Genomic DNA, 72,089 nt, shown 5'->3' with positions numbered 1-72,089 from the left:
TAGATATGCAAATCACTGGAAAACTCATCAAAACCTCCAATGAAAGAAATTCTAATGATTTGTTCTCTATTATGCGTTGGTTTGAAAGTTATATGTGGAATCTGGCAGAGATTTCCAGAGGCATTTCAAAGTAGTTTCCCAAAATATAGAGTTATAGTACAGTGACAATCTTTGGTAAAGAAGAAGTATCTTTTTCTTTGTCCTTTTGATCTCCAGTCAGATATGTTCAGCAGGTATCAGGTAAATTTTGCAGTCCTGTCCCACAATTTCAAAGCCCATGGGTATATAAATATGAACCACAAAATTATACTCCTACTTAGAATGCTGGAACAATATCTTGGAGTTTCATATCATGACATGAACCAGTTACACGGTACAGATGAAGACAAAAAGCAGCATAATTTTCTTTATTATTTTCCTCATATCTGAGTCAATCATTTCTATTTTATTTAATCTACTGATATATGACTATTTTCCCATTAGGTTTCATATTGTTTTTATGAGTATTAGCCAAGGTTTTTTCTTTGCTTCTGAAGTAATGTAATATTTGACAGTTTTAACAGTTTTTTCCCTTCTCACAAGTTCCCCTTAAAGAAGGGTGGTGGGAATAAGAGGCTACAAATGTCTATTCTGCTTACTTTTGAACCACACAAAGGTATTCCCAAGGGACATGTATGGTAGGGTGGGAAACAGACCACACAGCAGAAAAGGTCTTGCTTGTTTTATAGGGCATTTCAAAATTTTATTTGTTAAATATTATGCAGTTATAATTTAACATGGTTCAACTAGATTTGGAAATTGGTATACATTGATTAAGCTGAAATTCAAAAAGGCTAATTAAATTCTAGCATTTAAGTTAGGAAAATCAATTTAATAAATACAAATTAGATGCCGCATTTTTAGCATAGAGTTATGTTATTAAAATAATTTGAAATTTTCTGACTTCCGGCCAAGATGGAGGAGAGAAGAAAGTCACAGTTCTAAAGTATCCTGATCTCTTCCCCATCTATCACATGAAACAAACCTCTTAAAAGAAATCCGAACCAGGAAACCCAGAAAGAAAAGCCAGGAGAGGAAAATCTCATTACACTAAGAGGTACAAAAAAACCTATGGTAACAGAGGGGAAGAAGGGTGTAGAGGAGAAACACCTGAATCTTCTTCTCATCAGACTTGGCTTAAAGTCAACCTACACACACTCAGTTAACTTATAAAACATCTAACCTTTCAAGAAGTAAAAGGGGAAAAGGCGAGGAGGGACAGAGAAAGGGAAGGGGAGTAGAGGAAATAAAGGGAAATAACAAAAGGAAGGGAAGGAAACAGGGAAAGGGGAAAGAAAGGGGAGGGTGTGATATAGGAGGGCAAACACACTGAAGGGGGTGGCATTCAAAAACAAAATACTGGGGAATATGGATAAAAGGAGGGGAAAGGGGGAAAAATACAAACAGAGGGAAGATAGCACAGAGGGCAAGAAAGAATTAGTAATCATAACCTTGAATGTGAATGGGATGAACTCTCCCTTAAAACATAAGCAAATAGCAGAGTGGATTAAAAACCAGAATCCCACAATATGCTGCTTACAAGAAACTCATTTGAAGCAGAGAGATACATATAGATTAAAGGTAAAAGGTTGGAGCAAAATATATTTTGCTTCAGCTGAAGTAAAAAAAAGCAGGGTTAGCAATCATTATCTCAGACAAAGCAGCAGCAAAAATAGATAGCTTTAAAAGAGATAAGGAAGGAAACTTTATCCTCTTAAAAGGTACCGTAGACAATAAAGTCATTTCAATATTGAATATATATGCACCCAGTGGGACAGCACCCAAATTCTTAGAGGAGAAGCTGAAAGAATTACAGGAAGCAAAACTCTACTAGTAGGAGACCTCAACCTCCTACTATCAGATATAGATAAATCAAATCATAAAACAAACAAGAAAGAAATTAGGGAGGTAAATAGATTGTTAGAAAAATTAGATATGGTAGACTTATGGAGGAAACTGAATGGGGATAGGAAGGAATATACCTTTTTCTCTGCAGTACATGGAACTTATACAAAAATTGACCATGTACTAGGACATAAAACCTTAATGATCAACTGCAGAAAGGCAGAAATAGTGAATACATCTTTGTCAGATCACAATGCAATAAAAGTCATATGCAGTACTGGGCCAAGGAGATATAGACCCAGAGCAAATTGGAAACTGAATAACCTCATCTTAAAAAATGAGTGGACCAAAAAACAAATTACAGAAAGAATTAACCATTTTATCCTAGATAAGATAATAATGAAACAAAATACCAAAACCTATGGGATTCATTCAAAGCAACTCTCAGGGGATATATTATAACTCTAAATGCTTATATGAATAAATTGGAGAAAGAGGAAATCAATGAACTAAACAAGCAACTAAAAAATTAGAGAAAGAACAAATCAAAAATCCCCAATCAAATAACAAATTAGAAATTTTAAAAATTAAAGGAGGAATTGATAATATTGAAAGCAAAAAAATATTGAATTAACAAATAAAACCAAAAGTTGGTATTATGAAAAAACCAATAAAATTGATAAACCTCTGATCAATTTGATTAAAAAAAGAAAGAAGAAAAACAAATTGCTAGTATTATAAATGAAAAAGGTGAACTCACCACCAATGAGGAGGAATAATTTGAAATTATTTTGCCCAACTCTATGCCAATAAATTTGATAATCTAAGTGAAATAGATGAATATTTACAAAAATATAAGTTGCCCAGGTTAAATGAAGAAGAGATTAAATACCTGAAAACCCCTATCTCAGAAAAAGAAATTCAACAAGCCATTATTGAATTCCCTAAAAAAAAATCTCCAGGGCCTGATGGATTCCCAAGTGAATTCTACCAAACATTTAAGGAACAATTGGTTCCAATCCTATATAAACACTTTGGAAAAATAGAGAAAGATGGAACTATGCCTAACTCTTTCTATGAAACCAATATGGTATTGTTACCTAAACCAGGAAGAGTTAAAACAGAGAAAGAAAATTAAAGACCTATTTCCCTGATGAATATAGATGCAAAAATCCTAAATAAAATCTTACCAAAGCGACTACAACAAGTCATCACTAGGATAATACATTATGATCAAGTAGGATTTATTCCAGGAATGCAGGGTTGGTTCAATATTATGAAAATTGTTAGTAGACTCAATTATATCAATAACAAACCTATCAGAATTCATATGATCATATCAATAGATGCTGAAAAAGCTTTTGACAAAATACAGCATCCATTCCTATTAAAAACACTAGAGAGTGTAGGAATAAATGGACTGTTCCTTAAAATAATTATCAGTATCTATCTGAAACCATCAACAAGCATTATATTCAATGGGCAGAGGCTAGAGGCATTCCCAATAAGATCAGGGGTGAAACAAGGGTGCCCATTATCACCACTACCATTCAATATTGTATTAGAAATGTTAGCATCAGCAATTAGAGAAGAAAAAGAAATTAAAGGAATTAGAATTGGGAAGGAAGAGACAAAACTCTCACTCTTGGCAGATGACATGATGGTCTACCTAGAGAATCCCAAGAAATCATCTAAAAAACTACTGGAAACAATTAGCAATTTTAGCAAAGTTGCAGGTTATACAATAAACCCCCATAAATCCTCAACTTTTCTATATATGTCTAGCAAGAAACAGCAGGAAGAGCTAGAAAGAGAAATCCCATTCAAAGTAACCTCAGAGAGTGTAAAACACCTGGGAGTCTATTTGCCAAGACAGATGCAGAATCTTTTTGAAAACAATTATAAAACACTTGTCACACAAATTAAATCAGATTTAAATAACTGGGCAAATATCAACTGCTCATGGATATGGAGAGCTAATATAATAAAAATGACAATTCTACCAAAACTAAACTATCTGTTCAGTTCCCTACCAATTCAAATTCCAAAAAATTACTTTAATGAGCTAGAAAAAATTGTTAAGTAAATTCATATGGAGAAATAAAAAGTCAAGAATTGCCAGGAGCTTAATGAAAAAAAATGCAAAAGAAGGTGGCTTAGCACTACCAGATCTAAAATTATATTATAAAGCATCAGTCATCAAAACTGTTTAGTATTGGCTAAGAAATAGAGTGGTGGACCAGTGGAATAGACTAGGTGTAAAAGCAGGAGATGATTATAGTAATCTGCTGTTTGATAAACACAAAGAGTCTGGCCACTGGGCTAAAAACTCCCTCTTTGATAAAAACTGCTGGGATAATTGGAAGTTAGTATGGAAGAAACTTAGATTACACCAACACCTCAAACCCTTTACCAAGATAAGATCCAAATGGTTACAGGATATAGACATAAAAAAACAATACTATAAGCAAATTAGAATATCAAGGACTAGTCTACCTGTCAGATCTATGGAAAGCGGAAAAGTTTATGACTAAGGAAGAGTTGGAGAACATCACTAAAAACCAATTAGATGACTTCAATTACATTAAATTAAAAAGATTTTGCACAGATAAAACCAATGTAATCAAGATCAAAAGAAAAGTAGTAAATTGGGAAACAATCTTTACAATTAATGATTCTGACAAAGGACTCATTTCTAAAATATACAGAGAACTGAGTCATATTTTTAAAACAAAAAGCCATTCCCCAATTGACAAATAGTCAAAGGATATGCAAAGGCAATTTGCAGATGAGGAGATCAAAGCAATCCATAGCCATGTGAAAAAAAATGCTCTAAATCATTAATTATTAGAGAAATGCAAATTAAAGCTTCTCTGAGGTACCACCTCACACCTATCATATTGGCCAGTATGACCAGGAAGGATAATGATGTGGGAAATCTGGGACACTATTACACTGTTGGTGGAACTGTGAACTCATCCAACCCTTCTGGAGAGCTATTTGGAACTATGCCCAAAAGGTAAAAAAAATGTGCATATCCTTTGACCCAGCAATACCACTACTGGGTCTATACCCTGAACAGATGAGGAAAAAGGGTAAAAACATTACTTGTACAAAAATATTTATAGCAGCCCTGTTTGTGGTGGCAAAGAATTGGAAATCCAGTAAATGTCCTTCAATTGGGGAATGGCTTAGCAAACTGTGGTATATGTATGTCATGGAACATTATTGTTCTATTAGAAACCAGGAGGGATGGGAATTTCAGGGAAACCTGGAGGGATTTGCATGAACTGATGCTGAGTGAGATGAGCAGAACCAGAAAAACAATGTACACCCTAACAGCAGCATGAGAGTGATGTTCAACCTTGAAGGACTTGCACATTCCATCAGTGCAACAATTGGGAACAAGTTTGGGCTGTCTGCAAAGGAGAGTACCATCTGTATCCAGATAAGGAGCTGTGGAGTTTGAACAAAGTACAAGGACTATTCCCTTTAATTTGGAAAAAAAAACAGATATCTTATTGCCTGATCTGGTTACCTCTGAGAATTCTGTTCTCTTTAAGGATATGATTTCTCTCTCATCACACCCAATTTGGAGCAAGGTACAACATGGAAACAAAGTAAAGACTGAGGGAATGCTATCTGTGGGGTGGGGTGGGGGGAGGGAAGCAAGATTGGGAGAAAATTGTAAAGCTCAAATAATATCTTTAATAAAAAAAAAGGAAAAAAAGAAAAAAGAAGTGGATAAACAACCTAACTTTAAAATGATTTGGGGCAGCTAGGTGGCACAGTGGATAGAGCACAGGCCCTGGAGTCAGCAGTACCTGAGTTCAAATCTGACCTCAGACACTTGATAATTACCTAGTTGTGTGGTCTTGGGCAAGTCACTTAACCCCATTGCAAAAATTGAAACAGAAGAAAATGAATGATTTGATTAATGAAAAAAAGACTAAGTTTTTACAATGCAAAAAGCATCATGGCATCTTCCAAGAAGATTAAGAAAACATTTTAAATAAAGTGGTTTTTAAGTAGTCCTGTTTTGATTAGCAAATTTTATAGCACCTGTGACTGAAATACAAGTTGACAGGGAGGTGACATAATTGATTTCAAAAGCTTTAATGCTTAAAATAATTTTAGATTTTATAGCTAGATAAAATAAGACCTAAGCAGAATAACTAATTTTAAAAAGTTGTTCAGATATGAAAAGTTACAGAACAATCATTTAGCTTTAGTTAGCCAGACATTATATGTCAGTGGTTGAAATTTATAATTAATCTAAATGGATTGAATACACCTTATTACACCTTGTGTGATTCAGTCACTTAATAAATATATTCCACATTATTTTGTATAAAATGCTTACTTGGGAAGAGCATTATGCTGGTATAGAAAGTTATAAAGCAATTATAAAGTTTAGCTAGAACTCTCTCCTTCCACTATTTAGTCTTAATGACTCAATGCCCCAATTTTGATTAAACTAAGGTTAGTTAATGACTTTTGTTCACATTCAAGCTAATATCTCAACATCAATTAAGAAATCTTTCCTGGGGAGGCTAGCTTGCGCAGTGAATAGAGCATGGCCTTGGAGTCAGGTGGACCTGGGTTCAAATTCGACCTCAGACACTTGAAAATTACTTAGCCCTGTGGCCTTGGGCAAGCCACTTAACCCCGTTGCCTTGAAAAAATCTAAAAAAAAAATATTTCCAAATACCTGACTGATCCAATTCTCCACAAGGGTGGAGGTCATATACTGAAGTCTACCCAAGGGATATAATCCTTTGTTTGATCTAATGGCTATATTTGTTTGATCCGTGGCTATATTTAAGAAAGGTTCAATAAATTTATTAAAAATATTAAAAATATTAAACATAGCAAAGGTAACCAGCCTCTCCTATAATGTACTAACCAATATAATATGGAAAACAGAGGAAAGTACATGTACGAACTTACTTTTCTTCAGATGAAAAGGCTGATTCATTCAAGATGCCCTCTCATAAAACTGACAAAAGATAACTAAACTTTGTTTCATGAAACTTATTCTGCTGCCTTTCTCATATTTCCTAATGGATACCCATTTAGCTGTCTCAAAGAGAGCATGTATACAGTGTATATGTATTTCATTCGAAGATATTTTTATCTACTATAAGAAGCATAGATCTTCTGCAGGGCAGTGCTCATTCACTGGGTTGAGTTAAAGACATTTTCTGATTAAGAAATATTCCTTCTTCTCCAAGATGAATGTCTAGAGGAGGAAAAATAGGTTTCCAAAGTCCTGGATATCATATCAAGACTTTCAATGGAAGAGCATTCTTGGGATCTATTTTCTAGCATTTTCTGATTTTTTAAAGTTATGCGTGAGATCATGGGATAGATTCCCAGAGGTATTTTGAAGCAGACTACGAAAAAGTAGGTTTCTAGTATAGAGGTAAACTTGGGTGCAGGGGAATTCATTATTTTTCCTTTTATTTTTTTAGTTACACTCAAGTGTGTTCACCATTTATTAGGTAAATGTTGCTGTCCAGTCCCATCCTTTCAAATCCCATGAGCATATAGCTATGAACTGCAGAGTCGCACTCCTACTTAGCATTTTAGAGCAACATCTGAGAGTTTCGTATCACTACATGAGTCAATTAACTAGATTGTACAGATGAAAGTGAAAAACATAAAAAGACTTTCCTTTATTATTTTTCTCATATCTTAGTCCGTCATGTTAATAGCAAGGGAGAAGTGCATTTTTTAAAGAATTATATTTCTTATTTAATTCACTGGCATATTCTTATATACCCATTAGGTTTCACATTGTACTTATGAGTATTGTCTAAGGTCTCTGTCACCAAATAGTTCCCCTTGCTTCTGAGATACTGTAGAATTTGACAGGTTTTTTTCCTCCTAGAAACAATGAAAGCCTTCCTTGAAGGAAGGTAGTGAAAAGAGACTACAAATGTTTATTTTATTTCCCTTTTAATGACACAATAGCTTTCCCAAGGGACATATGAGGTGGGGTGGGAAACAACCCTCACAATACATAGGGTCTTCCTTGCTTTACATGGCATTAAAAAAACTTTTTGCTAAATATTACGCAATTATATTTTAACATGTTTCAACTATATTTGGACATTGGGGTATATGAATTAAGTTGAAATTCAATAAGGTTAAGTGTAAATTTTAACACAGTTTAAAAATATCAATTCAATAAATATGAAATACGCAAGGCAGTCTTAGATCACAGGGGTTTTATTAAAATAATTTTGGGATTTTTCTACCCCACAGGTTCAACATTTGTAATTTTTTATGTTCCATTCAGAAGACTAATGTAATTTCAAACTGCATCAATACAGATAGAGCAGGCAGGAATAGGGAGGTATTTATTTCAGTGTACCCTGCCTTCGTCAGAATTCATCAACAATGTTTAAGTCTTTGTTCCAAAGTTTAAAAAGGATATTAATCAAAAGAATGGTGAGAATAGTATAACCAGTATAGTGAAAAGTCTTTATTCTAAGTCACAAAAGGATCATATAAAGCAACAAGACCTGAATGACATGGGAAAGAAAGGACTCAAGGTGGGAATGATAGCCTCAAGTATATGAGGAGAAGTTGTATATAAGAAATTTATATTTTTGTGTTGGTCAAATAAGAACAGAATAAAGTACCATGGGTAAAAGTTTTATAAAAAAAAATGGTGACTTGTTATCAATAGGAAATCCAATTCTAAATGAGTGGTGGGGGAAGAGAGAGAGATAGAGAGTTGTTCATGAATATTTTCAAGGCGATTTCGGATGACCATTTCTTAATTATTATAGCTATTTATAGCAACTCCTAAGAGTTTATGTAGTCCTTGAAAACTATCATATTATTTTAAGCTCCTACAAACCTCCTGAGAGATTAGTGCTGTTCTAGATGAGGAAATTGACAGTGATAAACAATCATTGGTTGTCCCTGTATCCCAGAGTTAGTAAATATCTGAATCTATATTGAAACTAAAAAATGTTACAATATAATATATTAATCTCAAAATAAAATGTTAAACAAATAAATTCTTCCTTTATTTTTCCTATTTATTTCAAAAAATATATCATGGGCTATTGAGGTTTCTCCCAAATGTCACATTTTATTACAAGGAATGCTAATTATGCTGCAGTGCTCAGTTGCCTTTTCATGAGGATACTACTAAAGCAGTATATACTTAATTTATACCAACTCCTACAACTGATGTGATTTATAGCTTTCCTTTTAACTAGTTGTGGCTGTTGACTATTGCATGTGAATGCAGCAGTGGGGATTTATAAATTATCTTTTAAGTAGGGTTTCCTCAAAACACCTTGATGCCAAGGTCATCTTTCCTAGAGGGTCTTAATTCTTAAATGAAGGTAAAAGGAGGGATGCAATTAAAGATTCCCAGTATTATTCTTCAAAATTTAAATAATTAAAATATTCCATAATCTTCCTCCATTCTTATCATTAAAACCAACTTTAAATCACAGGATGCTCTGTCACATAATTTATGTTCTAAGGAAAGTGAGGAGCTCTCATAGTCACCATTTTCCCTTATTTTCCCACATTTCTTTCTTTTAGGTTTTTATTTTTTTTTTATTTTTGCAAAGCAAATGGGGTTAAGTGGCTTGCCCAAGGCCACACAGCTAGGTAATTATTAAGTGTCTGAGACCGGATTTGAACCCAGGTACTCCTGACTCCAGGGCCGGTGCTTTATCCACTGTGCCACCTCACCACCCCTATTTTCCCACATTTCTTGATAGCATTGTCAAACTGTGAAATACCCACTAATGATTTTTATCAAAGAAAATCTTGCTTCTCCTACAAATAACTTCTTTCACCTTTAAGGCATCCTTAGATGTCCAGATATGAAATTCTCTTAATTTCTCTAGGTCTATCAAAGGAAGTCATATCTCCAGTTTGAGATTATAACCTTATGTAAAGTAGATAGTTTTAGTCTGATTTCATAGTTCTCAAACTGTTAGAACTTCAGAGCCCTTTTGGCTTTAAAAAATATTTATATCCCCATGTTGACATTATTTATACATATTAGTTCTAATAATATTCACTGTTTAAAAATTTATTTAATAACATTTTAAATAAAGATGAATTTATTTGAAATGACAATAAGTTCATTATGTTTATTTAATATAATTTCTGAGTAAACTGCATTTGGAAAATTTAAAATAACATGCATAATGCCAGGGAATAGTAATTTCTCAACCCTTGATAAAGTTTATTCAATTTGAGGAAATTATTTTTCCTCTTCACAAAAAAGCTAAATTTGTCTTCCTCTGTCATCCATCCATTGATTCTGGTTCCTGTCATCTGAGAATAAACAGGAAAAAAAACACAAGTTTAAGCCATTCTGTACATAATGTTAGCTGCCATGTATAATTGCCACTTTCATTCCATTAATCTGAAGGAACAATGTTAAGTATATTTTTATATCTCTCCTTTAATGCATATTATAGATTTTTAACAAAAGACATTTTAAAAATTATAACATTTTTATCCTGTAAAAGATGATTAACATGGCATTATTTATTCTAAAACTGTATTACTTTGGAAGGAATGTATATGTGTGTGTGTTTGTGTGTGTGTGTGTGTGTGTGTGTGTGTGTGTGTGTGTGTCTGTATGAAAGTATAACATTGAAAATACTCAGAAGCAGGGAGGCTACGTGGAGTCAGGAGTACCTGGGTTCAAATCCAGTCACAGACACTTAATAATTACCCAGCCTTGTGGACTTGGGCAAGCCACTTAAACCCATTGACTTTAAAAAAAAAACAACCTAAAAAAAAAGGAAATATTCAGAAGTAATGTATGGTGACTTCAAAAGTGAATGAATTGGTTAATGAAAAAAGGATGAAGTTTTAGCAATGTACAAAGCATAATGGTAAAGACTGATGATATAAATAAAGAAATGACATGCTTCTATTAAAAAAAGTCTGCATCCTCCAAGGAGCTTAGAACACATTTTTAAGAAAGTGGTATTTAAGTAGATTTACAAATGTTAGGGAATTTGTGATTACAACACAAGTTGAAAAAAAAGGTGACATAATTGATATCAAAAACTTTAAAGCTTGAATCATTTTTAGATTTTAGAGATAGAGAAAATAAGATCTAGGGAGAGTTATCAGATCTGGCAAAAGTTGTACAGGTATTAAAGGCTGTGCAACAATTTGAAACTCTCTTCTCAGTGATAGAACCTCTTACAAAAAAAAACATTCTCATCACAACAATCACTCCACACTTTCCTATAATAATTGTATTAATTAGAAAGTGAAATTGTTAAGAGTACAGATCATCTTATTATCTTATGTTTCAAGTCCTAACAATTAATACAGTGCTTGACACGTAGAGTTTTTGATAGATTTCAATCTCTCTCTCTCTCTCTCTCTCTCTCTTTCTGTCTCTCTTTCTGCCTTTATCTGTTCCTTGACTCTTTTAATTCACAAAATTAAATACACTTTCCCTAACACAAGGCAACCTCTCTTAAAAAATCAACTATGAGTCAACCAATAAGCAAGTACTGGAAAGGACCTAAGTAAGTATTATGATAAATAGCAGGAATGAAAAGAAATATAAAAATCAAAACACTCATCACACTCAAGGAAGTATTCATTTTAAGTAAGGATATAAAATTTAAATTATTATTTATATAGATGATATATAAACTATTAAAATATGGTATAAACAGAAATTAATCACAATGAACAGATACCCATGTAGTCTGTTTGGAACCAGGAATGACCTTCTATGGAATATGGAATTTGAGCTTAATGTAGCAATGACCCAAGGAAGCTAAGGGAAGGAGATTAATAAAGAAAACAGTTCAGACATTGGAAATGAGCAATATTAAAACATGGATTAAGCATAAGGAATTCAGCTAATGGGCAAAAAAAGTAGGCTAGGATACTGTATAGAAGGCAATAAAATATAAGTATAATGAAACTAAGAACATCAGAGAAGAAATGGGAGAGAATTAAAGAATAAGATAAAAATGATTACTTCACAGGTGTTCTACATGCAGATCTTTTCATGCTTCCTTAAACTGCATTACTATTCTTGACAGTGTCAAAAATTTAGACAGTTATAATAATTTGTATAACCAAAGAACATTATGATAATATATCCCTTAAATTCTTTCCCCTACATATAACTGGAAGTAATTTTTATTAGAGATGAATAAAAATATTATACTAGACACCAATACAGTTATAAAGGAATATAAATTAAGATTCCTACTTTTAACCCATGACATTTTTGATTTTTAAAATAATTATCCATATTCTCAGGGAAGATCAAAAACTTTATTTTTATTTATATTAGTTACTTGTTTTTATTTATTTTGTAAATGGTTATTATGAAAAACTGTTTTGCATCAGTTCCCATATGTAATTGATACAGTTCTTCCCAAAGAGTAACAGAATTATGGATAAAGGAAGGGAATTTAGAAATTAACAATAATTTATGTTACAACTAAAAGGACAAAAAAGAGGAGGGAAAGGAACATACCTTAAAAAGGTGAAATTTCTTCAAAAGGTCTTAACTGAAAATTCAAAAAGAAATAGTTTTATTTCAATATCAAAACGATTTTTGGTGCCCACACCTTCTTCATGGCATTCTTCATCTCTGTATTTCTCGATGTATAGATGACAGGGTTCAGCGTGGGTGCAATGACTGTGTAAAACATGGAGAACCCCTTATCATTTAGACTGGCACTAGGAGGTAGGAGATAAGTGGCAATACAGGGAACAAACAACAGAACAACAATCATGACATGGGAAGCACAGGTAGAGAGGGCTTTATGTCTAGTATCTGATGAATGGTTCCTAAGGTTGTATAGTATGACAATGTAAGATGCCACCAAAACAAGAATGGTAGCCAAGACAACCATGCCAGAATTTGCAATGACTAAAATATTCGGGACGTATGTGTCAGTATAGACAAGTTTTAAAAGAGCTTTCACATAACATAAATAGTGATCCACTTGATTAGGACCACAGAAAGGTGACCTAGCCACCATGAGTGCCTGAGGAATGGAATGGCAGAAGGCCACCATCCAAGCCACCAAGATCATTGTGTTACATCTCTGTTGATTCACTATGATCATGTAGTGTCAGGGCTAACATATGGCAACACATCGATCAATCTCCTTGGCCAGCAAGATAAACACCTCAATAGCAGCCAGGAAGTGAGCAGCAAAGAGCTGAATCATACAACCATTAAAGGACATATTTTTTTTTCTTTAGCAATTAAGTCCCTGATGAGCCTAGGGACTATGGTGGTTGAATATGCAAGATTCTTTATTGACAAGTGACACAGAAAATAGTACATTGGCTATTGGATAAGATGGCTTCATATGATGGTGAGGAAGATAATGAAGTTTCCTAGGAAAATGGCTAAATAACAGAAGAAAAAGATTATAAAACACATCCTTTTGAGATCCTCGTTTATGAAAAGTCACAAGAGAACAAATTCTGTGACATTCTGATTTTCCATGTATGTCAAATAGTTTAGAAATGTCCAAGTCACCTTTCTGGTCAAATATGCAGGAAAATTCTAATTCATCTGAAATCAAACACAGAAACATAAATTATCACCAGCATCATGGAAGATCAAAAACTTACTCTCCAATTATTCAAATGTTCAATGCATTGCTACAGTGGATCTTGCTATGTCTTTAAATCTGTGAAGATCAAATTAAATATTTTTACAGGTAGGTCTTAGAAATACAATGAAAATCATGATCTTAATATTATTCTTACCTTTACTACTCAAATCCCTTTCTTCATATTGTTCCATAAAGGGTTATATGTCTTTAAAAGTTATGACAATTTTAAAAATGCCCAAGATTTCCATATTTCTCCATTAGTGTGATAATTTAATAATCAAATTGAGTAAATTAATAGTAACATTCATTAAACATAACAAAGTAAAGATTAATACATTAATTTGTTATGAAAACAACATGGAAATATATCAGACATTTATTGTGATTATCAAAGAGAAATGTGATAAAGAACTGTTTAAGGCAAAATGGAATATTAAACTATTAAATATAATAAGGTAAAAGTTCTCCTAAAAGGATTTCTAAATGCCTTCTGGAAATCAAATATGAAGGGATGAAATATATTTTTAAAATATAAAAATAAATCTCCTGTACCTGGCTCCAACGCAAAACCAATTAACAGTCCTTTACATATGTAGGCAGTCAAAGCAAGAAACAATTAACACCAAGAAGAAGGAAGACAAAAATTAAACAATAGAACTGACCAAAAAATGCAAGTATCCTGCCAAGTGGAAGTCACAAACACAAATACTCAATTATATGTACTGAAGGAATTTTGACAACAGTCTAAGAAAATAATGTGTGAGCTTTCATAAATAGAGAAGATTTTGGAATTTGATATTGGGTGGTGTAAACTTTGAATAATTGAACCTGAAGTACCGGTAAGGAAGTCCGATCAGACTAGATTTGTGGAGCGGAATAAAATGATATGCTGTCCTTTCCCTCTCCACTAATTAAGACTTTTTCAGTCTTTATCAATCTCCTTTTACCTATACTGGATTTATCCATGTTACTCTGATTTTCTTCCAGGTAAAGGATTTTTCTCCTTCTGTTCCTACTTTTCATTCTTTTTATTTATCTCTGTCCCTTCGATTCTTATGTTTGTTGTCTCTTAGATAAATGACTTATCAAGATATTGATCCCATATATTGATACTTCAAGATTGCCAGGACCAAGAAGTATATGATCTCCTCTTGCATAGTCTTCTATTATGCTGCTTTAGCAAATAACATTTTAACTTTCTTTTTGTAATTGTTTAATTTTGGGGGGTTGGAAAAGATCCTCAAAGATCTTAATAACAAACAATTTCACAATGAAAAATTGGAGGTGCAGTACAGAGACTGCCATCTAGTGGTCTAAAAGAACCTTATTTCATTTCCTAGGCATTGTGGTGTTTTGATTGTGCCTATAGTTATCTTTAGGCAGATAACTCGAGTCTAGGTCATTCATATATACTTTTCTTACATTCTGGTACTCACTTCTGTGTGGATACAGTCAAAGCAGCCCTTGAAGTAGGTGAAGAATAAAGGAAGAATTATTAATAATTGTTGAGAAAGAGATGGAGGAATCTAGGTTAGAAGGAAGCATGGGAGAAATCTTATACAACTTGCTTCATTTTACCCAAAAGAAAAATTGAAACTCAAAATCACCACTCATGATCTAAATTCCCATAATTCAGATATAGAAAAGCAGAGGTTCAACTAGTTCCCTTGAATCCAATCCTACTCTACTTATCATTTTGTATTAAAGGAAAAAATAAAAACACGGAGAAAGACAAATACAAGTAGAAAAAAAGAATAGAAAAAGAGATAGGGAAGGGAAAAGACAGACAATAAAAGGGATCAGTAAAGACAGAAAAAATAACAGTATAGTAAGATAAGGAAAAGAAAGAAAGAAAGAAATAGGGAGTGAGAGACAGACAGACAGACAAATTGACAGGCAGAGAGAGAGGCAGAGAGAAAAGAGAGACAGAAAGAAACAGATACACAGTGAGACATTAACAAACTCAAGGCAGAGACAAAACATACACTTATGCAAGTTAGATCTCCCTAAAGGTTCTTCCTCCTCTGGCATTAAGTGATTTAATAAACATTTTTTTTCTGGGTATGACAGAAAACCTGAGAGTTTTATATAAATAAAGCATTTTCTCTTAAAAAAATAAAATATTTAAAGTCAAATAAGATTGATTAAAGTTCAACTACAGATAAAGGCCACATGGCAAAGATATTTGAACTGAATTAAAAATCTGTCTTCTACCTTTTCAAAAGGCATTGATATATCCTGACCCAATTTAAATCTACTTGCATTCCCACTCTATCTAGATATTTAATTAGCATGTGCTTTGGAGGATGAGAAATAACCTTATCAATAAATCATGATCTTTAGGGACTGTCCATTTCAAGAGATTTTAAAAGAAATAGAATCAAAGGAATAGATCATAAAATAAAAAAATTATGTGTAAATTTGATATAATGCTAATTTATCTAAATTCTATTGACTTACATGCTTTTTTATCATTGGTGCTTTGCTGTTGTTTTGTCTGTGAATTTGTAGAAAGAACTTCAGGAGAGAAAAGTTCTTTTGAAAAGGCAGATTGGCTGGAGCAGCTAGGTGGTACAGTGGATAGAGTATCGGCCCTGGAGTCAGGAGTACTTGAGTTCAAATCCGGCCTCAGACACTTAATAATTACATAGCTGTGTGGCCTTGGACAAGCCACTTTACCCCATTTGCCTTGCAAAAAAAAATCTAAAAAAAGGCAGTTTGGCAACTGTTCTGAAATTTATCATATTCTTTTTCAGTTTTGTTCATTCGTTTTTCCAACTATATGCAAAGACAGTTTGGAACACTCAGTTTTTGTAAGATTTTGAGTTTCACATTTTTCTCACTCCCTCTCTTCCATACGTCCTTCCCCAGAAAGAAAAATCTAATATAGGCAAACCTATGTTAAGCATATATCCATATAAATCATGTTTTAAAAGAAGAATCATATCAAAAAGAGAAAATGAAAAGTTAGAGAGAAACAAACAATACATAAAACAACATTTTTTTCAAAAACATCAAGACTAGTAAACCTTGATTTGAATATAAATTCCATACTTCCTTCTTTACACATGGATGGAATCTTCCATCACAATGTGGGAATTGTCTTTGATTATTGTATTACTGAAATGAGCAGGTGCAACACAGTTTATCTTCACCCAGTATTGCTGTAAGCATGTAGAATGTTCTTCTGCTTCTCCTCACTTCTCTTGGCATCATTTCATGCTAGTTTTTCCAGACTATTCTCTAGTCTCATCTTTCATGAATTCTTACAGAACAATAACACGTCATCATAGTCATATACCACAATTTGCTTGGCCATTGCCTAACTGATGGGAATCTCCTCACTAAAATAATTTACCATTCTCAAGTTGCCTAATTTTCCTATAATTTTAATGATTTAAGTAGGGTTAGCTAGACAGTGTTTGGAATCTCTTCAATAAAATTTATTGTTTTGAAGTTGCTTAAGTTCCTATATTTTTAATGATTTAAGTAGGGTCAGCTAGACTGTGTCTGTCAATGATTATATTCAAATGTTTTTTTTTCCTTGATTCAATATGGTTTGAAATATACTTCTCAATACTTTGTTTAATTCATTTACTTAATAATTGTATGGTACATTATTGATGCAAGAAATGCTTATTAGAGCAGAGTTTTGGAATGCTGAATGTGATAATGCAAATATTAACTTTAGACAAAACTCCCTCCTTTCACTCTAATCTTAAATGGTTCAATGATCCAATTTTGATTGAGCTAAAATTAGTTAAGGATCTTTGTTTGCCTTCCAGCTATATTTGCACCATCGATTAAGAAGTCTTTCTAAACCCCTGAAAAATATGGAAGCCACAAAGTGAAGTCTACATGAATGTTTTAATCATTTGCTTGAACTAATTGCATGATGAACCAATATACATATACATATATATATACCAATACATATATATATAGAATATATATTAAAGTTTTAATAAATATATAAAAAATATCAAAAATATCCTGAAGTAAGCAGCCTCATATATTGTGTATTGTGCACCAATCAAAACTGAATGCAGTGGACAATTACATTCACGAGTTATGAGATAATTTTTGTTGTCCAGTACCACCCTTTCTAATCCCATGAAGGTATAGTTATAAACTGTAAATTCATATTCCTATTTAGAATTTTAGAACAGCTTCAAGAACATATCATCACATGAGTCTATTTCGTAGATGACACAATTGAAGAAACTCATGTTTCTCCAGATGAAAAGGTGGATTCATGATGTCTTCTCATAAAACAAAAAGGAAAACAAATTTTGTGACATGAAGCCTCTTCTGCTGTCTCTCCCATATTTCTTAATAGTCACCTGTTTATAAGTTTCAATAAGAGGAGGTGTATGATATATATGTACTTTATTTGAAGGTATTTCCAACGATTCTAAGAGTAATCGGTCTTCTTAAGCACAGTGCTCATTGACTGAGTTGTGTCAATAGCAACTTCCTTGTCAGGAAATTTTCCAAGATAGGAGTCTAGAGAAGAGCAAACAGGTGTCCAGAGTTCTGGCCAACATATGAAAATTGTCAATGAAAGTCTCTTCTGGGATCTGTTTTCTAGCATTTTCTGATTTTTAAAGGTGTGAGATCAGGGAATAGATTCCCAGAAGGATTTCATGGGAGACTATGAAATTCTAGATTTATAGTACAGTGATCAACTTTGGTGCAGGGGAAGTCATTTTAACTTTTCCCTTTTTTTCGGGGGGGGGGGTCCAGTAAATTATATTCACCAGTCATCAGATAAATTTTGCTGTCAAATACCACCCTCTCTAATCCCATGATTGTATAGTTATGAACTACAAAGTCACATTCCTATTTAGAATTTTAGAACAGCATTGAGAGCATATCATCACTTGAATCTATTTGTAAGATAAGACAGTTGAAGAAAGGAATATAGAATTTTTCTTTATCATTTTCTTTGTATCTGAGTCAATCAAACCAATGCCAACAGAGACACTGTCTTTTTTATGGAATAATTGTTTTGTTTACTCTACTGGTATATGATTATATTCTCCTTAGTTTAAATACCCCTTAGGTTTTATATTCTTATGAATATTGTCTCAAATCTTAGTGTCAGCACATACCTCACTTCTGAGGTGTTGCAGTATTTAAGTTATTTGTTCTTCGAAAAACAACGAAAGGCTCCTTGAAGAAAAGTGCTGGGGAGAAGAAGAAACAAATGTATATTCTATTTGCCTTTTAACCATACTATGATATTCCCAAGGGACATGTTGGGTGAGTTGGGGAATAGGTCTCTCAATAAAGAGTCTTCATTTACATGAAATTATTAAATAAATTTACTTACATATTATATAGTTATATTTTAACATGATTCAACTGGGTTTGGATATTGGGATACATGAATATTTTGAAATGCAAAAAGTTAAATGGAAATTCCAGCACTTAATTGTGAAAATCAGTTTTAGAATTGTAAACAAAAGATGCATTTTTGGACTTCAGGTATTTTAATAGAATAGACTGGGGATTTTTTTTTTCTCACAGAATCAACAGGGAAAATTTTTGCTATGCCATTCTTAAAGTTTCTATAATTTTTAGGCTGCATCAGAGGTAGAGCTGCAAGATATTAATTTTGTTTTACCTTGTCATTATCAGAACTCATCTACAATATTTAAATCTTATTTCTAAGATTTAATTTTTTAGGTTTTTGCAAGGCAAATGGGGTTAAGTGGCTTGCCAAAGACCACACGGCTATATAATTATTATGTGTCTGAGACCGGATTTGTACCCAGGTACTCCTGACTCCAGGGTCAGTGCTTTATCCACTGTGCCACCTAGCCACCCCAGTTCCAAGATATTAAAAAAGAGGTTTTGATAAGTTGAAGGATAGTGAGAGTATGGCAAACAGTATTCTAAATTACCTGGGGCCCCCAAAATGTAACAAGACATGAGTGACATGGGAATGAAAAGACTCAAGGTGGGCATGATAATTTCAATTATATGAAGAGAAATTATATGGAAGAGATTTATAATGATGTGCAGAGTAAAAAGGACAGAATGAAAAGCAATATATAAATGAGTTAAAGAAGAAAATGGTGACTTGTAGTCAGAAGGAAAAACATACTTTCTAAAACTTAAAGCAATTCCAACTGAGATTCCAACTTCCCATCATTCAATGCAACCTCTCTTAAAGTGCTGGGAAAATAAGTGCTTTTTACCTACCCACATGAAAGAAGGTAAGTAGTAAAAAGAAGTATCAAATTCAAAACATTCCTCCAACTCTCAAGGAAACATATATTCCAAGTAAGGATATAAATTATAAATTATTATAGAGACTGATTATGTGCAAATTATTACAATGTCATGTCAAAGGAAATTAATCTCAATGAGTAAGTGCCAGTTCAATTTATTGGGACCTGGAATGACTTTCTCTAGAATATAGAAATTAACTTTCTCCAGAATATAGAAATATAGAAGCAAGAAGTCTAAACAGGGAAGCTAAGAGGTGGATATTAGAAAAGGAAACAGTCCAGACACTGGTAATGGGCAATACAAATACATGGACTTAACATAAATTATTGGGGAAAAGGAAGTAGACAGGATACTGTGTAGAAGGCAATAAAGAAAAAGAATATTGAAGCTAAGAATAGTAGCGAAGAAATACAATGAGAAAAACTAAGATAAAATTGATAACTTTGCAGATGTTCTAGAGACTCAGCTTTAAATGACTTCTTAAGTCTCATTATAATTTTTGAAGGTATCAAATATATAAGCAGCTTTAAAAATTGCATAACAAAGGAACATTAAATTATTGTTTTTCAGTCCTTTCCACTACATAAAATTATACCATATTAATAAATTACAAATGTAGAAAAATACTGTACTAGTCACCAATTCAGTTGAAAAGGTACATAAATTGAAATGCTTGCATTTCATCCATATCATTTTTACCTTTTAAAATAATCAATATATTCTCAAAAAAATTGAAATCTTTCCATTTATTTTTCTTCATATTTTTGATTTCTTATGGATTATTTTTTTTAAAATGGATAATTTGAAAACCTGTTTTGCATCATTTTCCATTTGTAATTGAAAAAAATCTGCGTCTTTTCAATGGGTAAAGGAATAGTGAGATAAAGGAAGAGCATTAAGAAATTAAAATAATTTTAATGATGTTAAAAATAAAAATGAGAAAAATAAAAACCTTATGTGAAAAAGATGAAATTGTAGCATGTCATCATTTCGTCAGAAAGTCTTAAATGAGAAGTCAAAATAAAATTGTTTTATTTGAATATCAAAAATGTTTTTGTTAACCATACCTTCCTCATGGCATTCTTCATTTCTGTATTTCTCAGTGTATAGATGAGAGGATTTAGCATGGGTGCAAAGACTGTGTAAAACAAGGAGTACTCCTTATCATTTTGGCTGGCACTGGGGGGAGAAAGATAGGTGGCAATACAGGGAACAAAGAACAAAACAACAACCATGATGTGGGAAGCACAGGTAGAGAGGGCTTTATGTCTAGCATCGGATGAATGGTTCCTAAGGTTGTATAATATAACAATATAAGATGCTACCAGAGCAAGAAAGGTGACCAAGGCAACCATCCCAGAATTTGCAATGACCAAGATATTAGGGATGTACGTGTCACTACAGACAAGTTTTAAGAGGGCTTTCACATCACATATATAGTGATCTACTTGATTAGGACCGCAGAAAGGTAACCTAGCAACCATTAGCGTCTGATGAATAGAATGCCAAAAGGCCACCATCCAAGCCACCAACACCATTGCATTACATTTCTGTTGATTCACTATGATCATGTAGTGTAAGGGTTTACAAATAGCAATATAGCGATCAAATGCCATGGATACCAAGATGAACATCTCAACAGCAGCCAAAAAGTGAGCAGTAAAGAGCTGAGTCATACAACTATTGAATGACAATGTTTTTTCCTTAGCAATTAAGTCCCTTATGAATCTAGGGACTATAGTGGTTGTATATGCCAGATCCATTATTGACAAGTGACACAGAAAATAGTACATTGGCTGTTGAATCAGATGGCTACATATGATGGTGATGAAGATAATGAAGTTTCCTAGGAAAATGGCTAAATAACAGATCAGAACGATTATAAAACACAGCCCTTTGAGGTCCTCATTCATGAAAAGTCCCAAGAGAACAAATTCTGTGATGTTCTGATTTTCCATCTGTTTCAAATACTTTAGAAATATCCAGGACGCATTTCTGGTCAAATATGCAGAAAATTCTAATTGATCTGAAATCACATAGAGTATCATAAATTATCAGCATCACAGTAGATGTAACGTTCATTCCCAGATTGTTTAAGTGTACAATGCATTATTAGAGTTTATCCTGTTATATGTTTACATTTGAGAAGATGAAATAATTTTTTTGCAACTGGTTCTTAGAAATTCATTGAAAATTAGGAGCTCAACAGTTTTTTTGCTCCTGCTACTAAAATCCTTTTCTGCACATAGTTTCTTATAGGTTTATATGTCCTTCAAAATTATAACAATTTTGGGGGCAACTAGGTGGCACAGTGGATAAAGCACCGGCCCTGGAGTCAGGAGTACCTGGGTTCAAATCTGGTCTCAGACACTTAATAATTACCTAGTTGTGTGGCCTAGGGCAAGCCACTTGACCCCATTTGCCTTGCAAATACCTAAAAAAAAAACACAAAAAAAAGAATTAAAACAATTTTGAAAAAATCCCTACGATTTGCATATTTTTCCTTTGGGGCAAAAATTTAATAATAAAATTTATTAGCTATATAGATTTTTTCAGTTGATTTTTCTTTTGCAAGGCAATGGGATTAAGTGGCTTGCCCAAGGTCAGACAGCTCAATAATTATTAAGTGTCTGAGGCCATGTTAAACAGAGGTCCTCCTGAAACAGTGCTGGTCCTCTATACACAGCATCACCTAGCTGCCCAACTATATAGATTTAAATATGACAAAACTAAGATTCATATACATTGATTTGGAAATGAAACAATATGGAAATATAACATTAAGTGTTATTATAAAATAGTTTTATGGCAAAATAAAGAAATGTTTAGGGATAAAGACAATATTAAGTTATTAAATATCAGTAAAATTTAAGATCTCCTAAAATGATTTGAAAATGCCTTTTTGTAATCAAATATAAAGGGAAGGAACATATTTTTAAAATATAAAAATAAATAATTTTATCCTCTACCTGGCTTGTACCCAAAGGCAATTAACAATATTTTAGTGATTATAGCTAGCCAACACATGAAACATTTAACACAAGGAAGAAGGAAGAGAAAAAACAAAAACTGTAGCACTAGACCCCAAATTCAAATGTCCTACCAAGTCAAAGTCACAAACTCAAATACTCAGTTAGTTCTTAAAGACATTTTAACATGGATCCACAAAAAACAATGTGGGGGTTTTGCTGTAGAGAGAATATTTTGGAATTTGATATGGAGATTTAGAAAATTTGGACAATTGAAACTGATGCATTTGCAAGGAATCTGATCAATCTCGATTTGGGGAGTCAGTTAAAATGATGTGCTGTCCCTTCCCTCTCTGCCAATCAAGACTTTTCCAATCTTTATCAATCTTCTTTTTTATACTGAATGTATCCATGTGACTCTTATTCTCCTCCAGGTAAAGGATTTTCCACCTCCCTTTCCTTCTTTTTATTCTCTTTTATTTGTCTCTCTCCCTTCAATTCTTATGTTATTTGTTCCTTAGATAAATGATTTATCAGGTTATTTCATTCCATGCACCGAAATTTCAAGATTTTAACCTCCTATTGCATAATCTTCTATTATCCTACTTTAGTCAATAAAATTTTAGGCTCCTTTTTCAAATTTTTTTTTGGTGGGGGAGAAAATCTGTGAAGATCTTTCTAACAAACAATTTCACAATCAAAATTTGGAAGCACATAGCAGAGAATAACATCTTAGTAGGCTAAGAGAACCACATTTCAATTGCAAAGCACTATATATTGTAGAAGATTCCAGAAACCTGAATCTGATTCTGAGGAATGTACTTACAATACTTTTAGCTTTCTTGATTCAGACAATTTGAGATATTGAATCTAGGTCAATCTTGTACATTTTTCTTATTATATCTTAGCACTTACCTCTGGGTGGGTACAATCAAGGCAGCCATAAAGTAGGAGGTGAGTAAATAAAGAATTATAACTAATTTTGGGGAAAGAGATGGAGGAACCTAGGTTGGAAGGAACCATAAAGTAAATTGTGAACAATTTCCTTCATTTTGTCTTAAAGAGAAAGTTGAGACTCCAAATCAGGAAACATTGTACAAATTCCCAATGAAGCAGAAAAGCAAAATGTAAACAAGTTCCCTTGAATCCAAGCCTACCCTGTCTACAATTTTGTATTAAAAAAACAGATACAGTCAGAGAAAGAGAAACAAAGACAAAGAAAAAAAGAGATAGAGACAGATAAGGAAGGGGAAAGACAAGCAGAAAAAGGGAGAAGGAAAGGCGGAAACAGACTGGCTAGTAACAGAAAGAGGGAGGGAGGAAAGAGAATGTGATAATAAAGAGCAAGAGACACAGAGGGTCAAGGTAGACATTCAGAGAGACAGAAAAAAGAGAGACAGAAACAGCAACAGACAGAGTGAGACTGATAAAGCACAATAGAGCCAGAGAGAAAAACATATACCTTTATGCATGTTATATCTTTTTACAGGCCCTTCCTACTCTGTCATTCAGTAAGTAATTAATCTTACTTTTTTTCCTTGGTATGGGAGAATTCTTGAGAGATTTAGATAAATGTGATATTTTTACTGACAAGAAGGGGGGAAAAAAAGACCAAATTGTTTCTTGGGAAAAAAAGCTAGTTTAAAAAGTTGAGCTAAAAGCAATGGCCATTTGGCAAATATAATAAATAAAACTGTAAATATATTTTCTTCATTTAGGAGAGATATTAATATTTCCTGACATAATTTACATCTATTTGCATTCCCACTCAACCTAGTTAAGTAATATGCTTTTGGGAACAAAAAGAAAGCTTATCATTAAGCCATGCCTTTATTTATTTATTTATTTGTTTGTTTGTTTGTTTGTTTATGTTAGGTTTTTGCAAGGCAAATGGGGTTAAGTGGCTTGCCCAAGGCCACAGGGCTAGGTAATTTTTAAGTGTCTGAGACTACATGTGACCCCGGGTACTCCTGACTCCAGGGCAGGTGCTTTATGCACTGCGCCATCTAGCTGCCCAAGCCATGCCTTTTAGAGGCTGACTGAATATTTTAGGAGTAGGATTTCAAAAGAAAGAGAAAGAAAGGAATTGATCATAAATTAATAATTATGCATTGATATGACATAATATTTAGTTCTCTCAATCCCATTGATTTACTTGAATTTTGTTTATAGTTTCTGCTTTGCTGTTGTTTTGCTTGGGTTTTTGAATAGAGAAGTTCAATGAAGAAAAGTCCTTTGGCTAAGACAGACTGGAATTTGTTGGGAAATTTATCATCTTTTTTTAAAATATTTTATTCATTTATTTTCCAAAATATATACAAAGATATCTTCAACCATAATTTTGGTAAGATTATCCATTTTCCATTTTTCTCCCTCCTATTTCCTCCTCCTGTCCAACAGAAAACAATCTAATATAGGTTAAACATATATCCTAAGTTAAACATATATCCATATTAATCATGCTATAAAAGAAAAATCAAATCAAAAACAGAAAATAAAGCATTAGAGGTAAAAAAAAAACACATCAGATAACTTTTAAAAATTGAAGATGATAAACTCTGGCCTGAATTTAAACTCCATAGTTCCTTTTCTGAACATGGATATTTTCCATCACAAGTCTTTTATGATTGTCTTTCATCACTGTACTACTGAAATCAGCAAGTGCAACCCAGTTGATCATCCTATAATGTTGCTCTTTGTGTGTAAAAGATTTTGATTCTGCTCACTTTAATCAGCATCAGTTCATACATTTCTTTCCATGTTATTCTGAGATTGCATCCTTTTTATTTCTTATTTTCAAAACTCCAATTTGCTCAGCCATTCCCCAAATGGTGGACATGCCCTCAATGAAATTTATAATTTTAAATTTCCTAAAGTACCCAGATCTTAAAAACTTTAGCTTAGGTTAGCCAGACAAAATCTATCAGTAGTTACATCTAAATTTGTTTTGCTTTTTTCCTGAATCTATGGACACAACTACACTTTCTGAAACCTTGTGTTATTCAGTCACTTAATAGTTATTTGCCACATTATTGCTGCATTATATGCTTACTTGGGCAAAGCATTATGGTGGTTCTGAGTGATATAAAAATATTTTGTTTAAATTCCTTCCTTCCACTCTTTAATCTTAAATGATTCAGTTCCCCAATTTTGATTCAACTAAGGTTACTTAATGACCTTTGTTCACATTCCAGCTAAAATTCTACCACCCATTAAGAAACCTTGACAAATTCCTGACTGATCTGAGTCTCCATAAGAGTAGAGGCCATAAACTGAAGTCTACACAACAATTTTAATCCTTTGAACTAATTCCATGATACACCCAATCCATGACTATATTAAAGGATATTTCAACAAACATATATAAAAGTTGCAAATTATATTCTAAGGTAAGCAATTTCACATAGTGCACCAACCAATACAGTATTAAAAGTAATGGATAGCAAAAGTACATAGATATGAACTTACATTTTTCTCATTGAAAAGACTGATTCATTCATGATTTACTCTCATAAAAGAAACAGAAAAGAAAATCAAACTTTGAATTATAAAAATCATCCTGCTGTTTCTCCCATATTTCCTAACAGATACCTTTTTAGATGTCTCAAAAAGAGGAGGTATGTGATACATAGAGATTTCATTTAAAAGAATTTTCATCAACTGTTAGAGGAATAGGTCTTCTTCAGGGCAGTGCTCATTCACTAGGGTTGTGTTAAAGGCATCTTCTTGTCAAGAAATATTCCTTTTTCGCCAAGATAGGTGTCTAGAAGAGGACACACAGATATCTAAATTTCTGGACAACTCATCAAAAATTTCAATAAAAAGAAACTTCTAGGGATCTGTTTTCTAGTATTCTCTGATTTTTGAAGTATTTGTGTGATCAGGGGATAGACTCCCAGAAGTATTTCAAAGCAACCTGCTAAAATGTAGATTTATAGTACAGTAATAAACTTTGGTGAAGGGGAAGTCATTATTTTTTCCTTGTGTCTTTTTTGGATCCAATCAGGTATGTTCACTAGTTATCAGACAATTTTTGGCATCTAGTCCCATTCCTTTTAATCCCATGGATAAATACACAGGCACTCCCAAGACACATTACTACTTAGAATATTAGAATATCATACAGGAGTTTGTTGTTTAGATGGTGCACTTGAAGATAAATACAGAGGACTTTTCTTTATTCTTTAACTCATGTCTAAATCAGTCAAGCCAATACCTTTGGAGGTTTGGTGATCTTTTAAAGAATCATTTGATTTTTGATTTTATTCTCTTTTGTTAAAAATCTCTTTAGTTTCCATATTGCTTTTGTGAGTATTGTCTAAGGAGTAGAAGTCACACAATATATTTCCTTATAGCTACAGTTCTATAGTATTTGACAGTTGTTTCCTATGTTTTACAGCAATGAAAATCTCCATTAAAAAGATATTGGAAAAAAGATATTGGATAAATGGACTAGAAAAGTGTATTCTGTTTCCCTTTGAACCACACAATGGCATTACCATAGGATATGTGTGTGTATGGGGGCGGTAAGGAATAGCTGTTCTAATACTTAGGAATCTCCTGTACATTGCTTTCATTTTACATCATTACAAATTTCTCAATTTCATTTTTAAAATATTTTTTAAATTTTTTTTATTTATTTAAGGAAATGGGATCAAATGATTAACTCAAAATCACAAAGCTAAGGAATTATTAAGGATATAGGTAAGCTAAAAGATGGTGATACCAGGGCAGCCAAGCATGATGAATAAACCTTATTCTAAGTCACTGAGAACCACACAAAGCAACTGGATAACAAAGATCTGGGAAATAGAAGACTCAAGATGTGCATAAAAATTTCAAGTATATGGAGAGATATCATATGAAAGAGAGCATATATAATCTACGTAACTTATCTATCTTTTCATCTATCTGCTTATCTAAGTGCATTTGTCATACGGAAGATATATATATGAATACACAAAAATACATATACATTAATATTTATATATACACACACAAATATTTTGCTAAGTAGTTCAAAACTGTTCTCTAGAAAGGTTGGTTCAGTTTACTATTACACCAAGAGAGTATTAAAGTACCAGTTTTGCCTCATTGTCATCAACTCTGATCATTTTCTTTTTTTCTCATATTAACTAATCTGATAGGTGTGAGTTTATAACTCAAAATAGTTTTAATTTGCATTTCTCTAATAAATAATGATTTAGTCACTTCATATTCCTAAGATACTTTTAACTTCTTCATCTGAAAACTGCCTAATCATATCAACTGGGGAATTCTTACAAATTTGTCTTTGTTCTCTATATATTTGAGAACCAAGCCCTTTATCAAGAACACTAGATGTCCAAATTGTGTACTTCCTTATTGTACTCCTTTAAATCTTGGTTCATTGGTTTTCTTTGTATAAAAATTTTTCAAGTTAATGTAATAAAAATTAACCATTTTGTATTTTATAATGGTTTCTTATCTTTTGTTTGACCATAAATGCCTCCAATTTCCATAGATCTGACAGATAAACTCTGTTTTCTTCTCCTTACTGGCTTATGGTATTATTCTTTATGTTAGGTTTTTGGTTTTTTGGTGTTTTTTTGGTTATTACAAGGCAATGGGGTTAAGGGATTTTCCAAAGGTCACAGAACTGGATAATTATTATGTATCTGAGACTGGATTTGAACTCAGGTCCTTCTGACTTCAGGGCCTGTGCTCTATACACTGCACCACCTAGCCACCCTGTATCACTCTTTATGTGTAAATCCCACACCAATTTCAAATTTATGCTGGAATAAAGTGTGACATGTTGTCCTATGCCTAATTCTAACAGTTAGCAAAGAGTGAACTGTTATCCCAGAAGCTGGAGTCTTTGAGTTTATCAAATATTAGAAAACTATAGTCATTCGGTAATACTTCTTTCGTACCTAATCTATTTCACTGATCCACAACTCTATTTCTTAACCAGTCTGAAACCATGGATGACATCCAGGAAAGACTTACTGACTATTAAGAGAATTTAAAGGTATATTTAAGTCCAGGAAGATGGGCTCCCTGAGGAATTTCAAAGCAATCCAAGATAGAGTCTATTACTAACCAAAAAAAAAACTTTATTGTTTGGGGAAATCACATTAGTTTGCATAAATATTTTTTTTAAATTTTCCAGTGATTATTAGGCTGCATTTACACATATAAACATACCAGAATGAAGAAATTATCCTTTGATATTCAACTGCTTTTTGTCTACCTCCTTAGTAACATGTCATAAAGATTTTACAGCATTATGTCTGTAAAATGAAAGTTGTTGACAAAACTGATACCAGCAATAATCTGAGTTCATTTCAAAAGTATATATGACACCTAGGAAATCATTATGTACTTGCCTATAGAATCTGCACTTTTCATAAACTTCTTCTGCATGCTCTCTGTTTCATTTCCTCTTATTTTATTCTTCTTCTCCCTGTCTCCCCTCTCTCCCTTTTCCTCTTCCTCCTCCTCCTCCTCCTCCTCATCTTTCTTGTCATCTTCTTCCTCTCCCTTTCTCTTCTTGCTCCTGCTTATCCTTCCCTCCCCTTTTCTCTTCTCTCTGTCTCTGTCTCTCTCTCTCTATACCTCTGTCTGTCTCTCTGTCTCTGTCTCTCCGTCTGTCTCTCTCTCTCATTCATTATCTCTCTCTCTCTCTCTCACTCTCTCTCTCACACACACACACACACACACACACACACACACGCAAGATTCTACTCTGATTCTTTTCCTGTTCGATTGAGCAGGTATATTGAACTACAACATTAATACTTGTGCAACCCCTGTGTAAAGGGATTCCATGACCCTTCTGGACCCCAAGAAGCTTCTCAGTTTGGCTAAAGTCCCTAAGTCTGGGAACATCCTGATAGTCAATAGGTGACCCTGAGAGTCATGAGATATACCATAAATTTTCTTTCTGAGACTCAACAATTATTTTTGTTACTCTTATCCTTTTGCTGTTTCTGCAATATTCCTGCTCTCTCCTAAAATTGGCTCCCCCCCTCCCCAGGTGCAGTTGGAGCTGTGAGATAGTAAACTTCACCTAACCTAAGTCTCTCTGCTTTGTGACTATCCTGTACGACAAGACACACTGACTTCCTTCCATCTTTCATTGGCCTCCTAGCTATACTATGTCATTTGTATATAATAGTCTGACAAGTAAATAGATCTAACCACTGTCTCTGCTTCTGTATCCTGCTTGCTCACAATACCCGTACCACTCAAAATACCAAAAAAACCTTATCCTTTTAGCACTACGTACTGTGTGTTTTGAGGAAATGTAGCTCTGTACAGTCACTGTTAATAATAATTCATTCTCAAATTTCATAGCTTGGTCTCCAACTCTGTCTCTGGGTGCAATTTCTTATTCTTTATCTCTACTTTGTCATTGACAACTCTTCAAATACCAAATATAGAAAGATAAACCTGATGCAAATTTCTTCCAATTAGGCAAATTTATGGCAGGACTTTTCTTATCTCAAATCCCACATTTTCAAATAACTGAAATCATTTTACTTGAATTTTCTTTTTTTCCTTTCAAAAATTTTATTTATTTTGTGTTTTAAAATTGTTCCCCAAAACTTACTTTCTTGCCCCCCCACTGAAGGCAATTTGCCAGTCTTTAGATTGTTTCCATGGTGTACATTAATCCAAGTTGAATATGATAAGAGAGAAATCATATCCTTAAGGAAGAAAAATAAAGAATAAGAGATAGCAAGATTACATGATAAGATATCAGGTTTTTTTTTCTAAATTAAAGGTAATAGTCCTTGATCCTTGTTCAAACTCCATAAGTCCTTCTGTAGATACAGATGGCATTTTCCATCTCAGATAGCCCTGAATCTTGCACTGATGGAATGAACAAGTCCATCAGGGTTGATTATCACCACTGTGTTGTTGTCACCTTTTCATGTGTCTTTTGAACCTCCTATCACATATCCAAATTTTCTATTTAGCCCTGGTCTTTTCATCAGGAATTGTTGGATGTCTACCATTTTCTTAAATGACCATATTTTCCCCTGGAAGAGAAAGTTCAATTTTGCCAGATAGTGGATTCTTGGCTGCATTCCAAGTTTCCTTGCTCTCCAGAATAGCTTATTCCAGGCCCTTTGATCCCTTAATGTTACTACAGTCAGGTCCTGCATAATCCTTATTTTGACTCCTTGGAATTCAAATTATTTCTTTTTTGGCTGCTTGCAGGATTTTCTCTTTTATCTAATAGTTCTGTAATTTGATCACAATATTCCTTGGTATTTTTTATTTTAGGATCTCTTTCCAGAGGGGAGCAATATATTCTTTCAAAAACTATTTTGTCCTCCGGTTCCATGATATCAGGGCAATTTTCCATCACTAAATCCTATAATATTAAGCCAAGCTTTTTTTGTCTTCATTGTTTTTTTAAGGAGGTCTATAATTCTCAGGAGGATTGTCATTAGCTTCAGGTGGAACTCATTAGCTTCCACAGTCTCCATTCTTTTTTTTTAGAGAAGAATTTTCTTCATTTCCCTTTTGCAACTCCTTTTCCAATTGGTCAACTCTATTTTTGTAAGAGTTTTCTGTATGACCAATTGAGGTTCTGATAGAATTGCATTCTTGTTGTAAGGTGTTAATTTTCTCTCCCAGATTTTCCAATTGATTTATAAATTGCTTCTTTATTTCTTCAGGGAAGTCTTTCTGTGCTGGAGAGCAGGTCATATTCTCCTCAGAGGTCCTAGTTCTCTCTGTTAGTGTCTTTTCCTTCCAATAAATTTATATAGACCCTCCTTTCTGCTGGGCTGGTCTTTCTTCATTATCCAAAGACCTTGTTTTGGGGAGGGGCTGGTTCACAGAGGTTTGGTGTTGGGATCCCTAGAAGCTTTACTAACTGAGTACAGTATCTCCAGCTGGCCAATAAGAGGTGCTGGTTGCTTTCTCTGGAGTGTCTGTGACCTTGATTGAGACTCTCTTCTTTGGCCTGGAGGGAGTGGTTAAAGCTGTTAAATACTTTTATCTTTGATCAATGTTGGGCTCTACCATGGGGTGAGGTGATCATTCTCCTTATTCACAGCTCAGGTGGTTCTGTTGCTCCTTTGCTTAGCCTGGAGGGGATGTGGGCTGTAATTGTGTTTGTTCTGGGATGAGGCTTTAGCTGAAATGAAGGTGTGGATGTTAAGTTCCTCCTGGCCAGAGGAACGCAAGGGTTAATGGCTCCAGCTCTCCAGAACTGGAACTCTCCCTCCACCACTGCTGGCAAACTCCAGAGGGTCAGTGCCCAAACCAATACATCTGCTCCCTAGTTGGCCCATGCCCCCATTGCTGACCAGGCTCTAGTCTTGCCACTAACCAAGCCTGTCCAGTTCTCAGGCCCTCAGGCTCCCAGGGTCCTGCCCAACTGCTAATCAGGTGAATCTATGACTAATCTGGGCTCCAAGGCTCACACCAGTGATGTGCTCCTGGAAGAGTCCAACCTCTGCCCCTGGACTCACCACTATCTTGGAAGACAGATCCTGAAATAGATGTTTTTCTCCTGGCTATTCTTTCTGGGTTAGTCTGTGAATAATGTGACTTGATTGATGACAATGACACTACTCCTAACCCTCAAAGAATATGCTTTTTAATTGAGGGCAGGACTGTACTCAAGTAGGAGATTTAACTTCTACTTAGAATATAAACTGTTTTCTATCTCCACAAGTTCTTAGTCTGTTGAAAGAACACCCTATACTTCACCTAACCAAAACAGTTTAGGGTGACAGTGTATGAAGAAGAAAACCAACTAGCTAGTTGGAGTTGCTGAGTCTCTTCATCAACGTTTCACATTCACAGAAGAATGAGCTGAAATCTTCTGCCCCAATTCCTCATTAAATATTCACCAATAAGGGTTGATTTTCTTTGTCAGGGGGCACTTCCTTTTATGAAGTTGTTTGTAGACTCATAGTGTCTACATGGTAGAGGCAGGGCGGTTCTTTTCTTTACCATCAATTTCTCAATGGTATGCTAGCCTAATTATTAAGTTGATTACTAGCAGCACATAAATGTTGTGTTGGGTTTTCAAATACATATAAATGTTTGCATGTATACATATAAACATGTATATAGGTGTGCGTGTTCATATGCATATAGGTTTATGCAAGAATATATGTATATATAAATGTGCATATGTATATATGCATGTATATAAATGTGTTTAGGAATATAAATTGTGAGTTTATATATATATATATATATATATATATATATATATATGTATACATATATAAAATTGGTGCTAATAGTATCCATATTTGATGCCTGATAGATCTAAGAGAAAAACAGATTGTGACTTACCCTAATTAAATATCAAGGGCCTTAATTTAGATTTAAACTATATCCTTCTTACACATAATTCTATATAGCAGTATGTATGTACATAAATATATATATATATTCATATATGCAAAAGTGTATTTATATATGTATATATACCCCCAGGTAATAGAAAGTATCTGAAATTGGATTTGAACTCAAACCTTCATTCATTCACATACATTTTTATACTTTTATATGTGTCCGTCTGTAGGCATATATACATATCCATAAACATATATTTGTACATATTTAACAAAACTACAAAGATTGAAATATTTCACCACCTGAGGGAATTGGAATAATTTGTGTCACATCCCACCTTGAAATTTATGCATGCCAAGAGGGGCAGTTGGGGCAGAGTTCAAATATTATTACGGAGACTATCTTAGGGAATTTGTAGGCTCAGGAATTTTTTTACTTAAATTGTTTTATATAACAGGGAGAGGTCTGTGGAAGGAGCTGAGGAGGATGAGAAAAATTGGTCAGAACAGTAGATTCCACATTGATAAACAAACACTCACTGATCCTTGCATGTCCCTCACTTGGGGTGCCCGCTGCCAGCACACCATTCATAAATTCACTATATATCATAAATTGGCATGCAATATGGAACTGGGGGAAGGGGTTTCACCTAGGTTTCACCCTTCTTCGCTGCCAGGAATGAGAGGAGTCATCAGCTTGTTAAACAATGTTGTTAAGAGGTGAAAAGGGTTAAAGTTAATAATGCTGGCCATGAAGTTCTCTTGAGAAAACCTGAGACCCAAATGCTTGCACAAGGTCACAATGCTCTGATAACAGCAAATACCTGAGGATGCTCTGTACTCAGGGAGGAGTTCTGGTCCTTCTTTACTTAACCATTATCTTACCCCTTTGAAGTTGATAGAAACAAGAACTTCTAGTATGAAAGAGGAAACCTGGGAACAATCTTTGAGTTATACTGGTTTGCATACCTAAAAGAGGCCAAAAAAGTTCAAGGATTGGTCTAACATGAATCAAAAAGGGCTGTCTGCTTGCAAAGGCAGAGATGTAGTGGACTGTTAATAAAACTTTTTCTCATCTCTGCTGGTTGAACTCTCATTATTGAACATGTTCGTCATATCCTGTAGCGCCCCAAAGACCTTGGAAAAAAACATGTGACCCAGCTGCCAAAAAGGAAAAGTCAAAGGACTTTTCAAAGAGGAACTAAAAAGGCAGAGAGATACCCTCCCTGATAATATTTGAACTCTGCCCGAAGAACATCAATGGAAAAATTCTAATTTCATAATTTTACCTCAGGGTACCCAGTCCCTAGGCATTAGTGATTTTTGTAAAGAGAAGTATCTTAGTTGAATGAGTTGTGTAAAAGAAAACAAAGCCCATGAAATCATGTGTTATGGCAGTGCCAAGGCAACTGCAGGCAGGTCCTGAATTTCAATAAATCTAGATTTTAATGGTGAATTTCTTAAATCATTGACCAAATACAGAAGGCTAATTTTTAAGTTCATATTTTTATATAACCTGCAATTGATACATAAATATACAAATGACTTTGAAGGAAAAAAAAAATTCCCCACCCCTGGTGTAGAATATTTATCTTGCTCTGTCATTTCCCTTTCTCATTTTCTAGATGCAGAGAGTAATCTCCACTTGGTACTGGAAATTTTTGACAAGATCACATACAAACCAATATTTTAGGAAGGATGTTGAATTGAGTCAGTTTAGAAGGGAAGACCTGAGAAACCAGAGTACCTGAATTTGAACCCAATACTGAGCTTCGATGTGAAACTAAAACTTTGTTACATAACTGAACTAAACTATGAGCTTATTCCCCTTCCACTCAACCCTTCATTCATTTGCATTCATTTGTATATTTTGTATGTGTCCCTGCATAGGTATGCATACATATATAGAGGATGAAGTAGTAAAGAGATATGTTTGTATATTCACCATTATAACTCTTAGTAAAAGCAATCCAATTGCTAATGCTTAAGTAGAACTGTGGCACATGTGAACAAACCCATACTTCAATGAAAAAAATCAATGTGGGTTAGAGTCAAATGTACCAAAAATCTATATAGCTAAAATTCAATTAAATATTCAGGAGAACACTAAGACAGTCATGGAATGTTATATTTCTTGGCATTTTTTATCTTGGGTACTAGGAATATATGTTTCTATGAAGGCAAGTTTTAAGACTGGTTTTGAAATACACATAGAGTGATCTGCTTGATTAAGGCCATAGAAATGCAACCTGAGCATAATGAATAGATAAACAATAGAGTGCCAAACACCACTCAGACAAGTAGGAACAGCAAGTTACTTTTCTGTCCATTGACATTTGTACTGTAGTGTAAGGGTTTACAGATCATGACATATCAATCAAAGGTCATAGATTGCAGGATGAAAAACTCAACACCTCCCAGCAAGGGGAAAAAAGGAAATGATGCAGCAATTACTGTTTATTACAGAAAGATTTGTAATGTGAATATTTATTTCTTAACTGAATTAATGCAAAAAACTTTTTTAAAAAATAACACATGTAAATGTATGTGTTTTAGTTGAATAACATTACCAATTTTCTGGATGACACCTTTTTTCAAGACATTCTTAAGTTCTACAATTATCACTGTGTAAATAAGGGGTGAAATTACTGGAGATGGTCTTCCCTGAGGCAATTAATTCACTAATCAGTCTGGGAACTATGGTGGAAGGGAAGCATGGATCCATGAAGAATGCATGTCAAAGAAAGCATGGGTTGCTGTATCATATAGTTGAAAATAATGGTGATGAAGATAATGAAGCTCCCAGGAAGGAACAGGTCATGAAAATGACAAAATACACTATCTTCATTGCTTTCTTCAAGAGAAATCCCAAAATTATAAATCATTGATATTTTTTTTGGTTTTCCATGTATTGAGAGTTGAAAATATCCAGAACTTTCATTAATCTAAAATATAAATGGCATTATACAGCAATTACCATAAAATGAATAATTTTGTGCAGGTTTTATTACTGCAATTTACACAGTGTTCTTCAAATTGATATTAAAAAATTTTAAATGAGAGTATCAAAGATAGAACATTTTCTAAAATTCATTGTTCATCCAACAATTCCTTCTTTTCCATGAAAATGCACTAATATCTTTAGGTTCAAAACATAATATCAATTTTTCAAAGAAAGCAATATTCTTAGAGCATATATGTTGTATTTGGGATTAATAAGACTCTTTTCTTTGTCATCAGCATGTTGATCATGACAAAATTAAATGCAATATATTTGATTAAAAATAAAATTGAGCAATAAAGAAGATATATACATATTCCATTTTTAGGTGATAGAGATCCCTCTAAATTTGGTATTTTGTACAAGAAAAATATACAAATTAAATGACAACAGAAATATCTTAAATTATAAGGTAATGGAAGATAAATATGTAGGAGGGGAATCAAAAGCAAGAAAAATACAAATTTGTATCCCACAAACCTACAACTATTAAATTAAATTAAATTATTCCTGACTTTTAAAAAATCAAAAAATGGACATTTGTGAGAAGATGGGAGGAAATTTAGACATGCATTTGTGCACATGTACACAAGAACCTAGATGAGAGAGAATAAGAGAGAGAAAAAGAGAGACAGAGAAAGAGACAGAAAGAGAATACCATTTTATATGCTGACTAGAAATCAGATGGGTACAAATAGATTTTCTAGAAATATTTTAAACTGTTTAAAACCACAGAACTGCAACCTCAGATCGTAAGCAGATGTCACCTCCCAGGAAAAATCAGAATATTACATCTCAGCCTCTTGACAACTGGCATGTAGCACAGGGTTTACAGTTGGTGATGTAGCTCTCAAAGATCATGGAACCAGTATCAATAATTCGAAACCTTCCAATAAATGGGAAGTAAAGAATTGAGTCAAATCTCAATGTGACTGAGAGAGGACTATGGAATTGTCTCTGAGATTTCTGCCTTAGCAATGAGTGAGACAATAATACAGGTTCTTTGGTTTATTTGTTTTTTTTTTTAATAACTCAGGCATTTTGTTCCCTTTGAACCATTAACATATTAAACTCTGTATGTGGTTGGAGTTTAATAAATATTTGTATTTTCTCTGAACTGAGTTCTCTACTTATAGCAGGTGAGATACTAAAGTTGTAAGGCTTACTTGTGGAATTAACTGATTTATCATGGCAACCCAAATTTATTGAGGAACCCCATTCCATTTGGATGGCAGGATCTGGTTGTAGATAAGAGAAAACAAATTTATGAACATCTGCTGCCTGTTTGGAATGTATACCTAACATACCTTCTGCTTAAGTTCTGTTCAGAATTTCAATCCTCTTCCCAGTGTTCTGAGAAAATTCAACAAGATTCAAGTGTAGATTTACCTGGTTTGTCTTTCAAAGAATAATGTCAGCCCTGGCCATTGGTCTGGTTTATTGCAGATAGGCATAAACAGTGCATTCCTCATAATTCCAAAGTGGAATCCAGAAAATAAATAATCAAACACTGAGTATTTGCTTTACACGATTCCCAGATGTTTATCTTCTGTCTCTGTAGTACAGATGGCTGTAGTCTATTACAGCAGGATAGATTATATATTGAGTTTTAGAGCTGAAAGAGAACTTGGATGTGATCTACTCTAAATTCCACCCTTTATAGAGGATCACAATGGGAAGTGATTTGATAGACTCCCAGAAGTATTTTGAAGCAGACTATGAAAATGTAGGTTTATAGTATAGAGAAAAACTTGGGTGCAGGGGAATTCATTATTTTTCCTTTTATTTTTTTAGTTACACACAAGTGTGTTCACCATTTATCAGGTAAATGTTGCTGTCCAGTCCCATCCTTTCAAATCCCATGAGCATATAGCTATGAACTGCAGAGTCGCACTCCTACTTAGCATTTTAGAGCAACATCTGGGAGTTTCATATCACTACATGAGTCAATTAATTAGAGTGTACAGATAAAAGTGAAAACCATAAAAGACTTTCCTTTATTATTTTTCCCATATCTTAGTCCATCATGCTAATAGCAAGGGAGATGTGCATCTTATTAAAGAATTATATTTCTTATTTAATTCACTGGTGTATGATTATATACCCATTAGGTTTCACATTGTTCTTATGGGTATTGTCTAAGGTCTTTCTATTACCAAATAGTTTCCCTTTCTTCTGAGATACTGTAGTATTCGACAGTTTTTTTTCTCCTGGAAACAATGAAAGCCTTCCTTGAAGAAATGTAGTGAGAAGTGTTTCCCTTTTAATGACACAATAGCTTTCCCAAGGGACATATGAGGTGGGGTGGGGTGGGAAACAACCCTCACAATACATAGGGTCTTCCTTGCTTTACAGGGCATTTAACACTCTAGCTAGAATGCAATGGAGCTAGTCTTCAAACCTAGATGCTATGGATTCATGTTCAATGCCTCTCTCTCAATAGATTTCTCAGAGCTTCAAAGGGGGGGGGGGATAGAGTTATAGATGCAAGTGTCTCCTGTTAGAATATTTTAAAAGCTCACAATGAGAAACAACAGCAAAGCAATGCACATACAATTGAGAGCCTTCATTGTTTAAAATAGTTCTTTTTAAAACATCACTGTTTGTGAGAAAGGGAAAAAGAAAGATTAGAAGGAAAGGATGAGGTAGAGTCAAGATGGAGGAGAAAAACTAGAATTTCCTGTGCTCAGATGGATATCCCACAGAAACAATGCTAATCAAGCCTCTAAATAGATTCTGGAGAAATGGTACCCACAAAAGAACAGAGTGGAACATTTGTCAGAAAGTTCTATCTTAGGTGTTGCAGAAGTGTGCTCAAGCCACGGAACCGAAACCTACCCTGCAGGTAGAGAGTGAGACCATGACCACTCAGAGGTTCTCAATTACAGGAGAGATCTACAGCAGAGACTCTGGAAGGCCCAATCAAGTGAACAAGTCTCTAAAAGTTCTCAATAAGGGAAGGGTCCCACTCTAACACAATAGGCTTGAGATATCCATGAGGAATAAAACTCAGAATAAATAAGAAAGGCCAAAGTAATAATATGACTATAGAAAGATTCCTTAGAGATAAGGACAGGCAAAACAGGATCTCAGAAGAGGATGACAGTTCAAGTACTACAAGTGAAGCTGCAAAGTAGAATAGGAATTGGTCTCTAGTCCAAAAAATCTAGGAAGACCTCAAAGACGAATTTTTAAAATCAAGTACCAAAATTGGTGAAAGTGTTGAAAGGTAAACAACGCTTTCAAAAAGAAGCACAAAAATTGACTGAAGAAAACAAATCCTCTTTAAATAAACTGGATACATGCAAAAATGAATGGGAAAGGTAACAACTCATTTAAAAAATAAGTCATGAAATGGAAAAAAAGAAATTCAAAAGCTAACTGATGAAAAAAATTCTTGGAGAAAATGCTGGGAAAATAATTACCCTATGAAACTAAGAATCAGTCAAAAAAATTTTTTAAATAAGAAAATAGAATAAAATATAAAAAATTCCTCATTGGCAAAAACAACTGACTTGGAAAAGAGATCCAGAAGAGAAAATTTAAGAATTGTTAGAATATGATATAGTATTGACATCTGTCAATTCTATTGATATTCTTGCATTTTTTGTTTATCATTGTTTTCTTGCTGATTTTTTGATTGTGATTTTGTATAGAGAACTTCAATAGACAAAGTTCTTTTGGTAAGACAGATCAGCAATTATTTTGAGATTTATCAACATTATTTAATATTATATTTATTTTTTCAACCACAGGTAAAGATAGTTTGCAAGAACTTCTTTTTGTAAATGTATGAGTTTCACATTTTTTCTTTCTCCCTCTGTTCCCTCCCTTCTGCAGTGACAGTAAATACTTTAATATAGGTTATACATAAATACCTCTATAAAAATGTATCCATATTAATTATATTTTTAAAAGAGGAATCAAATTACAGAGAGAAAATAACAGATTTTTAAACATTGAAAATTGTAAGTTTTGATCTTACTTTAAACTCCATAGTTACTTCTTTGGGTATGAATAGCAATTTCCATCACAAACCTTCCAGAATTGTCCTTAAATATTATACTGTTGGAATGAGCAAGTTCATCATAGTTAATATAATATATATAATGTTGCTATTTGTCTGTATAATGTTCCTCCTATTCTGCTCACTTCACTCAGCATCAGTTCATATAAGACTTTCCATGCCATTCTGAAGTCTTGTCCCCCATGATTTCTTGTAGAGCAATAGTGTTTCATCATATTCATATATCACAATTTGCCCAGTCATTCCCTAATTGATGCACATCTCCTCAATGAAATTTGTCAATTTAAAATTGTCTAAGGTAGCTAGATCTTAAGTCATTTTGCTTTAGTTAGCCAGACAGTATATGTCAGTGGTTGGAATTTTCCTTAATCTATATGGATTGAATACACCTTATGACACCTTGTGCGATTCAGTCACTTAATAATTATATGCCACATTATTTTGCATAAAATGCTTACTTAGGAAGAGCATTATGGTGGTGCTGAAAGTTATAAAGCAATTACAAAGTTTAGCTAGAACAGTCTCCTTCCACTATTTAATCTTAAGTGATCCAATGCCCCAATTTTAATTAAACCAAGGTTAATTAATGACTTTCATTCACAATCAAGCTAATAACCTAGCATCAATTAAAAAATCTTTCCAAAACCCTGACTGATCCAATTCTTCACAAGGGTGGAGGCCATATACTGAAGTCTACACAAGGGATGTAATCCTCTGTTTATTCTAATTCCATGATGCACCCAATCCATGACTATATTTAAGAAAGGTTCAATAAATATATTAAAAAAATAGAAAATATTAAACATAGCAGAGGTAACCAGTCTCTCCTATAATGTACCAACCAATATAATATTGAAAACAGAGGAAAGTATATGTATGAACTTACATTTCTTCAGATGAAAAGGCTGATTCATTAATGATGCCCTCACATAAAAACGACAAAAGAAAACTAATCTTTGTTTCATGAAACCTATTCTGCTGCCTTTCTCATATTTCCTAATGGATACCCATTTAGCTGTCTCAAAGAGAGGATGTGTGTGGTGTATATGTATTTCATTCGAAGGTATTTTTTATCAACTGTAAGAGGTCTTATGCAGGGCAGTGCTCATTCCTTGGGTTGAGTTAAAGACATTTTCTGATTAAGAAATATTCCTTCTTCTATAAGATAAATGTGTAGAGGAGGACAAATAGGTGTCCAAAGTTCTGGATATCATATCAAGACTTTCAATGGAAGAGCATTCTCAGGATCTATTTTCTAGCATTTTCTGATTTTTAAAGTCATGTGTGAGATCACAGGATAGACTCCCAGAGGTATTTTGAAGCAGACTATGAAAATGTAGGTTTATAGTATAGAGAAAAACTTGGGTGCAGGGGAAGTCATTATTTTTCCTTTTATTTTTTTAGTTACACTCAAGTGTGTTCACCATTTATTAGGTAAATGTTGCTGTCCAGTCCCATCCTTTCAAATCCCATGAGCATATAGCTATGAACTGCAGAGTCGCACTCCTACTTAGCATTTTAGAGCAACATCTAGGAGTTTCATATCACTACATGAGTCAATCAATTAGAGTGTACAGATGAAAGTGAAAACTATAAAAGACTTTCCTTTATTATATTTCTCATATCTTAGTCCATCATGTTAATAGCAAGGGAGATGTTCATCTTATTAAAGAATTTTATTTCTTATTTAATTCACTGGTGTATGATTATATACCCATTAGGTTTCACATTGTTCTTATGAGTATTGTCTAAGGTCTTTCTATTACCAAATAGTTTCCCTTTCTTCTGAGATACTGTAGTATTCGACAGTTTTATTTTTCTCCTGGAAACAATGAAAGCCTTCCTTGAAGAAATGTAGTGAGAAGAGGCTACAAATGTTTATTTTGTTTCCCTTTTAATGACACAATAGCTTTCCCAAGGGACATATGAGGTGGGGTGGGAAACAACCCTCACAATACATAGGGTCTTCCTTGCTTTACATGGTATTTAAAAAACTTTTTGCTAAATAATACGCAATTATATTTTCACATGTTTCAACTAGATTTGGACATTGGGGGATATGAATGAAGTTGAAATTCAATCAGGTTAAGTGTAATTTTAACACTTAGGTTAAAAATATCAATATAATAAATATAAATCAAGCAATGCAGTCTTAGATCAGAGGGGTTTTATTAAAATTATTTTGGGATTTTTCTATCCCACAGGTTCAACATGGGTAATTTTTGATGTTCCATTCATAAGACTTCTATAATTTCAAACTGCATCAATAGAGATAGAGAAGGCAGGAATAGGGAGGTATTAATTTCAGTGTACCCTGCCTTCATCAGATCTCATCTACAATGTTTAAGTCTTTGCTCCAAATTTGAAAAAGGATATTACTCAAAAGAATAGTGAGAATAGTATAACCAATAAAGTGAAAAGTCTTTATTCTAAGTCACAAAAGGATCACAGAAAACAACAGGACCTGAATGACATGGGAAAGAAAGGACTCAAGGTGGGAGTGATAGCCTCAATTATATGAAGAGAAGATATATGTAAGAAATTTATAGTTCTGTGTTGATCAAATAAGAAGAGAATAAAGTACCGTGGGTAAAAGATTTATAGAAAAAAGTGGTGCCTTCTTATCAATAGGAAATACAATTCCAAATGAGTGAAGGGGGGGAAGGGGAGGAGAGAGAGATAGAGAGTTGTTCTTGAATATTTTCAAGGAGAGTCTGGATGACCAATTCTCAATTATTAAAGCTAATAATAACAGCTCCTCAGAGTTTGTGTAGTCCTTGAAAACTGTCATACTATTTTAAGATCATACAAAACTCCTGAGAGATTGGCACTGTTCTAGATGAGGAAATTAAGAGTGATGAACAATCAATGGCTTTCCCTGTATCCAAGAGTTTGTAAATATCTGAATCTATATTTAAACTGAAAATATTACAGTATAATGTATTAATCTCAAAATAAAATGTTAAACAAATAAATTCTTCCTTTATTTTTCCTATTTATTTCAAAAAATATATCACGGGCTATTGAGGTCTCTTCCAAATGTCAAATTTTATTACAAGGAATGCTGATTATCCTGCAGTGCTCAGTTGCCTTTACACGAGGATACTACTAAACCAGTATATACTTAATTTATACCAACTCCTACCATGCATGTGTTGTATAGCTTTCCTTTTAATTAGTTGTGGCTGTTGACTATTGCCTATGAATGCAGCAGTGGGGATTTATAAATTATCTTTTAAGTAGTGTTTCCTCAGAAAACACCTTGATGCCAAGGTCATCTTTCCTAGAGGTTCCTAATTCTTAAATGAAGGTGAAAGGAGGAATGCTATTAAAGATTCCCAGTATTATTCTTCACAATTTAAGTAATTAAAATATTCCATAATCTTCCTCCATTCTTAACTTTAAAACCAACTTTAAATCACAGGATGCCCTGCCACATAATTTATGTTCTAATCAAAGTGAGGAGCTCTCATAGTCACCATTTTACCTTATTTTCCAACATTTATTGAAAGCATTGTGAAACTGGAAAATACCCACTAATGATTTTTATAAAAGAAAATCATGATTTTCCTACAAATAACTTCTTTCACCCTTAAGGTAAGGCATACTTAGATATCCAGATATGAAATTCTCTTAATTTCTCTAGTTCTATCAAAGGATGTTATATCTCCATTTTGAGATTATAACCTTATGCGAAGTAGATATTTTTAGTTTGATTTCATAGTTCTCAAACTGTTAGAACTTCAGACCCCTTTTGAAAATACTTATATCCCCATATTGACATTATTTATGCATATTTAATAACATTTAAAATAAGGATGAAATTATTTGAAATGACAATAAGTTCAATATGTTTATTTAATATATTTTCTGAATGAACTGCATTTTCAAAATAAATAAAATTCATATAATGGCATGTAATAGAAATTTCTCAACCCTTGATAAAGTCCATTCAATTTGAGGAAATTATTCTTCCTCTTCACAAAAAGCTAAATTTGTCTTCCTCTGTCATCCATCCATTGTTTCTGGTTCTGTCATCTAAAAATAAACAGGAAAAAACCCACAAGTTTAAGCCTTTCTGTACGTAATGTTAGCTGCCATATATAATTGCCACATTCACTCCATTAAGCTGAAGTCTCAATAGGAACAATGTTAAGTAGATTTTTATATCTCACCTTTAATAATGTACTTTCATATTATATATTTTTGACAAAAAGACATTTTAAAAATTATAACTTTTTTATCCTATAAAAGATTCTGAACAAGGCATTATTTATTCTAAAACTGTTTTACTTTGGAAGGGATGCATATATACACATATATGTATGTATGAGTATATGGAAGTATAACACTGAAAATATTCAGAAGTAATGTATCATGAATTGAAAAGGGAATGAATTGATTAATGAAAAGAGGATGAAGTTCTTGCAATGCACAAAGCATCATGGTAAAGAATGGTGAGATGAATAAACAAATAGGGGCGGCTAGGTGGCAAAGTGGATAAAGCATGCACCTTGGAGTCAGGAAACCTGGGTTCAAATCCAGCCTCAGACACTTAATAATCACACAGCTATTGTGCCTTGAGCAAGCCACTTAGCCCCATTTGCCTTGCAAAAAAAGTGCTAAAATAAATCAATAAATCAATAAACAAATAATGTGCTTCCATTAAAAAACAGTCTGCATCCTCCAAGGATCTGAGAACACATTTTTAAGAAAGTGGTGCTTAAATAGATTTACAAATATTAGGGAACTTGTGATTGCAATACAAGTTGATAAAAAGGTTGCCTAATTGATATCAAAACCTTTAAAGCTTGAATCATTTTGAGATTTTTAGAGATAGAGAAAAGAATATCTAGGGAGAGTATCAGATCCGGCAAAAGTTGTACAGGTATTAAAGGTTGTACAACAATTTGAAACTCTTCTCAGTGACAGAATCTCTTACAAAAACATTCTCATCACAAGAATCACTCCACTACTGTCCTATAATAATTGTATTAATAAGAAAGGGAAAATTTTAAGAGTACAGATAATTTTATTATCTTATGTTTCTAAGTCCTAACAATTCATACAGTGCTTGACATGCAGAGTACTTGATAGATTTCAATCTCTCTCTCTCTGTCTTTCTGCCTTTATCTGTTCCTTGTCTCTTTTAATTCACAAAGTTAAATACACTTTCCCTAACACAATGCGACCTCTCTTAAAAAGCCAACTATGAGTCAACCAATAAGCAAGTACTGGAAAGGACCTAAGTAAGTATTGTGATAAATAGCGAGAATGAAAAGAAATATAAAAATCAAAAACACTCATCACACTCAAGGAAGTATTCATTTTAAGTAAGGGTATAAAATTTAAATTATTATTTATATAGATGATATATAAACTATTAAAATATGGTGTAAACAGAAATTAATCACAATGAACAGATACCCATGTAGTCTATTTGGAACCAGGAATGACTTCTAAGGAACATGGAATTTGAGCTTAATGTAGCAATGACCCAAGGAAGCTAAGGGAAAGAGATTAATGAAGAAAACAGTTCAGACATTGGAGATGAGCAATATAAAAACATGTATTAAGCATAAGGAATTTAGCTAATGGGGGAACCAAGTAGGCCAGGATACTGTATAGAATGCAATAAAATATAAATATAATGAAACTAAGAATATCAGAGAAGAAATGGGAGAGAATTGAAAAATAAGATAAAAATGATTATTTCACAGGTGTTCTATATGCAGATCTTTTCATGCTTCCTTAAACTGCATTACTATTCTTGACAGTCTCAAATATTTAGACAGTTATAATAATTTGTATAACCAAAGAACATTATAACAATGTATCCCTTACTTTAATTCATTCCCCCCACATATAACTGGAAATAATTTTTATTAGAGATGAGTAAAAATATTATACTAGACACCAATCCAGTTATAAAGGAACATAAATTAAGATTCCTACATTCAACCCATGACATTTTTGGCTTTTAAAATAATTATCCATATTCTCAAGGAAGAAAAAAACTTTATTTTTATTTATATTAATATTTCTTGTTTTTATTTATTTTGTAAATGGTTATTATGAAAAACTGTTTTGCATCAGTTCCCATATGTAATTTATATAGTTCTTCTCAATGAGTAACACAATTATGGATAAAGGAAGAAAATTTAGAAATTAAAAACAATTTTAATTATGTTGCAATTTAGAGGACAAAAAAGAGGGGGGAGAAAGAATATACTTGAAAAAAGAGAAATTTCTTCAAAAAGTCTTAAGTGAAAATTCAAAATGAAATAGTTTTATTTCAATATCAAAACGATTTTTGGTGCCCACACCTTCTTCATGGCATTCTTCATCTCTTTATTTCTCAATGTATAGATGAGAGGGTTCAGCATGGGTGCAATGATGGTGTAAAACATGGAGAACCCCTTATCATTTAGACTGGCACTAGGAGGTGAGAGATAAGTGGCAATACAGGGAACAAACAACAGAACAACAATCATGACATGGGAAGCACTGGTAGAGAGGGCTTTATGTCTAGCATCTGATGAATGGTTACTAAGGTTGTATAGTATTGACAATGTAAGATGCCACCAAAACAAGAAAGGTAGCCAAGACAAACATGCCAGAATTTGCAATGACTAAAATATTCTGGACGTATATGTCAGTATAGACAGGTTTTAAAAGAGCTTTCACATCACATAAATAGTGATCCACTTAATTAGGACCACAGAAAGGTGACCTAGCCACCATGAGTGCCTGAGGAATGGAATGGCAAAAGGCCACCATCCAAGCCACCAAGATCATTGTGTTACATCTCTGTTGATTCATTATGATATGTAGTGTCAGGGCTAACATATGGCAACACATCGATCAATCGCCATGGCCAGCAAGATTAACACCTCAATATCAGCCAGGAAGTGAGCAGCAAAGAGTTGAATCATACAACCATTAAACGACATATTTTTTTTTCTTTAGCAATTAAGTCCCTGATGAGCCTAGGGACTATGGTGGTTGAATATCAAGATCCATTATTGACAAGTGACACAGAAAATAGTACATTGGCTGTTGGATCAGATGGCTACAAATAATGGTGATGAAGATAATGAAGTTTCCCAGGAAAATGGCTAAATAACAGAACAAGAAGATTATAAAACACATCTTTTTGAGATCCTCATTTATAAAAAGTCCCAAGAGAACAAATTCTGTGACATTCTGATTTTCCATGTGTGTGAAATAGTTTATAAATGTCCAAGTCACCTGTCTGGTCAAATATGCAGGAAAATTCTAATTTATCTGAAATCAATCACAGTATCATAAATTATCACCAGTATCATGGCAGATCTAAAATTTATTCTCTGATTATTCAAATGTTCAATGCATTGGTACAGTGGATCTTGCTATGTCTTCAAATTTGGGAAGATCAAATTATGTATTTTTTACAGCTTGGTCTTAGAAATACAATGAAAATTAGGATCTTAATATTATTCTTGCATTTACTACTCGAATCCCTATCTTCATATGGTTTCATAAAGTGCTATATGTCTTTAAATGTTATGACAATTTTGAAAATGCCCAAGATTTCCATATTTCTCCATTAGTATGATAATTTAATAATAACATTGATTAAATTAATAGTAACATTGATTAAACATGACAAAGTAAAGATTAATACATTAATTTTGTTATGAAAACAATATGAACTATATCAGACATTTATTGTGATTATCAAATAGAAATGTGATAAAGAACTGTTTAAGGGAAAATGGAATAGTAAACTATTAAATATCAATAAGGTGAAAGATCTCCTTAAAAGGTTTTGAAAATGCCTTCTGGAAAACAAATATGAAGGGATGGAATATATTTTTAAAATATAAAAACAAATCTCCTGGACCTGGCTCCAACCCAAAACCAATTAACAGTCCTTTACACATGTAGCCAGTCAAAGCAAGAAACAATTAACACCAAGAAGAAGGAAGACAAAAAGGAAACAATAGAACTGACTACAAATTCAAGTATCCTGCCAAGTGGAAGTCATAAACTCAAATACTCAATTATATATATTGAAGGAATTTTGACAAGAGTCTAAGAAAATAATGTGTGAGCTTTGGTGTAAAGAGAATATTTTGGAATTTGATATTGGGTGGTGCAAACTTTGGATAATTGAACCTGAAGTACTGTTAAGGAAGTCCAATCAGACGAGATTTGTGGAGCAGAATAGAATGATATGCTGTCCCTTCCCTCTACACAAATTAAGACTTTTTCAGTCTTTATTAATCTCCTTTTTTTTTAGTTTTTTTTTTTTTTTGCAAGGCAAATGGGGTTAAGTGGCTTGCCCAAGGCCACACAGCTAGGTAATTATTAAGTGTCTGAGACCGGATTTGAACCACTCATGATCTAAATTCCCATAACTCAAATATAGAAAAGCAGAGGTTAAACTAGTTCCCTTGAATCCAATCCTACACTACTTATCATTTTGTATTAAAGGAAAAATAAACACACAGAGAAAGAGAAATAAATACAAGGAGAAAAAAGACATGGCGGGGGAAGACAGACAATAAAAGGGATCAGTAAAGACAGAAACAAAAAAAACAGAGTAATAAGACAAGGAGAAAGAAAGAAAGAAAGAAAGAAAGAAAGAAAGAAAGAAAGAAAGAAGGAAGGAAGGAAGGAAGGAAGGAAGGAAGGAAGGAAGGAAGGAAGGAAGGAAGGAAGGAAGGAAGGAAGGAAGGAAGGAAGGAAGGAAAGAAAGAAAGAAAGAAAGAAAGAAAGAAAGAAAGAAAGAAAGAAAGAAATAGGGAGTGAGAGACAGACAGAAAGACCAACTGACAGGCAGAGAGAGAGGTAGAGAGAGAAAAGAGAGACAGAAAGAAACAGAAACACAGTGAGAAAAATTAAATGAATTAAAAACAGAGAGAAAACATACACTTATGCAAGTTAGATCTCCCTAAAGGTTCTTCCTCCTCTGGCATTAAGTAAATTAATAAACTTATTTTTTTTTCTGGGTATGGTAGAATACCTGAGAGATTTATATAAATAAAGCATTTTCTCTTTAAAAAAAAAAAGAAAAATTTAAGGTCAAATAAGGTCGATTAAAATTGAACTACAGATAAAGGCCACATGGCAAAGATATTTGAACTGAATTAAAAATCTGTCTTCTACCTTTTCAAAAGGCATTGATATATCCCAACCCAAAGTACATCTAAGTGCATTCCCACTCTATCTAGTTATTTAATGATCATGTGCTTTGGGGGATGAGAAGAAACCTTATCAATAAATCATGATCCTTAGGGATTGTCCATTCCAAGAGATTTTAAAAGAAATAGAATCAAAGGAATAGATCATAAAATAAAAAGTATGTGTAAATTTGATATAATGCTAATTTATCTAAATTCTAATGATTTACATGCTTTTTTATCATTGGTGCTTTGCTGTTGTTTTGTCTGTGAATTAGTATAAAGAACTTCAGTAGAGCTAGGTGGCGTAGTGAATAAAGCACCGGCCTTGGAATCAGGAGTACCTGGGTTTAAATCCGGTCCCAGACACTTAATAATTACCTAGCTGTGTGGCCTTGGGCAAGCCACTTAACCTCATTTGCCTTGCAAAAACAAAAACAAAAACAAAAACAAAAAAAAAAAGAACTTCAGTAGAGAAAAATTATTTTGAAAAGCAGATTGGCAATTGTTCTGAAATTTAATATATTCTATTTCATTTTTGTTCATTTATTTTTTCCAACTATATGCAAAGACAGTGTGGAAAACTCAGTTTTTGAATTTTGACTTTTGAGTTTCACATTTATCTCACTCCCTCTCTTCCATACCGCCTTCCCCAGACAGAAAATCTAATACAGGCAAAACTATGTTAAGCATATATCCATATTAATCATGCTGTAAAAGAAGAATCATATCAAAAAGAGAAAATGAAACATTAGAGGAATAAAACCATACGTAAAACATCATTTTTTTAAAAAAATCAAGAATAGTAAACCTTGATTTGAATATAAATTCCATAATTCCTTCTTTACACATATCTTCCATCACAATGTTGGAATTGTCTTTGATTATTGTACTACTGAAATGAGCAGATGCAACATAGTTTATCATCACCCAGTATTGCTGTAAGCATGTAGAATGTTCTTCTGCTTCTCCTCACCTCACTTGGCATCAGTTCATGCTAGTTTTTCCAGGCTATTCTCAAGTCTCATCTTTCATGAATTCTTACAGAACAATAACACTTCATCATATTCATATACCACAATTTGCTTGGCCATTGCCTAACTGATGGGAATCTCCTCACTAAAATTTATCATTTTCAAGTTGCCTAAGGTTCCTATATTCTTAATGATTTAAGTTGGGTCAGTTAGACTGTATCTGTCAATGGTTATATTCAAATGTCTTTTTTCGTGATTCAATATGGTTTGAAATACACTTCTTAATACTTTGTTTAATTCATTTATTTAATAATTATATGGCACATTATTGATGCAAGAAATGCTTATTAGAGCGGAGTATTGGGATGCTGAATGTGATAATACAAATAATAACTTTAGAAAAAACTCCCTCCTTCCATTCTAATCTTAAATGGTTCAATGATCCAATTTTGATTGAGCCAAAATTAGTTAAGCATCTTTGTTTGCCTTCCAACTACAATTGCACCATCCATTAAGAAGTCTTTCTAAAACTCTGAAAAATATGGAAGCCACATAGTGAAGTCTACATGAATGTTTTAATCATTTGCTTGAACTAATTGCATGATGCACCTATATATATATATATATATATATATACATATATATGTATATATATATACATATACATCAATACATATACATATAAAATATAGATTAAAGTTTTAATAAATATATAAAAAATATAAAATATATCCTGAAGTAAGCAGCCTCATATATTGTGCACCAATCAATACTGAATGCAGTAGATGATTATATTTATCAGTTATCAGATAATTTTTGCTGTCAAGTACCACCCTTTCTAATCCCATGAAGGCATAGTTATGAACTGCGAAGTCATATTCCTATTTAGAATTTCAGAACAGCTTCAAGAACATATCAGCACATGAGTCTATTTCATAGATGACACAATTGAACAAACTCATATTTTTCCAGATGAAAAGGTGGATTCATGATGTCTTCTCATAAAACAAAAAGGAAAACAAATTTTGTGACATGAAGCCTCTTCTGCTGTCTCTCCCATATTTCCTAACAGTAACCTGTTAATAAATTTCAATAAGAGGAGGTGTATGATATATATGTACTTTATTTCAAGGTATTTCCAACAATTCTAAGAGTAATCGGTCTTCTTAAGCACAATGCTCATTGATTGAGTTGTGTCAATGGCATCTTTCTGGTCAGGAAATTTTCCAAGATAGGAGTCTAGAGAAGAGCAAACAGGTTTCCAGAGTTCTGGACAACATATGAAAATTGTCAATGAAAGACTCTTCTGGGATCTGTTTTCTAGCATTTTCTGATTTTTAAAGGTGTGAGATCAGGGAATAGATTCCCAGAAGGACCTCAAGGCAGTCTATGAAATTGTAGATTTGTAGTACAGTGATCAACTTTGGTGCAGGGGAAGTCATTTTAACTTTTCCTTTTTTGGGGGCGGGTCCAGTAAATTATATTCACCAGTTATCAGATATATTTTGCTGTCCAGTACAGCCCTCTCTACTCCCATGAATGCATAGTTATGAACTGCAAAGTCACATTCCTATTTACAATTTTAGAACAGCATTGAGAACATATCATCACATGAACATATTTGTAAGATAAGACAGTTGAAGAAAAAAATACAGAATATTCCTTTATCATTTTCTTCATATCTGAGTCAATCAAACCAATACCACCGGAGACACTTTATTTTTTAAGGAATAATTCATTTTGTTTACTCTACTGGCATATGATTATATTCTCCTTAGTTTAAATACCCCTTAGGTTTTATATTCTTATGAATATTGTCTAAAATGTTTGTGTCAGCACATACCTCACTTCTGAGGTACTGCAGTATTTAAATTTTTTGTTTTTCTGAAAACAATGAAAGGCTCTTCTGAAGAAAAGTGCTGGGGAGAATAGGCAACAAAAGTATATTCCATTTGCCTTTTAACCATACCATGGTATTCCCAAGGGCCATGTTGGGTGGGGTGGGGAATAGACCTCTCAAAAAATAGATTCTTGCTTTACATGAAATTATTAAATAATTTTCTTAAATATTATATATTTATATTTTAACATGCTTCAACTGGTTTTGGATATTGGGAAACATGAATAAGTTGAAATTCAAAAAAGTTAAATGGAAATTCTAGCACTTAATTGCAAAAATCAATTTTAGAATTATAAAACAAATGATGCATTTTCAGACTTCAGATATTTTAATAGAATAGACTGGGGATTTTTTTTTCTCACAGAATCAACATGGATAATTTTTGCTATGCCATTCTTAAAGTTTCTATAATTTTTAGGCTGCATCAGAGGTAAACCTGCTACAAACAGCAAGATATTAATTATATTGTACTTTCTCATTATCAGAACTTATCTTAAATATTTAAATCTTAGTTCCAAGATTTAAAATAAAAAGGTTTTGATAAGTTGAAGGATAGTGAGATTATGACAAACACTATCGTTAATAGCCCTCATTCTAAATTACCTAGGGATCACAAAATGTAAAAAGACCTAAGTGTCAAGGGAATGAAAAGACTCAAGGAAAGCATGATAATTTAAATTATATGAAGAGAAATGATATGGAAGAGATTTATAATGATGTGCAGAGTAAATAAATGCAGAATGAAAAGTAATAGGTAAATGAGTTAAAGAAGCAAATGGTGACTTGTAGTCAGAAGGAAAAACAAACTTTCTAAAAGTTAAAGTAATTCCAACTGAGATGGAAGAGTGAGACAGACAAAATCAAAACTACTTCCCATCATTCAATGCAGCCTCTCTTCAAGTGTTGAAAAAGTGTTTATCAATAAGTAAGTACTTGGGAGGAAGCAAGTAGAAAAAGGAACTATAAAAAATCAAAACATTCCTCCAACTCTCAAGGAAGCATATATTCCAACTAAGAATATAAATTATAAATTATTATAGATACAGATTATGTGCAAACTATTACAATATCATGTCAAAGGTAATGAGTAGGTGCCAATTCAGTTTATTGGGACCAGTAATGACTTTCTCCAGAGTATAGAAATTAACTTTCTTCAGAATACAGAAATATGGAAAACAAGAAGTCTAAACACGGAAGCAAAGAGGTGGAGATTGGGAAAAGAAACAGTCCAGACACTGGTGATGGGCAATGCAAATGGACTTAACGTAAGAAATTATTGGGGAAAAAGAAGTCGACAGGATACTGTGTGGAGGGAAATAAAGAATAAGAATATTGAAGCTAAGAATAGTAGAGAAGAAATGCAATTAGAAAAAGTAAGATAAAATTCATAACGTTACAGCTATTCTAGAGACTCTCCTTTAAATGTTTCCTTAAGGTTTATTACAATTTTTGAAAGTGTCAAATATTTAAGCAGTTTTAAAAATTGTATAACAAAAGAACATTAAATTATTGTTTTTTTAATCCTTTCAATTACATAAAATTTCAGCATATTAATAAATTACAAATGTGGAAAAATATTGTACTAGTCACCAATTCAGTAATAAAGGTATATAAACTGTGGTTCTTGCATTTCATCATTGTCATTTTTAGCTTTTAAAATAATCAACATATTCTCAATGAAGATTTATAGCTTTGTATTTATTTTTCTTCATATTATATTATTTTCTTATTGATTTATTTTTAAAAATGGATAATTTCAAAACCTGTTTATCTTCATTTTCTATTTGTAATTGAAAAAGGTTTTGTCTTGGCAAAGGATAAAGGAATAGTGAGATAAAGGAAAAGCATTATGAAATTAAAATAATTTTAATGCTGTTGCAAATGAAGAAAGAGAAAAATAAAGATCATATGTGAAAAAGATGAAATTGTCGCATGTCATCATTTCTTCAGAAAGTCAAATGAAAAATCAAAATAAAATTGTTTTATTTGAATATCAAAAATGTTTTTGTTAACCATACCTTCCTCATGGCATTCTTCCTTTCTGTATTTCTCAGTGTATAGATGAGAGGATTTAGCATGGGTGCTATGACTGTGTAAAACATGGAGAACTCCTTGTCATTTTGGCTGGCACTGGGAGGTGAAATATAGGTGGCAATACAGGGAACAAAGAACAAAACAACAACCATGATGTGGGAAGCACAGGTAGAGAGGGCTTTATGTCTAGCATCGGATGAATGGTTCCTAAGGTTGTATAATATAACAATATAAGATGCTACCAGAGCAAGAAAGGTGACCAAGGCAACCATCCCAGAATTTGCAATGACCAACATATTAGGGATGTACGTGTCACTACAGACAAGTTTTAAGAGGGCTTTCACATCACATATATAGTGATCTACTTGATTAGGACCGCAGAAAGGTAATCTAGCAACCATGAGCGTCAGATGAATAGAATGCCCAAAGGCCACCATCCAAGCCACCAACACCATTGCGTTACATTTCTGTTGATTCACTATGATCATGTAGTGTAAGGGTTTACAAATAGCAATATAGCGATCAAATGCCATGGATACCAAGATAAACATCTCAACAGCAGCCAAAAAGTGAGCAGTAAAGAGCTGAGTCATACAACTATTGAATGACAATGTTTTTTCCTTAGCAATTAAGTCCCTTATGAATCTAGGGACTATGGTGGTTGTATATGCCAGATCCATTATTGACAAGTGACACAGAAAATAGTACATTGGCTGTTGAATCAGATGGCTACATATGATGGTGATGAAGATAATGAAGTTTCCTAGGAAAATGGCTAAATAACAGATCAAAAAGATTATAAAACACAGCCCTTTGAGGTCCTTATTCACGAAAAGTCCCAAGAGAACAAATTCTGTGATGTTCTGATTTTCCATATGTTTCAAATACTTTAGAAATATCCAGGCCACATTTCTGGTCAAATATGCAGGAAAATTTTAATTCATCTGAAATCACATAGAGTATCATAAATTATCACCAGCATCATGGTATATGAGTGTACAGTGCATTATTAGAGTTCATCCTGTTATATTTTTACATTTGAGAAGATGAAGGTGTTTTTTTTTGACTGGGTCTTAGAAATTCATTGAAAATTAGGAGCTCAACAGTTTTTTTGCTCCTACTACTAAAATCCTTTTCTGCACATAGTTGCATATGGGTTCATATGTCTTTAAGAATTATAACAATTTTGAAAAAAATCCCTAAGGATTACATATTTTTCCTTTGGGGCAATAATTTAATAATAAAATTTAATCACTATATAGATTTTTTAGTTGATTTTTCTTTTGCAAGGCAATGGGATTAAGTGGCTTGCCCAAGGTCACACAGCTTGATAATTATTAAGTGTCTGAGGAACACAGGTCCTCCTGATCCAGGGCTGGTCCTCTATACACAGCACCACCCAGCTGCCCAACTATACAGACTTAAACATGACAGAAACAAAGATTGATATATATTGATTCAGAAATGAAAACAATATGGAAATATAACATTAATTGTGATTATCAAATAGTTGTATGACAAAATAAAGAAATGTTTAGGGATAAAGAGAATACTAAGCTATTATATATCAATAAGATTTAAGATCTCCCAAAATGATTTGCAAATGCCTTTCAGAATCAAATATAAAAGGAAGGAAAATATTTTTAAAATATAAAAATAAATAATTTTATCCTCTACCTGGCTTACACCCAAAGTCAATTAACAGTCTTTTACTCATTTTAGGTAGCCAACACATGAACCAATTAACACAAGGAAGAAGGAAGACATAAAAAGAAAACCATAGAACTAGCCCCCAAATTCAAATGTCCTACCAAGTGAAAGTCACAAACTCAAATGCTCAATTATATCTTAAAGAGATTTTAACATGGATCCACAAAAAACAATGTGGGGGTTTTGCTGTAGAGAGAAGATTTTGGAATTTGATATTGAGATTTAGAAAATTTGGGCAATTGAAACTGATGCATTTGTAAGGGAATTTGATCAGTCTCGATTTGGGGAGTCAGATGAAATGATGTGCTGTCCCTTCCCTCTCTGGCAGTCAAGACCTTTCCAATCTTTATGAATCTTCTTTTTATGTATGCTGGATGTATCAATATTACTCTTATTCTCCTCCAGGTAAAGGATTTTCCAGCTCCCTTTCCTCCTTTTTATTCTCTTTTATTTGTCTCTCTCTCCCTTCAATTCTTATGTCAGTTGTTCCTTAGATAAATGATTTATCAGGTTATTTCATTCCATGCACTGAAATTTCAAGATTTTAACCTCCTATTGCATGATCTTCTATTATCCTACTTTAGTCATAAAATTGAAGCTCCTTTTTCAAATTTTTTTTTGGTGGGGGAGAAAATCTGTGAAGATCTTTCTAACAAACAATTTCACAATCAAAATTTGGAAGCACATAGCAGAGAATAACATCTTAGTAGGCTAAGAGAACCACATTTCAATTGCTAAGCACTATATATTGTAGAAGATTCCCGAAACCTGAATCTGATTCTGAGGAGTGTACTTACAATACTTTTAGCTTTCTTGATTCAGACAATTTGAGATATTGAATCTAGGTCAATCTTGTACATTTTTCTTATTATATCTTAGCACTTACCTTTGGGTGGATACAGTCAAGGCAGCCATAAAGTAAGAGGTGAGTAAATAAAGAATTATAACTAATTTTGGGGAAAGAGATGAAGGAACCTATGTTGGAAGGAACCATAAAGTAAATCGTTAACAATTTCCTTCATTTTGTCTTAAAGCGAAAGTTGAGACTACAAATCAGGAAACATTGTATAAATTCCCACAACAATGAAGCAGAAAGGCAAAATTTAAACTAGTGTCCTAGAGTCCAAGCCTACCCTGTCTACCATTTTGTATTAAAGAAACAGATACAATCAGAGAAAGAGCAACAAAGACAAAGAAAAAAAAAAGAGATAAGAGATAGAGACAGATAAGGAAGGTGAAAGACAAACAGAATAAGGGAGAACCAAAGGCAAAAACTGAGAATGGAGAGTAATAGGAAGAGGGAAGCAGGAAAGAGAATGTGATAATAAAGATCAAGAGACACAGAGGTCAAGGTAAAGAGTCAGAGAGACAGAGAAAAAAGAGACAGAAGCAGCAACTGACAGAGGGAGACTGATAAAGCACAATAAAGTCAGAGAGAAAGACATATACATTTATGCATGTTATATCTTCTTAAAGGCCCTTCCTACTCTGTCATTCAGTGAGTAATTAATCTTACTTTTTTTCCTTGCTATGGGAGAATTATCAAGAGATTTAGATAAATATGATATTTTCACTGACAAGAAGGGAAAAAAAGACCAAATTATTTCTTGGAAAAAAGGCAGATAAAAAGTTGAGCTAAAAGAAATGACCATTTGGCAAATATAATAAATCAAATTGTAAATATATTTTCTTCATTTAGGAGAGATATTAATATTTCCTGACATAATTTACATCTACTTGCATTCCCACTCAACCTAGTTAATTAATATGCTTTGGGAACAAAGAGAAAGCTTATCACTAAGACATGCCTTTTAGAGACTGACTGAATATTTTAGGAGTAGGACTTTAAAAGAAAGAGAAAGGAATAGATCATAAATTAATAATTATTCATTGAAATGACATAATATTTACTTCTCTCAATTCCATTGATTTACTTGAATTTTTTTTTATAATTGCTGCTGTGGTGTTTTTCCTGGGTTTTTGAATAGAGAACTTAAATGAAGAAAAGTCCTTTTGCTAAGACAGAGTGACATTTGTTGTGAAATTTATCATCTTTTTAAATATTTTTTATTTATTTTCCCAATTATATTCAAAGATAACTTCAACTATAATTTTGGTAGGGTTGTGCATTTCACATTTTTCTCCCTCCTCTTTCCTCCTCTCCAGCCCAAGAGAAAACAGTCTAATATAAGTTATATATGTATATCCTATGTTAAACATATAGCCATATTAATCATGCTATAAAAGAAAAATCAAATCAAAAAGAGAAAATAAAGCATTAGAGGTAAAAAAAATTCATTAGATTACTTTGAAAAATTTAAGATGATAAACTCTGGCCTGAATTTAACACTATTATTCCTTTTCTGAACATGAATGATATTTTCTATCACAAGTCTTTTATAATTGTCTTTTATCACTGTACTGCTGAATTGAGCAAGTTCATCTTAGCTGATCAGCATATAATGTTGCTGTTTGTGTGTAAAAGGTTTTGATTCTACTCACTATAATCAGCATCAGTTCATGCATTTCTTTCCAGGTTATTCAGAAGTTCCATCCTCATTATTTCTTATAAAATAGTAATTCATCACATTCAAAAACTCCAATTTGCTCAGCCATTCCCTAAATGGTGGACATCACCTCAATGAAATTTATAATTTTAAAGTTGCCTAAGGTACAAAGATCTTAAAAACTTTAGCTTAGGTTATCCAGACAAAATCTGTCAGTAGTTACAATTAATTTTTTTTTCCCCTGAATCTACACTTTCTGAAACCTTGTGTTATTCAGTCATTTAATAATTGTTTGCCACATTATTGCTGCATTAAAAATGCTTACTTGGGCAAAGCATTATGGTGGTTCTGAGTGATATAAAACATTTTGTTTAAACTCCTTCCTTCCATACTTTAATCTTAAATGATTCAATTCCCCAATTTTGCTTCAACTAAGGTTACTTAATGACCTTTTTTCACATTCAAGCTAAATTTGTACCACCCATTAAGAAACCTTGACAAATTCCTGACTGATCTGAGTCTCCGTAAGAGTAGAGTCCATAAAGTGAAGTCTACACAACAATTTTAATCCTTTGAACTAATTCCATGATATACCCAATCCATGACTATATTAAAGGATATTTCAACAAACATATATAAAAATAGTAAATTATATGCTAAGGTAAGCAATTTCACATAGTGCACCAGGCAATACAGTATTAAAAGTAATGAATTGCAAAAGTACATAGATAGGAACTTACATTTTTCTCATTGAAAAGACTGATTCATTCATGATTTCCTCTCATAAAAGAAACAGAAAAGAAAATCAAACTTTGAATTATAAAAACTATTTTGCTGATTCTCCCATATTTCCTAACAGATACCTTTTTAGATGTCTCAAAAAGAGGAGGTGTGTGATACATAGATATTTCATTTAAAAGAATTTTCATCAACTGTTAGAGGAATAGGTCTTCTTCAGAGCAGTGCTCATTCACTGGGGTTGTGTTAAAGGCATCTTCTTGTCAAGAAATATTCCTTTTTCTCCAAGATAAGTGTCTAGAAGAAGACACACAGATGTCCAAACTTCTAGACAACTCATCAAAACTTTCAATAAAAGAAACATCTAGGGATCTGTTTTCTAGCATTCTCTGATGTTTAAGGTATTTGTGTGATCAGGGGATAGACTCCCCGAGGTATTTCAAAGCAACCTGCTAAACTGTAGATTTGTAGTACAGTGATAAACTTTGGTGAAGGGGAAGTCATTATTTTTTCCTTGTCTTTTTTGGATCCAATCAGGTATGTTCACTAGTTATCAGACAAATTTTGGCATCTAGTTCCATTCCTTCCAATCCCATGGATAAATACACAGGCACTCCTAAGACACATTACTACTTAGAATATTAGAATATCATATGTGTTTGTTGTTTAGATGGTGCAATTGAAGATAGAAACAGAGGCCTTTTCTTTATTCTTTAACTCATATCTAAGTCAAGTCAATACCTTTGGAGGCATGGCAACCTTTTATAGAATCATTTGCTTTTTGATTTTTATTTTCTTTTGTTTAAAATCTTATAAGATTCCATATTGCTTTTTTGAATATTAACTAAGGAGTAGGGCTCACCCAATAGGTTTCCTCATACCTACAGTTCTATAGTATTTGACAGTTGTTTCCTCTGCTTGGCAGCAATGAAAATCTCCATTAAAAAGATATTGAGGGAAAAAAGATATTGGATAAATGGACTAGAAAAGTGTATTCTGTTTCCCTTTGTACCACATAATGGCATCACCACGGGATATGGGGGGGGCAAGGAATAGCTGTTCTAATTAATACTTAGGGATTTCCTGTACTTTGCTTTCATTTTGTCAATTAATTGTCAATTACAATTTTTTAATTTTTTAAAAAATTATTTATTTAAGAAAATGGGATCAAATGACTGGCTCAAAAACAAATAGCTAGGCAATTATTAAGTGTCAGAGTACAAATCTGAACTCAGGTTGTCCTGATTCCACAGTCATGTTCTGTCCACTGCACCACTCAGCTGCCCCTCAATTCCATTTTCAAATGATTCATTTGAATTTGGACATTGGGCTACATTGACTACATAGAAATTCAATAAGAATAAATGTAATTTTAAGTACTTTGTTCAAAAAAATAAATAAATCCAAAACAAAGGATGCATATTTAGACCAGAATTGTTTTAATAATATAGTTTGGTTCTTCTTCAGAGCAGTGTTCATTCACTGGAATGTGTCAAAGAGAACTTTTGGTCAAGCTCAACATGGGCCATTTTTATAAAACTTCTGTGATTTTAGTTGTATGTAGAGTAGCCAGGTACAAGAAGCTATTAAGTCTAGTGTATCATGGTTTGTCAAGATTTATCTAATGTGTTCAAGTCTTAGTTCCAAAGTTTAAAAAGGATATAGATAAGCTAAAAGATGGTGATACCAGGGCAGCTAAGCATGATGAATAGACCTTATTCTAAGTCACTGAGGACCACATAAAGCAACTGGATAACAAAGATCTGGGAAATAAAAGACTCAAGATGTGCATAAAAATTTCAAATATATGGAGTGATGTCATATGAAAAAAGAGCATATATAATCTATGTAACTTCTCTATATTCATCTATCTACTTATCTAAGTGAATTTGTCATATGGAAGATATATATGAATATATTACATATATACATACACACAAATACATATACATTAATATTTATATATGCACACAAATATATTGCTATGTAGCTCAAAACTGTTCTCCAGGGCAGCTAGGTGGTGCAGTGGATAGAGCACCAGCCCTGGAGTCAGGAGTACCTGAGTTCAAATCTGACCTCAAACACAATAATTACCTAGCTGTGTGGCCTAGGGCAAACCACTTCACCCTGTTTGCCTTGCAAAAACCTAAAAACAAAAACAAAAACAAAAAAAAAAACTTCACCAGAAAGTTTGGTTCAGTTTACATTTACACCAACAGAGTATTAATGTACCAGTTTTGCCTCATTGTCATCAACTCTGATCAATTTTTTTCTCATATTAACTAATCTGATAGGTGTGAGTTTATAACTCAAAATTGTTTTAATTTGCATTTGTCTAATCAATAATGATTTAATCATTTCATATTCCTAAGATAGCTTTAATTTCTTCATCTGAAAATTGCCTAATCATATCCATTGGGGAATTCTTATAAATTTGTCTTTGTTCTCTATATATTTGAGAAACAAGCCCTTTATCAAGGACACTAAATGTCAAAATTTTGTCCTACCTTATTGTATTCCTTTTAATCTTGGTTCATTGGTTTTGTCTGTATAAAAATTTTTCAAGTTAACATAATAAAAATTATCCATTTTGCATTTTATAATGGTTTCTTATCTTTTGTTTAGCCATAAATGCCTCCAATTTCCACAGATCTGACAGATAAACTATGCATGGTTCTCCTTACTGCCTTATGGTATCACTCTTTTTGTTAGGTTTTTTTGTTTTTGGTTATTACAAGGCAATGTGGTTAAGGGACTTGCCAAGGGGCACAGAACTGGATAATTATTATGTGTCTGAGACTGGATATGAACTCAGGTCCTCCTGACTTCAGGGCCCATGCTCTGTGCACTGCACCACCTAGCTTCCCTGTATCACTCTTTATGTGTAAAGGCCACACTAATTTCAAACTTAGGCTGGAATAAAGTGTGAGATGTGGTTCTATGCCTAATTCTAACAGTTAACAAAGAGTGAAGTGTTATCCCAGAAGCTGGAGTCTTTGAATTTATCAAATAATAGAAAACTATAGTCATTCAGTACTACTTCTTTTGTACCTAATCTATTTCACTGATCCACCAAACTATTTCTTAACCAGTCAGAAACCATGGATGACAATGCCTTCATAATATAATTTTAGGTGTGGTACAGGTCAGTTATCTTACTTTTCATTTTTTTCTTGATATTTTTGACATTTTTTCCTCCAGAAGAATTTTGCTAAGTTTTTCCTAGCTCACTAAAATAGTGTTTTGGTAGTTTGATTGGTATGGCACTGACTAAACAATTTAATTTAGGTAGAATTAGCATTTTTATTACATTACCTAGGCAAATTAATGAACAACTGATACTTTTTCTTATTATTTAGATACGATTTTATTTGTGTGAAAACTCTTTTATAGTTATTTTCATATATTCTCATTTTGTCTTGGTAGTATTCTTCCAAGTATTTTATATAGTCCATAGATACTTTAAATGAATTTTTCTAACTCTTGCTGCTGGGCAGTCTATGAAATTAATAAAAATAAAGCGAATGTATGTGAGTTTATTTTCTATCCTGTAGCATTATTAAAGTTGATAATTGTTTCAAGTAATTTTTTTAGCAGATTTCCTAGGATTCTCTAAGTATGTCATCTGCAAACAGAGTTTTGTTTCCTCATTGCCTATTGTAATTCCTATCATTTCTTTTTGTTTCCCCTTTTATAGCTAAAGTTAACATTTTTAATGCTGTACAGAGTTGGAGTGGAGATGATGGGCATCCTTGTTCACCCCTAATCTTTTTGAGAAAGTTTTTAGCTTATCTCTACAACATATAATGCTTACTGATTAGGGCAGCTAGGTAATATTGTGAACAGAGCACTGGTTTTAGAATCAGGAGGATGGGAATTCAAATCAATTGACACTTACTAACTGTGTGACTTTGGACAACTCACATCCAGGGGCTGATTGCCTTGCATCCAGGGTCATCTCCAGTAGTCCTGATTCATATCTGGCTACTGAACTCAGATGACTCAGGAGGAAAAAGTGAAACAGGTGACCTTGCAAAGTAACCCCTTACTCAAATACTCTTCATGAGTTTGTCACTATATAACCTCCCTGATGTGGTCTTCTATGAGAATGAAGGAAAAATATTATTATTATTATTATTATTATTATTATTATTTTTATTTTTATTTTTATTACTACTAATAATAATTTTATTATTATTAAAATGTCCTGATAATTTTAAGTAGATACTGTATATCATTTTAAGGAAAAACTCCATTTATTCCTTTGCTCTCTCATGATTTTAATAGGAATAGATCCTGCATTTAAAAAAAAAAACCTTTTCTATCAACTAATTAAATAATAATATCTTTTGGATAGTTTTGTTAAGGAGCTGTAATGTCTTTGCTAAATGTAATTTTAAAAGTTTGTATCAATAATCATTCAGGAAATTGATCTATTAATTTTCTTTTTTTGTTTTGATTCTTTCTGATTTACATATCAGCAATCCAGGATCAGGGTGAGTAATCATTGGCAGCAGTGGAAGTTTACAGATCTCATACAGATATTTTTTACTTTGCATTTTCCTAATCAATACTGTTTAATTTTTTTTTTTAATTTGAGTAGAGACAGCTTTAATTTCTTCATCTGAAAATGTTCATATTGGTTTTCCACTTATAAATTGGTGAATGAGTGGTCTTCTTATAAATTTGATTCCCTTCTCTTTTTATTCATAAAGGAGAGCTTTATCATAAACACTGGCTATAAAAATTGTTTCCCAGTTTTCTGCTTTCCTTCTCATCTTGTTGCCATTGTTTTGCTTGACTGATATCATTTTAGTTTTATAATAAAATTATCGTCTTGTCCTTCATAACGGTGTCTATCTCGTTTGTTAGCAAATTCTATACTTTACCATATATCTGACAGGAAATCTAGTCCCTTCTCCCCTAATTTACTTATGGCATCACCCTTTATGTCTAAGTTATGTATCCATGTTTGCTTTAACATGGCAAATAGTCTGATAATATTATTAATTTTTGCTATCCTTTGCCATAATACTACCTCTATTTACTACTGTGTTTAGCATACCTAATCTATTATCTTGATGTACGAAATATTTATGATGATTGATAGTTTTTTAAATTTAGTTCTATAGCTGGTAATACTGTGCCGCATTCCTTGGCAATCTGCTAATTAATTCTCTTGATATTAGCGACCTTTTGTTCTTCTAGAAAAATTTTATTTGTCCTATTTCTTTTTTTCTTTTTTTTTTAGGTTTTTGCTAGGCAATGGGGTTAAGTGGCTTGCCCAAGGCCACACAGCTAGGTAATTATTAAGTGTCTGAGGCCAGATTTGAACTCAGGTACTCCTGACTTCAGGGCCAGTGGTCTATCCACTGCACCACCTAGCTGCCCCTATTTTTCCTATTTCTATAATGGATTTTGAGAAACTTGATTGCCAAGACATGGATAAATAAATTTAGCTGGGTACAATTTTCACTTTTATTACAATAGCTTGAAAAATCCATGAACAATTAATATTTTTTCCAATTATTTACATATTAGAAAGCATTACTTAATACACATATTTTAAACTTTAGTCAAAACATTTAGAATTAAGGAAATGAACAGAAGTTTCAAAAAATACAAATATGGAATTCTGTTAAAGGAAGAAATCCTTATTGCAAATAGCTAACCAAAGGTTGAATGAAGTAGTTTGTATGAATACTTTCTATATTGTGACTTCTTTCTACTTTCAAAAAGGACTTTAAATAAGGCTAAGCACCTCATTCTCATGAATATTGTGGAGACTATGGTGCTTCAGGTATGATTTAAATTAGATTGTCCTTTGTATTCTGTCCTTATCTGTATTTCTGTGAAGCCATTCACCAAGATTCATTGATATAGCATAAGTATTTACCAATATCTTTGTCTTTACCAATAATCCAATCAATATTCAGATTGAACTCTAGGTCATATCTTGCCCTAAGTAATTCTTGAAACCTAGTGTTTTCTTCCTCATTCCTCAATGAGTCCCTTCCATAGAGTTCCAGATATAATGCCAAGCCTCATTTAGGCACAGAAAACTAGCCATCTTGCTACAGGAAAATTCCCTATAAAGAAAACTTGAACCTGACCCACAGTTTTCAATAGCTGTTTCAGTATTGGCGAAAAGCCATACATTAACCCTCATATTTGTCATTGCACAATTTTAATTTGATGTCTTTATGTTAAAGTTTTCTTTAGGTTTAGTCTCCCTAAATGCCTCTCCCTTCTCATCAGCATAGCAAGTTGAGGAGAAGTCTGTCTTGTGTCTAGCTTGTGAATGGATGAACATTCCTCTTTCCCTTTTACCTGGAACTCAACTCTCACTTGTAACTCCAAAAACATGTAGCGTAAAGAGCTGCCCTGTCCCAGTCAAGTTCTCTTGGTAAGTTCAACTAAATTGAGAGTACCAGGTACCATAAACTTTTGGGTGAGTTGAGGGAGGTGTATGTCTACTCCAGGCTTGAGAAGACTTCCCTCAGAATGGGCTGATAAGAATATTTGTTTCCCAAATCATGAGGAGCACAGCTGTAACAGGTGCTGTGGAAGACTATAAACCATAGTCAAATATCATAGATGCACAAGTCTTTCATTGCATTCTTAGAGATCAACATGCATTTTGGTTTTGGATTTGCCTCTGGGTTTTTGATGACTCTGGAAGAGAGTGAGGTTCATGTTTTTGTGACAGGCAGCCTCTCTCCCTCCCCATCATCTCCCTTATTGCTACTTCCTTTCCAAAACCATCCCATGCTTTGTAGCGCTGTACTTATTCATTATTTGTCTCTCTATTCAGTACTCAAAGAATCAGATGTGCTTGCCCCAATTTTATAATTTAATAATTTTATGAATTAATTATCAATTCAATTTAAGGCCTGAAAGTTTTCACATGGAATAAGGAAATATATTTCATTTTTTTGTCATTATTGCAATTCTGAGATATTATCTTATTCAAAAAATATTTAATTAGTATAAATTCTCTCTATATATTTTTAAATGTATATATGTATGTATGTGTGTTTGTTTATAGCAATCTCAAAGCCTAACCTAAGCTGTTCAAAAGGAGACCATTCAGAGGACAATATACTATTCCCCCCATTACAAAAATTAGAAAATAAAGATACTGGGAGGATCCTGGACTAGACACAGAGGATAAGGAGCATAAAAAGGCTTTGTAAGCAATACCCTCAGACCCTGGTTCTTGCCCTCCTGCCAGGTTTTTTATCTTGCTTCTCATCCAGAGGGCAAGAGATGAACTCCCTTCCCCTATACTGACCCAGAATTAGGTAAAGGGTAAAGCCTAAGGAGATCAGGATTCAAATTTTACATTAAACAATGAATCATTGGTAATAGGGATCTTCAACCAATTTGAGCAGATTACAAATTGTTTCTGTTAAAGTCATAATTATCTACTTCCAGTCAAGTTACATCTCAAGAGGGAGTAAGCTATAGTCAATTTACATCTCCACCCAATTTCCACATTCACAATTCTCTTCCTCTTTCCCCTGCATCATTCCCCCCTCAAAATTATTCATGACCCTGATTTTTCTGGGCCTTTCTGAGTCCATTTGGAGATGAAAGTATTACAGTGAGGGCTTCATTAAGACAGGGTCCAGAGAATGATTGACTAGCACAGCTGATTGACAACCTGCAGAAGCTGGTCCTGGAACTATACAGCAAAGAGAAACAAAACTCAAGGGAAAAAATTAAGCAACCAAAAACCAGATATCCTGTAACAGAAAAGGCTATTTAACAGAGGTCCAATAATTAGGAAGAAACTAGAAGGTCTATAGGGAGTAAGAATTATATTTTATGTTTCCTAAGCCAGTATCAAAATACCTTTTATAAGAACATGGGTTCCAATAACTCAGATTTATTGATGGATGCCACATAATTATGTAAACAAAAGCTCAAAAATAGTATAAGCAAATGTACTAAAAAGGCATTTTAAAAAAACTGCACATGTCCTGAAAGGAACTGGTCACAAAATTTTCAATATTACCTTTAGCCATATTTAGAATAGACAAAAATTCTAGTTGAAGAATGGATCTCTCTTTAAAGCAGTTAAAAGGTAAATGAGTCAACATTATCCTGATGCACTGGTTCAGTCTCATACTTAATTATTATGCACCTGGAATGATCATGGCAATTTGCTATTACAGAGCAGAGAGGGACATGTTCCCTTTCAAAGACATACAATCCTTTTCAATGAGTCAGGTGAAGAATACCTTAAGAGAATCTTACCCCAGTTGAGGCTAGGGCCATTATTTCAAAGGTCACTTAATCTGTCTGCAGTATTTACCATCAAACCCCATAGTGTTAAACGGCCTCATTGGCATATTTTCTTTCTATTTTAACATACTTGATATCAGGCAGATCGATTATTAATATGTTGTAATATAGCAATTACCTGTAACCACAGTTTCAGGTGGCTTGAGCACTAAAGAGAAACAAGAGTGAGTCAGGCTGTAATTTAATATGAGAAAATTATATTTCAATTCTTGCTCAAACTAAGTACAGTGTTGTAAATTAAATACAATAAACATATTTAGAGATGGCAATATAATCTTGACTCATATGTATGTATGCATTTACATATAATATATATATATATATATATATAAAATAAAAATCAACTTTTCACAATGAACCCATTAGTTATTAACTATGTTTAAAATAAGTGAGCAACTCCTTCTGGCTAAAAGGTTGTCCATCATCTCCATACTTCTCACATAACAATTGGCTAGAGATTGCCACAGAGAAATCTTAAATCATCATCATTAGCATATATATACATGTAAACTGGGACTAAAGTGTGGTTATTGGCTTTGAGGGAAAAGTACTTATGTAACATGAGGAAGACATGTGTGTGTGTATATATATATATATATATATGTATATATATATATATAGGTAGAAACGTCTATACTTAAACTTTTAACTACTAACTATCTTCAAAAATACAAATTAGTACAATCAGAATTCTTAAAAAACAATTAGAATACATTAGTAACCTTAAATTTCTAACATGTTAGAAATTAGAGTCCAATACAATAAAACAATATTAAAAACACCCAGCCATTCAAGTCAATTGACACCATGAGTTCTTATGCATAAATCCACAGATTTATCACAGATGGGGGTTTTAATTTGTAATATTTTCTTCAACTCCCTTTCAGAGCAATCACAAATTAATTACAGGCTTTGACATTATGGTATTCAAATAGCTAAAATGTTCACAAACAGTTAATATTTCTTTGAAGTTACAAAAGAATATCACATAAATGATAAATCTATATATATACATATATATTCCCTTCCATAAACATGTGATGATGAATGATAAGAGACAAAGATTACAAGCTTACTTCTTTTACCAAAAGACCTTGTGGAATTGTTCACAATGTATAGCGATTTAACATTAAAAAAGATCAGGTTACAAAATTTAGTACAATATTTCTCTTTCCCAAAAGAAATTTTTAAATATATAAGATTTAATATTCCTCAATTCCTTGACATACAATTACATTTTCCTTCTTAACAATACATATACATTCTCAAGACTTGTTACAAAATTTTCAAAGGTGAACAAATTAGTCTCATTTATCTCTAATAGTTTTTTTTTTCTTTTTTACACACACAAGGCTATGACCTTTCCTATCAAAGGCCTTCCCATGCTCTTTTCATAGCCTCTTGAGGGCAGGAAGGCTACCCAAAATTTGCCAACATATAGGCTCAGATCCCAACCTAATTACTTAAAATTAGAACCTTTCAAGCAATTAAATTAGAAACCAAACTAAAAGGAGTAACATTTAACTCAGGTAACCATTTCAGATCTAAATTACATCACACAGACACAGGATTTTAGACACAGACCTAACTCTTTTGTATCAAATTTACCAAGGTGAGATTGATATCCTGGACAGCACCACATCTCAGAATGTAGAAACATTTTCCTACCTCCAGGTGAGTGGAGATATGCAAAAACGTCCCAATAATGTTTAAATACACACACACAAATATTTATATATTTGTGAATGTACCAATTAAGACGAGTCAAAAAAGCAACTTTTAGAATCAATCAGAATTTTTTGAGCAAACTCCTATATATACATATATGTATATATGTACATTAAGAATTTGAAGGAACCAAACAATAGTTCAAATAGAATGCATTCTTAAGTAACTCTTTAAAGTTCAAACCCAGTTACTCTATTACAGTAATATTAGTTATTAACTTAGCTTAATTAAAAAATGAATCTAAATTTCCTAGTACCAGAAAAACTTATCTTCCCCCTTTTTTTTCTTAACTAATTCACCAAGAGGCTTCTCAGTCAATCTGCCCATTTCCCCTTCCCCCTCCTGAGGGTGAGGCTTTCTCAGCCCAGCAACAGTCTTTAGGGAATGGGGCTTGGAATTGAAAACAAGGTCTTTGCCCAACTTCCCTCCCCTCCCCAAAGCAGGAAGAAGGCATGGGGGTCCCCTGTTTTCTAAAACAACATTTTGGGGGTCTTACCCTTCCTGCAGAGAAGCATGCATTCCATCAGAGACATGGGTATGAGTTTCAAGGATCTACAAAGGAAAATTTTCCTTCTCCTTCCCTGCCTCTCTGGCCTGAGGGTAGGGGCAGCAGAGAATGAGAGGGAGTATTTCAAAGAGAAAGAGAGTTCCACCCAAAAGATAATTTCTAGGAACTCTGGTGTTTTGCTTTCCCAAATCTAATTCCTACAAAGGAGCAAGCATACAGTTGGGGTGGGGGTGGGGGTGGGGGTGGGGAATTTTTCTCCATCAATTTATAGGTATGCCAAATATCCTTCCTTACTTCAGATCTATCTTCTCTGGTAATTCTGAACAACAGGGCAGGCCTACATAAGGGCAGCCTGAAAATGACACAGGGCAGGTCCATACCAGGGGTATTGTGAAACACCACATGGAATCAGCTTAGCTGACTCCCCACAAAAGTCAACCTTTTTCCATTTTCCCAGAAAAGAGAAACACACTGTATCCAATTTTCCATGTCTGGGAAGAGAATTTTTTTCCTACCCAGCTCTCCATTATGTAGCTGCTGGCTACTTGTGTTCAGTTCTACCTATGAGGAATCATTATTCAGACAAAAGAATTGAAGGGTTGAAATAAAACAAAGATTTATTAACAAGTTATAACACAAAGGAAGGGATAGAAGGAGAGGGAGAGAGAGAGAGAGAGAGAGAGAGAGAGAGAGAGAGAGAGAGAGAGAGAGAACAACCAAGCAGGGTTGGCTGGGTCATGGTCACAGAAGAGTGCAGCCCTGAACTGGAGTACAACCCAAGTTTTTATGTCTTCCCTCTCATCCAGAGGGCAAAAGATAAACTTCTTTCCCCCATACTGGACTCAGAATTTGGTTGAGGGTAAATCCTAAGGAGATCAGGATACAAATTTTACATTAAACAGTGAATCAATGGTAATGGGGATCTCTACCCAATTTGAACAACATACAACTTGTTTCTATTACAATCACAATTCTCTATTTCTAGTCAATTTATATCTCGAGTAGTTTGTAGTTAAATTATAGCTGCACCCAATTTCTATATTCACAATTCTCTTCAGATTTCGCCTGAATCAATATTTTCATTTCTTTCTTTATTTTTTAAATCAATTTTATTACTATATTTTAAGATTTTATTTTGAGTTTTAAAATTTTTAAAAATTTTCCCCCCATTCTTGCTTCCCTTCCCTCACCCCCACAGAAAGCATTCTGTTAGTCTTTACATTGAACTCAGTTGAATGTGATGAGAGAAAAATAATGTCCTTAAGGAAGAAAAATGTAGTATGAAATAGAAAATTACATAAGAAGATATTTTTTTTTTCTAAATTGAAGGTAGTAGTCTTTGGTCGTTGTTCAAACTCCACAATTCTTTACCTGGATACAGATAATATTCTCCATTACAGATAGCTCAAAATTGTCCCTCAAGGTTGATCATCACCCCCATGTGGCTGTTAGGTTGTACAGTGTTTTTCTGGTTCTGCTCATCTTGCTGAGCATCAGTTCATGCAAATCCTTCCAGGCTTACCTAAATTCCCATTCCTCCTGGTTTCTAATATAACAATAGTGTTCTATTACATACATATACCACGATTTATTAAGCCATTCCCCTATTGATGGACATTCACTCAATTTCCAATTCTTTGCCACCACAAACAGAGCTGCTATGAATATTTTTTACAAGTCATGTTTTTACCATTTTTCATGATCGCATCAGGGTATAGCCCAAGTAGTGGCATTGCTGGATCAAAGGGTATGGACATTTTTGTTGCCCTTTGGGCATAATTGAAAATTGCTCTCCAGAAATGTTGGATGAGTTCACAGTTTCTCCAACAATGTGTTAGTGTACAGATTTCCAGCATTGCTTCCAAAATTGATCATTATCCTTTTTGATCATATTGACCAGTTTGAGAGGTGTGAGGTGGTACCATAGAGATGTTTTAATTTATATTTCTCTAATAAGTAATGATTTGGAGCAATTTTTCACATGACTATGAACTGCTTTGATTTCCTCAGTTGTAAATTGCCTTTGCATATCCTTTGATCATTTGTCAATTGTTGAATGGCTTGTTTATTTTTTTGAAAATTTGACTCAGTTCTCTTTATATTTAAGAAATGAGTCCTTTGTCAAAAATACTAGTTGAAAAAAATTGTTTCCCAATTTACATTTCTTTTGACCTTAGTTGCAGTGGTTTTGTCTGTGCAAAAGTTTTTAACTTAATATGGTTGAAATTGTCTAGTCTATATTTAATGATGTTCTCCATCACTTCCTTTGTCATAAACTGCTTCCCTTTCCATGGATCTGACAGGTAAACCACTCCTTTATCTTCTAGTTTGACTATAAGATTGTTTTGTATATCTAAATCCTGTATACATTTGGTTCTTATTTTAGTATATGGTGTGAGGTATTGGTCTAATCTCAGTTTCTTCTGTACTAACTTGTACTACCTTCCAATTTTCCCAAAAGATTTTA

General features: G+C 33.2%; 2 protein-coding genes and 1 pseudogene across 2 annotated transcripts; all 3 read right to left on the bottom strand.

Moving 5' to 3' along the window:
* Nucleotides 1-20,764: 20,764 nt before the first annotated feature.
* Nucleotides 20,765-21,691, bottom strand: LOC141516990 (olfactory receptor 4P4-like). Its single transcript, XM_074227934.1, has one exon. The coding sequence runs from the start codon at nt 21,689-21,691 to the stop codon at nt 20,765-20,767; it is 927 nt and encodes a 308-aa protein (XP_074084035.1).
* Nucleotides 21,692-46,336: 24,645 nt separating this feature from the next.
* LOC141516989 (olfactory receptor 4P4-like) lies at nt 46,337-47,264 on the bottom strand (annotated as a pseudogene).
* A 6,805-nt stretch (nt 47,265-54,069) lies between these two features.
* LOC141516988 (olfactory receptor 4P4-like) lies at nt 54,070-54,996 on the bottom strand. Its single transcript, XM_074227933.1, has one exon. It carries the CDS (start codon nt 54,994-54,996, stop codon nt 54,070-54,072), a length of 927 nt encoding a protein of 308 aa, XP_074084034.1.
* Nucleotides 54,997-72,089: the final 17,093 nt, after the last annotated feature.

The sequence above is a fragment of the Macrotis lagotis genome, chromosome 3 (assembly GCF_037893015.1).
Source record: "Macrotis lagotis isolate mMagLag1 chromosome 3, bilby.v1.9.chrom.fasta, whole genome shotgun sequence".
NCBI lineage: Eukaryota > Metazoa > Chordata > Mammalia > Peramelemorphia > Peramelidae > Macrotis > Macrotis lagotis.
Note: the sequence above shows the minus strand (reverse complement) of the source record. Positions and strands in the feature narration are given on the sequence as shown.

Bases quoted from the DNA above. Each gene is read 5' to 3' on its own strand.
- LOC141516990 (XM_074227934.1), bottom strand. From the start codon at position 21,691: ATGGAAAATCAGAACATCACAGAATTTGTTCTCTTGGGACTTTTCATG.
- LOC141516988 (XM_074227933.1), bottom strand. From the start codon at position 54,996: ATGGAAAATCAGAACATCACAGAATTTGTTCTCTTGGGACTTTTCGTG.